At 36.5% G+C, this 65,431-nt stretch overlaps 3 protein-coding genes across 6 annotated transcripts; all 3 read left to right on the top strand.

The window, feature by feature from the left end:
- The first annotated feature begins 11,675 nt into the window (after positions 1-11,675).
- LOC120075523 (PHD finger protein ALFIN-LIKE 4-like) lies at positions 11,676-16,369 on the top strand. Of its 2 annotated transcripts, none has more exons than XM_039028997.1 (5): positions 11,676-12,109; positions 12,259-12,291; positions 12,872-13,100; positions 15,382-15,514; positions 15,775-16,369. In XM_039028997.1, exons 1-5 carry the CDS (start codon positions 12,013-12,015, stop codon positions 16,039-16,041), a joined length of 759 nt encoding a protein of 252 aa, XP_038884925.1. In that variant the 5' UTR covers positions 11,676-12,012; the 3' UTR covers positions 16,042-16,369. The 2 variants fall into 2 exon arrangements, with proteins under 2 accessions (XP_038884925.1, XP_038884926.1); XM_039028998.1 differs by having other exon boundaries at positions 11,677-12,109; positions 15,382-15,454.
- A 1,657-nt stretch (positions 16,370-18,026) lies between these two features.
- On the top strand, positions 18,027-21,747 carry LOC120075488. Of its 3 annotated transcripts, none has more exons than XM_039028923.1 (2): positions 18,027-18,364; positions 20,582-21,747. In XM_039028923.1, exons 1-2 carry the CDS (start codon positions 18,193-18,195, stop codon positions 20,890-20,892), a joined length of 483 nt encoding a protein of 160 aa, XP_038884851.1. In that variant the 5' UTR covers positions 18,027-18,192; the 3' UTR covers positions 20,893-21,747. The 3 variants fall into 3 exon arrangements, with proteins under 3 accessions (XP_038884851.1, XP_038884852.1, XP_038884849.1); XM_039028924.1 differs by lacking the exon at positions 20,582-21,747 and adding an exon at positions 20,113-20,536 and having other exon boundaries at positions 18,029-18,364; XM_039028921.1 differs by lacking the exon at positions 20,582-21,747 and adding an exon at positions 19,981-20,536 and having other exon boundaries at positions 18,030-18,364.
- A 1,964-nt stretch (positions 21,748-23,711) lies between these two features.
- Positions 23,712-24,215, top strand: LOC120076183 (secreted RxLR effector protein 161-like). The gene has a single exon (XM_039029949.1). It carries the CDS (start codon positions 23,712-23,714, stop codon positions 24,213-24,215), a length of 504 nt encoding a protein of 167 aa, XP_038885877.1.
- The last annotated feature ends 41,216 nt before the right edge of the window (positions 24,216-65,431 follow it).

Genomic DNA, 65,431 nt, shown 5'->3' with positions numbered 1-65,431 from the left:
ATAAATAAATAATTAAATAATTTAATTAATTCTAGTTAATTCAATATCAAATATTAAATTTAATTTAACACTAATTCCACCATCATGAATCTCTATTCATGAATTTAATATTTATATCATATTTAAATATTAATTGATTCTCCGATTTCGTTTAATTTCGAAAATTGAACATATAATTATATCACATATAATTACTAATTCCTTTAATTCTAATTTGAACGTTTCAAATTAACTTATCACGTTACTCTAAGGCTAGTCCATTTGTGAGGTAGTAGGGGGACCTCGTGGACCTATAGATCATGGGCTTCAACGATCCGAGATTAATTGGCTAAACTTTTTATACCCAATTAACCCCCATTCGTTAACTACTGGGTCACTCCATTAAATCCCAGAGTTGCATTCCCCTCACTGTAGATATATTTGTTGGGGTTGATGTCCTAAACTCTCGTTGGGTCCTGTAGTTTGTAAACACCTGTATTGAACAAACGCTTGTGATGTAATAATATGAGATATTTTCTTCACTTTTGTCTATGAAACATGAGATATTTTATTTGCATTTACCACAAACCAATAAACTAATATCGCTGGTTTTCATTGTAACTTAAGCATGTATGTGGAGACATACAAGTAGATCATGCCTTAAGTGATAACCAAAATGGTCTATAGTATATGCATATAGGAGGGAAACCTTATCCTGGTGACACTATGAATGTAGCCCGCTTTATAGATAGTTACAAGCGTTGTGACGTGCTACAAATGGTCTGATCCTGATCATTTATGTGGAGACATGCGAGCGAGGGTGTCCTATACAAAAGAGTTTGTATAAAACCGGACCACGAAGTGTTTAGTCTTGTTATATAACGTCGTTCATGACAGAGACTTCACTTCACTAGGATGAGCATAGGTAACATGACCTTAATCCAAACTGAGTTGGGAACTTCTGCCTTTGAGGACGGTCCTTTGATTTGCATGGGTGGGAGTGGCCAGATTACCAACTCAAACTTACCACTTTGGGGATTCTTCTTATTGGAGAGCTGGGAACTCATCTACACAAGATGGAATTCACTCCTTCCCTAAAGCAGGGGTAAGTAGATAGATTGCTCTCTTAAGGACTGATTCCAGGGCTTAAACAATGTGGTGCCATACACCTTCTCATGGCCCGAGAGGTGTCCACTCATAGTAGAACTATGATGTATTGTTCATTACAGGGATTAGTTGTACTTAAGATTTTAGATGTAACTATAGAGGCAAAATGGTAAATTGGCTCAACTGTACTTACGAGCATCTTTGAAGGGTTATTGTACTGTTGACTGGTTATATTCGATAAATATATAAATATATTTGTAGTGAGAAGAGTGCTATTGTCAGTCTTTAGTGGAGTGTCCGACAGTTAACGGATGGTGGATCTCGTGACTAAAGAGTTTAGTCAGCTATTCACGTACTGTTGGAGCTTTAAGCTATAAGTCCATATGGTCCCCTTGGTAGCTCAATGGATTCTAGTTGAGAATCAGTTTTTTGGTCAGTTTGAAGTGTTCAAATTGACAAGAGGGAGTTTGATTATATATGATATGATTAAACTGGTTCAATTATATGATATAGTTGGCATGATGTATGAGATATATTAATTGGAGAAAAATGATATAAATATGATTTATGTCAAGTAAACGAGAAAAGGACTATGGTTTAAATGTTGCATATGATTTGATATTAGAACTATAGGTTATAAATATAATATGATAAGTTAGTTATTATATTTATTTATAATTAAAAAATTATGAGATAATTGTTGGTGGTTTCTCCATAACCGTGCATGAAAATGGGAGGTTGTATTCAGTTTTCATAACTGAAGGATAAAATGAAAAATGTTTTCATTAGGGAAAAGAATCAAAGAATCGCTTAAATTTGAGTACATTGCCTGTCGTTTAGCTCACGAGAGACTACACGACAACTTCAAGTGTTTGTCTAAACAATCGTGTACACGCACTTTTGTCTGAACGATTGTGTAATCTTTTACTAAACGATCGCGTGCCTGAGCGATATTCTCTAAACAATCAAGTTGTTTTTCCTAAACGATCGTGTATCTTGCTGTCTCTTACTAAACAATCAAGCACAAAGTCTATACCATAGAGATTATCGTCTCCCACTTGCTTGGCCATTGAGTACGATCGTTGTTTCCTCCTTCCCTCTTCCAAATCCAATAGAGTTCACCTTCTGGATTCTCACTCCGAGAATACCAAGGTCACTAAGTGGTGGTGTCCCAGTTGTTACTTGTTCGTTGAGAAGGTTGTTCGTGATTGACTAAACGATTGGGTTGTTCGTGATTGACTAGACGATTGGGTTGGTGTTCGTAGCGACAACGAGAGGTGTTGGTCGAAGACTTCATGAGAGGGAGAGAAAGTTAGAAGAAGAGTTCTTCAAAAGGTATGTCTCTCGTCCCTTTGTATTTATTTATAAAAGCATGTCGTAATTTGTTAGATGATGCATAACTAGTTTGTATGTTTTTGAATGCTCGTAATTCTGTCATAATGAATTTGGAATGACCTTGCTTCCGTTCATAGGTTCTCTTTGATAAGAGTTCCTTCAATCGGTATCAGAGTCAAGTTCTGATATTCCAAATCCATTGACGTATAGAATAACATTTACATTCTTGGTGGGTAAAACATGTCTGCATTATGTTTAAGTGTTAAATAAGTTTGTGGATGTGGATTAGTGGAGTTTTTGGGATGGTTGCCTTTGGTTGTTGAATTCTTTTACATTTTCAAAGTTAATTGTAAAGGCCCCTGTGTTTTTGGGCATATTAACTTGCTATCGAATCTTTAATTCAAAGTGTTTGAGTTAGTGTGAGTCACTCGTGATGAAGCTTTAAGGCAAGGTGTTATGTGTTACTTCGAGGAAGAAGAAGACCAAGCGTTGGTCAGATTGTGTAAACGATGGGATAAGCGATCGTTGAGTATCGGATACTCGACAACAAGGTTGACACGCGCGCACTAAACAATCGTGTAGCTTAGCAAACTTCATCGCTTAGTGATTAACTATACGATCACATAGTAAAAGTTGTTTAAGCTCTTGCTCTATGATCGTCTAGACGATTTTGCTTCACAACAACGTAATCTTCTAAACGAGGGTTTAGACTTGCGTGTTTAAAATAGTGCACTAAACGATTGAGTGGCCTCATGTTTCATCACATTGTAAATGGTATTGGATCGTAACTAAGCGATTGTGGTTACTCACCCAATTTACTAAACGATCAGGGAGGCTTTACCCGGGTGGTTCAAGACCCGGTTCATCTATGAACCGATTTTCTTGATGGATTTATGTACTAGATAGAATTTAATTTTCGGTTGTGAGGCTAATCATCCCGATCCATTAGCTCTGTGAATGTACATAAGATGTATGTTTTATTATATTTCATATGATATGCCATATAGTTGAAATCCCACCTTAGGTAATGCATTGGTCATGCATCATCTCTATATTGTAAGAGTTATGATATAGTAGTTTGTATGACTTAAATTACATAAGAGCATGCCCATGCATCATATAATATAAGAGTTATATTTATGCATGCATTAAGCATAGACATGCATCATCTTTATATTATAAGTGTTATAGTATAAGGGTGTACTGAAGCATGTTTGCTTAGTTCATTACCAAGTATATAAGAGTTATATATAGTAATGAATGGACATTGCATGAAACATGACACATTGGTTAAATTTATAAGAGTTATAAATACCTAGTTGTGCATAGCAATGTGGAATGGTTTTGGCTGTTTTTTTTACAAGTGTTATAAGGGAAATTAGAACTAAAATCAATAAGAAAGACATGCATGTAAACTTAGGCTTGAATCATGGTTTTAAAAGAGTTTTAAAACTTGGTGGAGATAGACCTAAGATCACGATTCTAATGAGATTAGAAACCTAAGGTTTAATCTTTTAGTCAATTTAATAGGATTAAATTGACTAATAAAAATTAAATATGTAGCAAATCTATCTATAAAGGACCTTTTGTCTAAAACGGGTTTTGTCTAGGCTGGGGTACTTAAGCTGAAAGAAATGGAACACCCCTATCTGGGAACCTACCTGAAAAGGTGAATTAGATAGATTTGATGCATGCATGCAAATTTGAGGATAGTCCGTTAAAGAGTTTAATGAGACTTGACTTAAACCTGTTTAATTTCAAAGATAAGAGTTGTTTTTTAGTAAACTAAACTGACTTAGATAAAATCAGTAGCCAGATGGTCTAAGTTAATGAACCCCTAAGTAGAACATTTAGTGGGAGGTACTTGGGGTATATGATACTTCATTTAAACCTCTTCACATTTCTCCCTTTATGTTCACACCGTGAGATCTATCCTCGGCCTCGTGGTACCTTGGGAGTGTCCCCTTAAAGGATGGTATTTGGGTAGGTCAATACCAAGGTGAATGAAGATAATGTTCATAATAAGTGGGAGCGGAACGTGTGACAACATATCCCACAGTCTCTCTCATTAGGTTGGATAACGTTTCTGTGCATCGCTTCGAGGCACCTTGGGTGTGTCCCCCTATAGGATGACAGTTTTGTATGACTCTTTATCTGATCTCTTGTATAGGATAAGGTCGCTTTAGTCTCTTGTCCTAATCTGCTTTTTCCCTATGGTGGGCGCATTAGGGCGGGACTCTAGGGCCAAAAATGAAGGGTTATACTTACGCAGAATTGTTAAAGGTTAACAGTTCTAGACTGAAAAATGGTGACTGTTAGGATCGGTTACAAGAGTTGTTTTTGCCTAATGGTTGAGAGTGTCTCATCCTAATGAAGGGGCATATGATCACTCCACTGGTGATGTTTGTCTTGCCTCGCTGGGGCATCATTGCGAAATAGATGAATTTTCACTTAGGGTACATGGAAACTATTTTGCTAAAATTAAAGTTGGTGTTAAAAGTGGTATTGCATAGACTCATTAAGTTTGTTCGTTTTTTCAGCAACATAAAAATGGCTACAGCCACATTAGCTCTATTAAGTGCTGATAAACTGACTGACGAGAACTACGCTAATTAGAAACACATGATCACAATAATATTAATCATCGATGACTTGAGGTTTGTCCTTATGGAGGAGTGTCCTCCTATTCCACCTCAGAATGCCACTCGAAATGTTTGGGAGCCTTAAGAGCGTTGGACACAGGCGAACGAGAAGGTCCGAGCTTACATCTTGGCCAATCTGAATGATGTTTTGGCCAAGAAGCATGAGCCTATGGTCTTAGCGCGTGAGATCATGGAATCCTTTCGAGGAATGTTCGGACAACCGTCTGGATAGCTCAAGCATGAAGCTTTGAAATGCATCTTCAACTCCAAAATGAAGAAAGGAACCTATGTTTGTAAACATGTGCTAAATACGATGGTCCATTTCAATGTGGCGGAGATGAATGGGTCACGCATCGATGAGGGCGGCCAGGTTAGCATAATTCTGAACGCATTGCTAGATAGCTTCATACACTTTGTCAGTAATGCGATACTGAATAAAGTTGACTATACCCTTACAACTCCCCTCAACGAGTTGCAGACATTCCAATCCTTGCTGAAAGTAAGGAGAATAAGGTAGGTGAGACAAATGTTTCTTCATCTTCAAAGAAGTTCCATCGAGGTTCGACCTTAGGAACAAAGTCTACATCTTCTACTTCTAACACTTCCAAGTGGAAGAAGAAGAAGGGTAGTAAGGGGAAGGGGAAGGCACCTACTAACCCACAGTCTGTCGCCTAGCAGGGTAGGTGACCAGTGTCGGTTGATAAAGAAAAGTGTTTCCATTGTAACCAGGATGGGCACTGGAAGCGGAACTGTCCTCACTGGATAAAGGAGAAGAAGAAGGCTAAGGCCAAGGCAAAACAAGGTAAATATAATTTACTAGTTTTGGAAATATGTTTAGTGGAGAATAATGATTCTGCCTAGATTGTTGACTTTGGAGCCACTAATCATGTTTGTTCTTCTTTTTGAGGGATTAGATCCTGGTGGCAGTTTGAGGTTGGAGAGATGACGATGCGAGTAGGCACCGGGCACGTTTTCTCAGCTATGGTCGTAGGCGGGCTCCAGTTGACTTTATAGAAGAAGTTTATCATTTTGAATGATGTGTATGTAGTTCCCGTGTTAAAGTAGAACTTAATTTCTGTAAAGTGTTTGATTCAATGTAAATATACTCTTCACTTTAATTTGAATAAAGTATTTATTCATAAAGATGGTGTTGAGATTTGTTCAGCAAAATTGGAAAACAACTTGTTAAGGCCGTTAACAACAAGTTCCCTCCATAACATAGAGATGTTTAAAATTTTCGTAACTCAAAATAAATGACAAAAGGTTTCTCCTAAGGAAATTGCTCAACTTTGGCACCTTCGATTAGGGCACATCAATCTCAATAGGATTGAAAGATTGGTGAAGAATGGACTTCTAAGCGAGTTAGAGGAAAATTCTTTACCCGTGTGCGAATCATGCCTTGAAGGAAAGATGACTAAAAGACCTTTTACTAGAAAAGTTTATCCAACCAAAGAGCCTCTAGAGTTAGTGCATGCAGGTCTTTGTGGTCCGATGAGTGTGCGAGCCAGGGGAGACTATGAGTATTTCATCACTTTTACTGATGATTACTTTCGGTATGGGTATGTTTATTTGATGTAACGGAAGTCTGGATCCTTTGAAAAGTTTAGAGAGTTCAAGGCTGAAGTTGAAAATACATTGGATAGACGGATTAAAACACTTCGATCGGATTGGGGTGGAGAGTTTATTGATTTTGAGTTTCGAAACTATATGACAGAACATGGAATCGTTTCCCAACTCTTAGCGTCGGGTACACCTCAATAAAATGGTGTAGCAGAGAGGAGAAACAGGACCTTGTTGGACATGGTTCGGTCAATGATGAGTTACGCTTCCTTGCCAGACTTGTTTTGGGGTTTTTCAATGGAGACTATAGTGTATATCCTCAACTGTGTTCCTTCCAAGAGTGTTGCGATCACCTTTGGAGTTGTGGAATGGGCGTAAAGCTAGTTTGCGTCACTTCCGCATAGGGAGTTGCCTAGCACATGTGCTTGAGTTACTTTTATGATCCTACGAAATATAGAGTGTTTGTGTCGACGAATGCTACCTTCTTGGAGGAGGATCATATAAGGGAGCACAGTCCACGTAGTAAGATCATGTTGCGTGAACTTTCCAACAAAACTACTGAAACTTCAACATGATTTGTTGAAAAGCCTGCTCCATCAGCAAGAGTTGTTGATGGACGTTCATTTGGTAGGTTAGTTCCACCTCAAGAGTTGAGGGAACCTCAACGTAGTGGGAGGGTTGCGAATCCACCTGTTCGCTATATGGGTTTCGCGAAAATCCTGGCTATGGTTACCGATGACGAGGTTGAGGATCCATTGTCTTATCAGAAAGCAATGGAGGATGTTGATCGGGATGAATGGGTCAAAGCCATGGATCTCGAGATGGAGTCGATGTACTTCAACTCAGTATGGGATCTTGTAGATCAACCTGATGGGGTAAAACCTATAGGTTGTAAATGGATCTACAAGAGGAAACAGGGTGTCGATGGGAAGGTGCAAACCTTCAAGGCTAGACTTGTGGCAAAAGGTTCTACCCAGGTTGAGGGAGTAGACTATGAGGAGACTTTCTCGCCTGTTGCCATATTGAAGTCTATTCGCATCCTCTTATCCATTGCCTCATATTATGATTATGAGATATGGAAAATGGACGTCAAGACTGCCTTTCTAAATGGTAATCTTGAGGAAACCATTTATATGGTGCAGCCCGAGGGATTTATAGCCTAAGGTCAAGAGCAAAAGGTTTGCCAACTGAATTGGTCCATTTATGGGCTGAAACAAGCATCTCGATTTTGGAACATTCGGTTTGATACTGCGATCAAATCGTACAACTTTGACCAAAACGTTGATAAACCTTGTGTTTACAAGAAAATCATCAACAGTTCAGTAGTTTTCCTAATGTTGTATGTAGACGATATCCTACTCATTGAGAATGATATAGGTCTACTGACATCAGTTAAGAACTGGCTAGTGACCTACTCCAAATGAAAGGTTTGGGAGAGGCTCAGTTTGTTCTTGGTATTCAGATCTTTTGGGATCGAAAGAACAAAGTGCTAGCGCTGTCTCAGACATCGTATATTGACAAGATGTTGCTCAAGTATTCGATGCAGAACTCCAAAAAGGGCCTACTACCTTGCAGGCATGGAGTTACATTGTCTAAGGAAATGTGTCCTAAGACACCTTAAGAGGTTCAGAAGATGAGACAGGTCCTCTATGCATCTATTGTTGGCAGTTTGATGTATGCGATGCTGTGTACAAGACCAGACATTTGCTCTACTATGAGGATTGTAAGTAGATATCATTCTAATGTAAGACAGGGTCATTGGACTGCAGTCAAGAACATCCTCAAGTATCTTTGGAGAATGGGGGACTACATGTTTGTGTATGGATCTAAAGATTTGATCCTTACTGGATACATGGACTCTGACTTTCAGACTGATGAGGAATCTCAGAAATTCACTTCAGGCTCAGTGTTCACTTTTAACAGAGGAGCTGTAGTATGACGAAGCATTAAACAGGGGTGCATCGTTGACTCCATGATGGAGGTCGAGAATGTAGCGACTTGTGAAGCTGCTAAGGAGGCCGTTTGGCTCAAGAAGTTCCTGGTTGATTTGAAAGTTGTTCCAAACATGTCTAGGCTAATAACCCTTTAATAATAGTAGTGCTGTGGCGAACTCCAAGGAGTCTAGGAGTCACAAGCACGACAAATATATGAGCGAAAGTATCATCTCATCCACGAGATAGTGCATCAAGGGGACGTGATCATCATGAAGATCGCTCTGGAGCACAACGTTGCTGACCCGTTTACGAAAGTTCTCATAGCTACAGTGTTTTAGGGCCACCTTCAGAGCATGAGTCTACGTGACCGCTCACGGTTGGACTAAGGAAAGTGGGATATTTTTGTACTGAGCCTTAGTACCCTAGTTTATTGATTTGTACTTATTGTTATGTCCACTCGCTTTAGGACAAGTGAAAGATTGTTGGGGTTGATGCCTTAAACTTTGTTGGGTTCTGTAGTTTATAAACACCTGTATTGAACAAACATTTATGATGTAATAATATGAGATATTTTCTTCACTGTTATTTATGAAACATGAGATGTTTTATTTGTATTTACCACAAACCAATAAACTAAGATCCTTGGTTGTCGTTGTAACTTAAGCATATATGTGGAGACATACAAGTGGATCATGTCTTAAGTGATAACCAAAATTGTCTGTAATATATGGATATAGGAGGGAAACCTTATCCTGGTGACACTACAGATGCGGCTTGCTTTGTAGATAGTTACAAGTGTTGTGACGTGCTATAGATGGTCTGATCTTGATCATTCACGTGGAAACATGTGAGTGGGGGTGTCCTATACAAAGGAGTTTGTATAAGACCGGACCACAAAGTGTTTAGTCTCATTATATAATGCCGTTCATGATAGAGACAATGAATTTGGAACGAACTTGCTTCCGCTCATGTTTGTGAATGCTTGTAATTTTGTCACAATGAATTTGGAATGAACTTGCTTCCGCTCATAGGTTCTCTTTGATAAGAGTTCCTTCAATATTATGTCCACTGGATATAACCATGATTAGTAAGTTAACCCTTCACAGGCTGTTCGTAATAATGGCTGGGTCAAATAGCTGTTTTACCCCCGAGGTTACCTTTTGTTCCTTAAGTCCCACTGATCCTCTAATGAACAATTAGTTTGCGATCCGATCATTAAACCGAGTCCCTCTCAGGCTAATGAGAGAGTAGGGCCCCTTGTTTAAGACCGAGAGTCAGCACTTAAGGGAACAACCTCTCTACTATCCCTGAAAGCAGATATGAGTGAATTCCATCTTGCATCCTATGTCCCCAGCTATTTACTTGAACCTAATCCACTTTTATGCCTCCACATAAAGTTCAAGTACTCATGTAACAGTCATGGATCATTTAATTTATTGGATTTATTACTAAAATGAAATAAACAATTCATATATTCAATAACAATTTATTGAATTTTCAAAATAAGTTTTATTGTTTACAAAGCACGAGTTTTAGGACATAAAACCCAACATGGCCTTAATCTATTCATCCTTGTTAACATCTTTCATTGCCTTTTGTAAGACAATGGATCCTCAATGAAGGGAAAACCCTTGAAGGTTTTCTTAGCAGAATGCGGAAATCGATTCCAATTTCCTTTTTCCACAAAATTCAGAATTACATAACTAAAATTAAAGAGATCATGCATTCAAAGTATAATTTCACAGCATGCTAAGAAAAAGAAAGGAGAAGAAAAAATAACTTTACCTTTGAAGAATGAGTTCTTAAGAACTCCCTCGAACGGATCATGATGCGATCTTCTCAATTGGGACACCACCAAACTGGAACCTCCTATATTCTCTAGGGTTGAGAATTGGTAGGAGTTGTGGGCTTTGCTTCATTGTTTCCCTTGTTATCCACAATGGGCATTTTAAACATTTTTGCTCCATCTTGAGGGGGAGTAGTACACATATTAAATACAAGTTTGTTGTATTTCTTGTTATTTAGAATTAATTCTGTTTATCAGCACGTGTATGCATGTGAGATTTAACTATTTATTAGTTATATAAACATTCAAAGAGGAGATGAATAATATTAACTTCTTCATTTCCCAAATTCACTCTTATTATTTGAAAAGGTATATGTACATATTTTTATTTCTATTTTTTGTTTTCCATAATTTTTCAATATCAACCGTTTATCAAAATTTCTAGGACATTTAGGCCACATTTACACTGGATGAAAAGTAATTCATCAATGGTAATATAAAAAGTGGGCTCGAATTGATTACTTTCGTTGTTGTTTATCTGTTTTTTGTAATCATAATGAGATGTGGAGATCCGTTTTGAAATTTATAATCAAATCGTATAGTCTGATTGAGGAATAAAAGGTGTTCAATCTTATCGCGGTTGAAAATTATGTGGGACCTACTATCTTTACCGTTATCGTTATAGATATTGTTACTGTAACAATATGAAAAATATGAATTTGCCACATGTATTGTTATATTTACCGCTATTGTTATTGTTAGAGTCAAACGATAACGATAACGGTAATAGTAAAATGTGACAGATTCATAATTTTAAATAAATACGGTCAAAAGTAATATAGTTGTATTTGTAATTCAGACCTATTATGATTCATCTATTAATGAAATCCCATTTCAATTTCATTAATTCTCGTTATAGTTTGATAAATGTGCCCTTAAAATCAAGATTGCAATGCTTTCTTCAACATTCGTATTTCAAAATCTTGCTTATGATTAAGAAGACAACAATAAACTCTTCAAAAGAAAAAAGGAGAGAAAAAAATAAAGAATAAAGTCATTGAGACGTGAAAATAGAAGAAGAATGGTACCAACGACCACGATTGTAACGAGAACAAGGAGCCAGACTTGTGCCACGTCGACTGTAGCCCAATGCAAAAAGAAAAAATTGAAAAAAGCAAATTGGTGGGGACCAGCTGCCACCTCAGCTAGGACCCACAAAAATTCACCTTCAGATAAAAGTTTCTGGGACCTCGTTTAATCCATGAAGTCCAATCAGCCTTTACCGCCTCGTCCTCCATTTTTAGGGCTCCATTTTCCAATTTTTTCCTCTCTTTCTCGGCCCAAAATCCCTCCGTTCCGGACTTTTCCCCCTTTTATCAAATTCATTTAATTTCACCTCTTTCCTCCGATTCAAATCCGCGTTCTTTTCTCTCTCTCTCTCTCTTCTTCCTTCTCCCCACTGTCGTCTCTCAGAGTCAGAGGTCAAATATTTGGCTGTTTTTTTTTCCCTCCTTTTGCTTCCTCCCCTCTCTCTTCTTCCTCCCCATGCTTCTCGATCTGTAGTTCATTCTTCTCTTCTCAATTTTCTTCCTCATCCACACTCTTCTTCCTTCACTCTATCCTACCTCTGCTACTTCAACTTCTACTTTCATCGTCAGAGCTGTAGGCTATGGACGGCGGTGCTCCGTACAATCCACGTACCGTGGAAGAGGTGTTTAGGGATTTCAAGGGCCGTAGAGCTGGTTTAATCAAGGCTCTAACTACTGGTGACCTTTTTACTTCATTCTCCTTTCTAAATTTTTTCGAGCTTTTCGTACTTTTGGTTTTCTCAATTTCATTCCTCTTCGTGTTTTAGTAATTTTGTTTTCCTGTTAATTTAGCTAGATTTTCACTAGTTATGCCTTTGTGGTTGCAGATGTTGAAGAGTTCTACCAGCAATGTGATCCTGGTTTGATTTCTCGCTGCTTTGTTTACGTTTTTGGATTCTACTATGCATTTGTATGAGATGTTAGAAGTAATTGGTAGGAAAAGTTGTTTTCATTAGGAGCCTAATTTTGACCTCTCCAAACTTAAAGAGCTATTGAAATTGATCGGTTTTGATGTCTGCTTTAGTTACAGTTTTCAGCTGCTCATTTTCCTTAGCCAGTTTGTCATTTCTCTTCGTGTTTTTGTTTTTTCCTTTTTAATTTCTCGTAAGGCTGTGCATGTGTATGAAGTCTCGATACACATCATAATAAAAATAGAGCATATGTTTTATATGGAAACGCAAAGGTTTGATTCAATGGAATCTGATAATGCGGTTTGATCTTAAGCTTGTGATATAATTTAAAAATGAGCAGGGGTTTTTTGTTTCAGAAATTCAAATTTAGCGTGTAAAAAATATTTTTATGCATATATAACAGTTAAGATAGAACTAAGCATGTCGGATTACTTACTACTTTTAACACATTTGTTACTTGTTCTGCCTATTTCCAAAGGAATTCATGTTTGAATTAGAACCCAAATTTTCTGAAACTTCACATTTACAGAGAAAGAAAATCTTTGCCTCTACGGATTTCCTAGTGAGCAGTGGGAGGTCAATTTGCCTGCGGAAGAGGTGCCTCCAGAGCTTCCAGAACCTGCGCTGGGCATAAATTTTGCTAGAGACGGAATGCAAGAAAAGGACTGGCTATCTTTGGTTGCGGTGCATAGTGATGTTTGGCTGCTTTCTGTGGCATTTTATTTTGGAGCTAGGTTTGGATTTGATAAGACAGATAGGTATGTGTTCTTCTGATCTGGCCCTTGTTATTTTATATTAATGATTCATACATAGTATATTTTACACTCTTTGTAGGCTGCCACAAAGGCCTGGGTATGAGTTTCAACTCTATCTCTCTGTCTTTTAATTTTCTTTAAGCAGTTACTTAATTTAGTATTTGGTTCAACACTTTCACATTTCATGCGTTATTGGTGAACTTTTTTGTCTCTACCTCTGGATTTCTTATTTCTTTGGATGTTGGTGAAGACCAATCAACCATAAAAAGATATATGGGAGAAGAATAACAAATTTTGATTGTCGCCAATATCGTGCGTTTTTTAAAGTATTTAAGAACGTAAAGATGGCTGATTTTAATTTCGGTTTCCTATTCAATGTTCAGTCATTTGGAAACATGTTTAGTTGGTTCTTGATTCTTTTGCAATAAGGCATGCATAATTAGACACATAAACAATATCCATAATAAATTAACTTCCTGCATTGTATATTTGATGACTTGTTTTTTAAAAAAGAATTAAAAATTCATCACTTCTTTTATATTATTTCTACATGAAAATACTATAAATTAAAGCATACTCTTAAATGTACTTGATGTTCCAATATATTTTAGGTTAAACTACAAGCTTGGTCCTTTAATTTTTCAGGTTTGTGCAAAGTGTCCAATAACTCCATGAACTAGTTGTGACTTGTAAATCCCTAGACTTTCAATTTTGTGTTTGCAAGTCCTTAACCTATTTGAAACTCTTAAAAATTCATGAACTTCTAAGACTCGAAACTGAAAGTTTTGGACCCTGACAGGTACAAAATTCATTGTATACATAATTAGTCTATTAATTCAAAAGTGTTGAATATGTTAGCGTCAATTAAACACAAAATTGGAAGTTCAAAGATTTTTTAGATACTGTTAAAGTTTAGGAACCTTGTAGACTTAAAATTGAAAGCTCTTGACCTATTAGGTACTTTTTAAAGTTTAGGGTTCTATTAGCTCAAACATAATAGTTCAGAGACTAAATTTGTCACTTAACCTACATTTTGTAAATTGTAAATTTTGGTAAGCATGCCTTTACCATGCTCTTGTCCTAATTTTATAGAAAATGATGTCCACAGTGTCTGGCACATGCTATGGCTTCATAGGCTTTATCTCCCTAATATATATGCCGGGGTTTTCCAAAGGAGTTGCAATATTATTTGGAATAGGATACTGATTCTATTTCAACCTTTCTGGATTTTGTTTTTCTTTGTACGAGTAATGTTTCTGGATATTTTATTTCACACAACATAAAGGTTACTTCCAGAGAAATTTAAATTATCCCTTGATAATGCTTGTATTTGGGTGTCAGTGTTCGAGGATTTTTTACTTTGTTAAACCACTTTTTTGTATGGTTAGTTTGTTTTTCCTTTTGTTTTCTTTCATTTATCTCAATGTAAGCTGGATTTTAATCAACTGTCGTTTGTCCTTGGTCATTGGGGTCAGTGAATAAGTAATGAACTTTGAGGAATTTGAGTTAAGATTATAATGGTCTCCTACCTAGGATATCCTTGACAATCAAATGTATTAGAGTTAGGTGGTTGTATCATGAGAATAGTCGAGGCACAGATAAGCTCCTTTGGACACTCGGATGTAAATGGAAAAAAAAGTTTGGTGTTCCATCTATATCTTCTATTGCTGGGTGCTTTTTCCTGGAATGAGAAGTTTGTTAGTTTCTGTTTTGACTAAGATAAGAAGAGATTACCATGTTGGTGTACTGCAGATTCTGGGCATCTGCTGTCCTGTCTATCTTAAATTTTATGTTTGAACTGGACTATTTGATAACTTAGAGGGGTGTAGGCTCGTAGCAGTGACTCAATTTAATATATTTACACCAATAATTATAATTTTCTCCTTTTATTTTATTTTTAGAATAAGATACAATAACCTCTCTCTTAAATGCATAAACGGGACTTTAGCTTTCAGGAGGATGACTAGTTTACTTCATGCTTCATTACTATGAGCGAGAACCTAAGAATTGCTTTCTTTGTTTTGTTTCAGATTGAAAACTGAATGTGTAGGATAATGAGCACATTTATACGTTGCATAGTTTATGTTTCTTCATTACAACAGGGATCATGACCGAGTCTTTTCATTTTAGTTTGGCTCCTTTTTGGGCGGTCTTTTTGTTGGTCTCGGTTGCGGGTCTTCTCTTGATTTTCTTTTATTCTCTCATTTTTTATTTCAGTGATAGTTTGATTTCTTGATGAAGGTTCCATGATTGGGAACTCAAGTTTCTGTTGCTTTTGTTGCAGGAAGCGTCTATTTAATATGATAAATGATCTTCCAACAATATTTGAAGTGGTGACAGGGACAGCCAAAAAACAAGTTAAGGATAAATCATCAGTTTCAAATCATAGCAGTAATAAATCTAAATCAAATTCAAAGGTTTGAAAGAATTTTTTTATTCACCTTTCTCCCTTTTTCTTAATTTTTCTAGCCAATTTGGCTTAAAATGGTTATAGACACAAAACTAGTGATTTTTAATCTCTAATGGTTTGGGTTGGGAGCCTTTAGAAAACCAGTCGACTTTCGTACTGAACTTGAGTATTATTTGATTACTTTTTCTCTTTGCTTAATCCTTGATTCGATCCATGCTGGAGGCAACTTATTAAGCATATTATTTGGCATATATTTGCAATATACAGCGGAGTTCCGAACCTCAAATAAAAAATACAAAAGTTCAATCGAAAGACGAGGAAGAGGAAGGCTTGGAAGAGGAAGATGAGGAAGAACATGGAGAAACACTTTGCGGAGCTTGTGGAGAGAATTATGCATCTGATGAGTTCTGGATTTGCTGTGATATTTGTGAGAAATGGTTCCATGGGAAGTGTGTGAAGATCACTCCGGCGAGAGCCGAGCACATTAAGCAGTACAAATGTCCATCTTGCAGCAACAAGAGAATCCGACCCTGATGCGGTTTGCACAGAACACGTGTGGTATTTATTAGCAACAACTTCTCCTCCCTTCCCAAACCAAAGTTTAAAAAAAAGGGGAATAAAAAAAGGAAAAAGAATGAAGATATGTCAAGTATTGTTCCCCTTAGGATCTCAGCGTAGACCACTAATTGTGTATTAGGATTAGCTTAAACTTTAAATAGGACTATGGTTAGGTTGGAAATTTATATTCTATGGCATATGTGGACAGACTCCTTTCTGTTTGTGTATTGTATGAACTATGTCTTTTGTACGTGGTATAAGTATGTGGTATAATGTGTTGTTAAAAAGTTCATATATGTCGGGATACCTTTCTCTATTGTACGTGCCGTTCGAGTCACGGATGCAACAAACAGAGGTTTGGTACATTCTTGCGGGTTCATTATGCATTCAAGGTCGGTTTCTCTCTCATTTCATCTCTCATCCTAGTTAAAATGATGTGAATACTTGATTTTTGGATTTTTTGAGGCAATCACGCTTAGAGCGTAAATGAAATATATCTCACTCACTGTCCTAAACGATAAGCATACACAGAGAATTCTTGTCATGCTTTTTGATCTGAAACCAAACGAGACTTGTAATATAACATGGGAATTGGGGCAATTGGGAGGCTCAGAATTCAGAATTAGGCTGACTTGAGTATTTATAGGCTAGTTTACTACTTTGGGGACCATACACGTATAACTTGTTAGTCATAACAAGGGAAAACTCTTCAACAATTACCCATTTACATAACCACTACTCTTAACATTTTAGATATCCAAACGTGAGGATTTGTTTGGAGCGTTCTTTAAACATTTTTCTTGCAGAATTAAGTATGATTGTAACTTAATTCATTTTGCAGACTATAAAGAATGACTTTAGGAGACTGTTTGTTTTTGGAATCTAGATAATTAAAACCTTCGATGCTTGTAATTATAGATATTTGACATCTTTAGATCACTGCTTTATCTTGTAAAAAATATTTATATGCTGTGAGACTATTTGTATATGACACATTAATTTAACATCCAAACATTCTCTTTAACAACTTTTCATGTGCCTCGTTATGGTCCAATGTCATTAGGTTGATCAATCGTGTCAAGTTGGGCTTGAGGATGAAGCAACAGCGAAACAAAAATAGAAACAACACTTTCTTTTCATACACAAATTTTTATTTTCATTTTTTAAATTTCTGCCACTTCACGGATTATCATGTCACCTAATTAAGTTTATCATTAAACACAATTAACATTTACCAATACCTCATTAGTGAATTGAAAAATCATAGATATTTGTAGCAAAATCAAGTTGATCTCAAATTTGCAAGTGTACGAATCGTTAAGATGGGTACTATCATTGCTCTCCACTGAAAATGAAGGCTACTAATTATCAAATTCTTTAGCCTCGATTTTATATGAACATCGTTTAATTAAGGATGGGAGGAATTTAAAAATTGCTTTGAATTAAACTACATAAAAACTCAAGACAAAAAAAAACAGAGCAGATTCAGTTGATTGAAACTGGCTATGATTTTACCATTTATCTCCTATTTTTCATTCGTTAATCGCTAAAAAATTGTTCAATTTTTTAGTTGTTTGCAAGCTCCACCTTATTGAGGATTGTTGCATCTAACAGGGATTTTCGTAGTTCCTTTATATATATATATATTTTGGAGACAATCTCTGATGTTGAGGTAATACATGCCAATTACAAACAAAAAAAAATTTAAAAAAATTATTTCTTAGGATATATATATATGTGTACAGATATTTTTGTTAGATTTTTTTTTTACATAATTAATAATAAATTCAATCGAATTAAATCAAATAATTTTAGAAGAATATAAAAAGCCACCCATAAAATTCTAATTTAATAAATAAAAACTCAACCACAATAATTATAATGAAATAATTCACAATTGGAGATATTTTTTTTTTTTGATTCCTTTGGATATTTCCTTTTAAAACCATTCCATATCTTACCTTGACTAGAGTATCCATAGCATCCACAAATGAAATACCACAAGTAAATGGAGAAACAACATCCACATATGTCCTTAACATCTATTAATATTCATGTGTCTTGTTGTAGTCTAGTGCCAAAGTTTATTGGTCTTTCACAAGACAAAGATCATCAGATTGATTAGCCATGGCAAGTAGGCTTGATGAAGAAGCACCATCCCCAGCAGCTGAAGATCAAACCTCAGAGAAGTCTTGGCAGAAGAGTGATAGGGAATTTCTAATGATAATGATAACGTTCGTCGCAACCATTGCTGGACGAACCCTCCCCGTGGTGTTTGGCAAGACGATACCGACTGCAGGTATTCTAGAAAGAAATGTTAAAATATCATGTTGGTCCTTATATATTGGGTGTTTCATTTAATTTTAGTCTATGTATTTTCAATAAATCTTAAACTAAGTCTTGTAAAGTTAGTTTTTGTCAAATTGGTTAAATAATTATAATATTTTTCATATGAAAAAATACACTAATGAATATATTAAAACATTATATTAATGGAGATATTTTATTTTTGAAAAAAACCAACAATAAACTATCTAACCTAACTATAATAACTATTTTAAAGATCTATTGAAAGAGCATATATTAAAATTGGATATTTGGGAATACGTACACCAAAGAAAAAAAAAGATACATTTTAACTTAAAAGGAAATTACAATTTTGAAGTTTACTTTCTAATTCGTACTTCTAAATCTATATATCAAGAAAGAAAGGTTAAGGATATAAGTTTGCCAAGTTTGTAAAGTTGTGCCTATTTTGATACTCATAAATTTCAAAAACGTTTCAAATATACAAAATTTTCTTACTTCAAAAGGTTTGAAATCTGTTTCAACCATGCTTTTAGGTCTTTTATATCTAAGTAGTCTATGTAAATGGTCCACGAAGTCCTATTTGATTATCATTTAGTTTTTAAAAATTAATTCAAAATTATATTACAGCTATAGTTCCTTAAATATTTAGCATTTGTACCTATTTGATCATTCATAAATTTAAAAATTGTCTATTAGGTTTCAGACTTTTGGGTTTGTATATATATAGTACATGAACTTTAAAAAGTTTATGATAAGTTCATAACTTTCAATTGTGTGTCCAGTAGGTCTCTACAATTTCAATTTTATGTCAAATATTTTTGACCTATTTGTCGGTTTTTAAAATTCACAAACCTATTCAACACTAGATTGAAAAACTTAGAGTTCTATCATTTAATTTTAAAATTTTTGAATATGTATTCAAAGACTTATTAATCATAAAATAGAAACAAAACTTGTGAGACATATTTGCATTTTTAAACTTGAGGGGATCTTGTCAACAACACAACTTTGAAAATTGGACATATATTATTAGATCCTCATGAAAGTTAGGGAACCTTCTAGACAAATTTCAAGGGCAAAACTTGTATTTTGATATAGTTTATAAACACAACTTTTAGTAAATGATTTTCTTTGTTTTGTTATTTTTTTTCTTTTTCTTTTTACAAACGATTTAAAAGAAATATCATACTAACTTGATTCAAAAGAAAGCGATTTTTGTTTTTTAAAAAAATTGTATTTATTTTCGAAAGTTAACTAAAAATTCAATTATTTAATTAGAAAAGATAAAAATAATTGTAAAGAAATTGTGAGGCAACAAGCACAATTTCGAAAAAAGAAAGAGAACAGTAAAAAATACATTACACAATAAGTTTAACTATACTTTCAACGAATATAATTTTTAAAATTGTGACTTCTTTGTCCAACTTGAATAATCTAATTAAGGTTATTAAAATCAACCCATCATATAAGAAATTCTCGAGTAAAATAATGCACATACAATATAAATTACAAACAATATGGCCTATTTACAAACGGTTAGGAGTAATTATATTTAATTTAAAAAATTGAGCCCAAAATGTAATTACGTTTGAAGGTATGAAGCAGGGAAATCGATAATGGCCTCAAAACACCCATCTCAGTTCGTGGCTTTCATCGCCGGCGTAACAACGGCGATGGTAGTTTCAGTGATGCAAATTTTCGTGCTGATAAATGGGTTGCCTTACAATAAGTTCTCAGTTTCCAGGAACTTTCTCTACTTTACTATGGGCATTGCAATTAGCAGTATGGGTACCGCTTATTGGACGTCGGTGACACCTTTAACGCTGCCCTTACAGTTGCCGCAGATCAGAACTACGCTGCTCATTAATTTTGTCACTGGTGTTGTTGGACTCGCCATTTTATTATGCTTACAGAAGATACGTGAGAGTTGCAAAAATAGCAATCAGACCCAGCGTATGAATTGACAGAAAGTGTGTCTTAACACTCTTCATTACCCCACAAAAAAAAAAAAAAAAAAAAAAAAATTGGACTTTACCATGTTAATGTAAATTATGGATTGTAAATTAGGACAAAAATTCTGCTAAGTTTCCTTGTATATTCCTATGTTTGTGTATTAATCCATTGGGGTATTTGTTAAGAAAATGCTTTAGGATTGAAACAAGTCCACTCTGTTCAAGTTCCAATTTTTCTTCAATTTCTCCACCAGTGTTTGATGGAGACAACTACCAGGTTTGGGCAGTTCATATGAAGGCATATATGGAAGCTTTGGATATTTGGGAAGCTGTGGAAGAGGGTTATGAAATTCCTGACCTCCCAAACAATCCTATCATGGCACAAATTAAATTGCAGAAGGAGAAAAAGACAAGAAAATCCAAGGCAAAGGCTTGTTTGTTTGTTGCAGTCTCATCTACTATATTCACTCGGATTATGACTCTAAAAAATCAGCATATGAGATATGGAATTATCTCAAGTCAGAGTATGAGGGAGATGCAAGAATCAAAGGAATGCGTGTGCTAAATTTGATTCGAGAATTTGAGTTGGAGAGGATGAAGGAAACATAAACAATTAAAGAGTATTTTGATAGGTTATTGGGCATAGAAAACCGAATCAAATTACTTGGTTCTATATTTAAGGACTCAAGAATTGTTGAAAAGATTCTTGTAACAGTGCCTGAAAAATTTGAGGCATCTATTTCATCCTTGGAAAATACCAAGGATCTAACTCAAATTACTCTTGCAGAAATTCTCAATGCTTTACAAGTACAGGAGCAAAGAAGAGCTATGAGGCTAGAAGGTGCTGTTGAAGGAGCCTTACAAGCCAAACATGAGAATGCAAGGAACAACAAGAAGAATCAAAATCTTAATAGAGAATCCTCAGCCAACAACAAAGTAGGAGTTAAAAAGAGGTCCTATCCTCCATGTCAACATTGCAATAGAAAGGGTCATCCTTCTTTCAAATGCTGGAGAAGATCAGACGCCAAGTGCACTAAATGTAACCAAATGGGGCATGACGCTGTAATTTGTAGGAGCAAGAATCAACAGCAAGATGAAGAGGCTAAGATTGTTGATCAGGAGGAGGAGGAGAAGGATCAATTGTTTGTGGCTACATGTTTCGTGGGTAGTGAATCAAACGAAACCTGGCTAATTGATAGTGGTTGCACCAATCATATGACTTATGACAAGGAATTGTTTAGAGATTTGAAGCCAACTAACATCACCAAAGTAAGAATCGACAATGGGGATTACATTTTTGTCAAAGGAAAAGACACTGTTACGATTACAAGCTATATAGGTACAAAACATATACAATATGTTCTCTTTGTTCCCGACATTAACCATAATTTATTGAGTGTGGGTCAACTTATTGAAAAAAGCTTTAAAATTACTTTTGAAGATAAATATTGTTTGATTAAGGATGCAGTTGATCAGGAAATTTTCAAAGTTAAAATGAAAGGAAAGAGTTTCTCACTCAATCCTTTAGGGAAGGAGCAATCTGTTTTTCTTCGCAAGGAAGATGTCACACAGATATGGCACAAGAGAGTTGAACACTATCATCATCAAGGTTTGCTGTAACTAAAAGAAAAGAAGCTAGCACTTGATGTTCCTAAGCTTGGTGATGTAATCTCAAGCTGCAAAGCATGTCAGTTTGGAAAAATAAACAGGAAGCCATTCCCCAAGTTAACCTGGAGAGCCATTTGCAAGTTGCAGCTCATCCACACAGATGTTGTAGGACCGCAAAGAACACCTTCTTTAAAAGGTAATCTCTATTATATTGCCATTATTGATGACATCACCTGGATGTGCTGGATTTTTTTCTTGAAGTTTAAATAAGAAGTAGCTCAAGTTTTTTGGAAATTTAAAGCAAGAGTTAAGAATGAAAGTGGCTGCAAAATTTAAATTGTAAGATCCAACAATGGGAAGGAGTACACTTCGACAGAATTTGACACGTTTTGTGAAAATTCAGGCATAGAGCATCAACTTACAGCCCTTTACACACCTCAACAAAATAGAGTTAGTAAGAGAAGAAATAGATACATCATGGAGATGTCAAGATGTATGTTGCATGAGAAAAATCTACCAAAGAAGTTTTGTGCAGAGGCAGCAAATACGACTGTGTTTCTTCAAAACAAGCTTCCGAAAAAGGTAGTGAAGGACCAAACACCATTTGAGGCGTGGTATGATTACAAACCCTCGTTGAAATTTCGTAGAGTATTTGGTTGCTTGTGTTTTACTCATGTTCCATAGAGCAAGCGTGATAAGATTGATATGAGAGCTTCATCAGGTAATTTTATAGGCTATAGTACTGTCAGCAAGGCCTATAAAATTTTCCAGCCACAAACTGGAAATATTGTTGTTAGCAGGGATGTCCACTTCCTAGAGGATGAAGAATGGAGTTGGGATGAAGCAAAGAAGAAGGATCAGACCATAACAGAGCAACTCAAGTTCTCTGGTTCAAGCATCGAAGAAGAAGATGATTGGAAAAATGAAACAATGGATGATGTGCCTGTGAGAGGAACAAGGTTACTCTCAAATGTTTATGAAAGATGCAATGTTGCTGTGTGAACCTGCTGACTATGCAGAAGCAAAAAAGGATAAAAACTAGATGGTTGTAATGGAGGAGGAGATGTCAATGATAGAGAAGAACAATACTTGGATCCTTGTAGATAGACCTCAAGGCAGGAAGGTAACTGGGGTGAAGTAGGTGTTTAGAACCAAGCTTAATGCCGATGGCTCGATCAACAAACATAAAGCCAGACTTGTGGTTAAAGGGTATGCTCAAATCTTTGGTGTTGATTACTCTGACACTTTTGCTCATGTTGCTAGATTAGACACAATCAGGTTACTGCTCGCAATAGCTGCACAAAAGGCCTGGAAAGTTTTCCAGTTGGATGTCAAATCAGCTTTTTTAAATGGTGTCATACAAGAAGAAATTTATGTTGAACAACCCCAAGGATTTTTGGAGGAAGATGAAGGAGATAAGGTTTATCTTCTCAAGAAGGCTCTCTATGGACTAAAACAAGCTCCAAGAGCTTGGTACAACAAAATTGATGAATATTTGCTAAACTTGGATTTTGTGAAAAGTCTATCAGAAACAACCTTGTATGTTAAGCGCAATGGTACTGACATTCTTATGGTTTCATTGTATGTTGATGACTTGCTGGTTATAGGAAACAACACAGATCATTTCAGAATTTCAAACAAGAGATGATGAAGACGTTTGAAATGAAAGATCTAGGGTTCATATCATACTTCCTTGGCATGGAGATTAAGTAAGGGCAAGATGAAGTTTTCATATGCCAGAAAAAATATGTAAAAGAAATACTGAAGAAGTTTCAAATGGATGAATGTAAGGCAGCAAGAACTCCAATTAATCAAAAGGAGAAGCTATGCAAAGAAGATGGTGATGTCAAAGTTGATGAAGGATATTTTAGAAGTTTGATTGGTTTTTTGATGTATTTCACAGTAACAAGGCCAAACATTTTGAATGTTGTAAGTATTTTGTCTCGATTGATGCATTGTGCAAGCGAATTACATCTCAAGGCTGCCAAAAGAGTGATGCGATATATAAAAGGCACAAGTGATTTTGGTATCAAGTTCACAAGAAGCAAGGAGTTCAAGTTGGTTGGTTTTTTTAACAGTGACTGGGGAGGTTCCATTGATGATATGAGGAGCACTTCAGGCTATTGTTTTACTCTTGACTCTAGTGTTTTCTCATGGAGCTCAAAGAAGCAAGAAGCTGTAGCCCAATCTACTACTGAAGCAGAGTTTATTGTTGCAACAACTACTGTTAATCAAGCTTTATGGCTAAGAAAAAATTTATTTGACCTTGATTTTGAGTAGAAAGAAAGCACAGAGATTCTTGTTGACAACCAAGCTGCTATTGCTATCTCTCATAATCCTGTGTTTCATGGGAAGACTAAACATTTTAACATCAAGTTATTTTTCTTAAGTGAAGTACAGAAACATGGAGATGTAACTCGTCTACTGCAAAATAGAAAATCAATTTGCAGATATTTTAACAAAACCATTGTCTGCTTGCAAGTTTGAGTTTCTAAGCTCAAAACTTGGTGTTTGCAGCTCCTAAAGCAAGAAGGAGTGTTAAGAAAATACTTTAGGATTGAAACAAGTCCACTCTGTTTAAGTTGATTGTGTCAAAGGTTGTTCCTATTTTTAGGGATTAGTTACTTTGTTATCCATGCTCTATAATTGTGGAGCAAGTATAGCACTTTTTGTTAGAGGGTTGTTATGTTAAACTTTAAATATTATTATGTTCCTCTTTGTAATGCAGATTTCTATTGTCTTTGGCTCAACAAGCTTTACTAAATAATTCATTGCTTCAACTTTGCAATAACAAAATCCTTTGTTTTTCTCATATTAAAACAACAGTATTCTATTGCACAATACACAATTATTTAATAAAATATTCTAAAACCAATGGTATCAGTTTCCACATTAGGATTTGTAAGTTATCTTCTCCTAAAGCCATTGGAAAATTTCACAAAATGACCTAAAACCCAAAGACTTTTCTACTAATGGCCTCTTCCTAAAAACTTTTCTACCATTGATCTTTTTCCCATGCGACATTTCAAAATTACCCCTAGTTTTTAAAAAGTCTTTAGACCGCACCACATTTATTCTTCCTTCAACAATTTCTTCAGCCCTTCATTCAATGTGCTTTCAATACAACACCAACATTCCACCAAAACATTTATTCCCAACTAATATTCTTCCAACAATATTGTAGAGAATGGAATATCACTTTCAGTATTCACTTTCTGCCGTCGAACTCTGCACGAAATTCTCTCATTATCCTCTCGTAACTTTCTCTTAGAGTTTCAGCCCAACATCTTTGTTGATCGCTTTTATCGTCAGATTCAGTCCACTTTTCTTCTTCCTACAACGATTTCTTCAGTCCTTCATTCAATGTACGATTTCTTGTCCCAGATCGCTTTCATAATAATGGTCGTTTAACATTAAATTACAATACGATCGTTTAATCATTACTATGTGATCGTTTATACATTACTATGCTATTCTTTATACATTACTATGCAATCGTTTACGATGCGATTGTGTATAAATTACTACACGATCGTTCATAAATTACAATACGATCGTATAGTAAATTATAAACGATCGTGTAGTAATTTATACACGATCGTTTAGTAAATTATAAACGATCGTGTAGTAATATATACAAAATCGTTCATTACAATATAAACGATCGTTTATACATTACTATGCAATCATTTACTATACACTACAAGAAATCACACTTCTCCCGACGCCCCAAATCACCGGGAAAGGGTGGAAACTACGTCAAGAGATCCTCTCCCGATGACAGATGGATCGTCGGGAGTTTGGTTGGAAAAAAATCCGTCGGGAAAGGATCTCCCGACGCATAAAATAGGGCATCGAGGGTTGTTTTAGAACTCCTGACGCATAGAATAGGGCATCGGGAGTTCCTAGAATAACTCCTGACGCCCTGTTTTATGCATCGGGAGTTCTAGAACAACTCTCGACGACCTGTTTTAGAATTTTCGATGATTTATTTTATTTTTTGGGAGTTACAGGAACTCCTGACATGCTAACATATGCGTGGGGAGTTCCTTCAATGGTTGAATATTGACTTTTATTTTTTTTTTAATTTATAATTTGTAATTTTTTAAATTTGATCCGAATAACCTGTAAAGCACCATTAACCAACTCAAACAGATCCACATAATAAATAAAATAAAGAAAACGAAGTCCATACTAACATAAATGAAAAGTTACATGATCTTACAATAAAACAAAGTCGATACTAAATAAAAGAAATTTGTTTCCAGAAATATATGGAAGAAATAAAATGAAAACAACGTCAATAAATACAGAAAAGAAAACAACGTCTGGAACACAGCATCTTGAACAATCGTCCAACCAAATCTCCGAACAACATCCTATAATAAAACAAAAATATTCAAATGTCATAATCTTGAAACTTCCACAACACGTTCATACTTCATAAACAAAAATATCCACAAATGTCATAATTATCCAACCTCATCTCCGAACGATTATAACCAAACTCGACCCACCCCCATAACACGTCAAACTTCATAAACATCCATAAACATACAAAAACTCTAAGTTCAACGACAGAACGAGCAAAATGAGTATAATCAAACTCTACCTACCCCCCACGACAAACATGAAACTTCTCATAAACATCCAAAAACACACAAAAACCTACAAATTCAACTCCAAAATGATTATAACCGAACTCTACCCACCCCTACAACATATTCAAACTTCATAAATAAGAACGAACGCACATAAAACTCAAACTTTCTCCCCAAAAAAATCTAAACCAAACTCGACCCAATCCCCACAACACATTCAAACTTCATAAACATACATAAACACACAAAAAAATGACAAAACGACAAAAAACACATCAAAATCTAGTTGTTTGGCTACCATAACTGCAAAATAGCCAACAATTCCTTATCATAAAGCTACTAAGACATAACTACTTTGCTACTATAACTGTAGGATAGCAACATATTAAACAACTAAATAATGAAGTAATCATACATAATTCGATGGGCCTTCTCTCTGTGATCGTTTCGTGTCTTCAATCATGTTTTTTTTCATTTCTTTCATTTGTCTTGCATGATCCTCTTTCATTTGTTTCTAAATGTCGACAAGTTCCTTAATCCTCGACTGAGACTGTTCAAAATTGGCTCTCAATTCCCTCACCTCCTTCTCTGTTCCTTGAGTAGATGACGAACACGATGAGCTGCTACCCCTTCTTGACTTAGGTTTAGGGCCCCAACCTAGGCTTTTAGAATATCCGGGTTGTCTACCAAAACCGTCTCATAGATTTCATCCCCTGTTAGTGGTTGAGAACCTTCTGGAGTGAGGTTGGATTGTAATTCTAACATTTGATTATGGACATATTAATTAAATGTGTAAGTTTGAGCGACTGAAGTTAGAAATGAAAAACAACATGAAAGTAAAACAAAAAATGTTACATGTGTATTTTCAGCTGCCTCGTTCACCAACTTGCCACCTTTAGAGCGTGTTTCCATAAATAGGTCAACATGTCCTATTTCTCGAACTTCCTTTGCTTGTAACTCTGCTTGAATTTGCAGGAACGACTTCGATCCGCCTACGTGGTCGAACAATAATTTCTCTCTATTCTTCCTGTTCGTCTCTGACATTTCCTACATTTCAACAAAAAAATAAAAAACAAATATTCTATAATAGTAAATGCAGTAAATGATACACGCCCTAAATTATTCTAACCTTAAACGCTTCACTCTCGAAGCGATCACACGAAAAATATCAATCTTTTGATTTATTTTTAAGCTAGCTAGGCAAGTTGACATGTGTTTGCTGAGGATCTCCTCATTTCCTGTAATGTTTGTACAAATCTGCTCTAAATTCTTTGAAGGAGTTTTGCATTTGATGTTCTATAAAATGGTTAAGTCGTTGACTGGATAGATCAAGCACAAAATGAGGCTACAAAAGAATAAAGGAAGAATTAGCATATATGATGTCCATGACTCTTAGTCTAAAATTGACTCTAAAAGAATAAACTTATAACTTACCAACAATTGACTCTTAACCAAATCTATAAACTCGTTTGGAACATCAGCAAAAGTACAACATCGTACTAGAAATGAAAATCTCACGGCGACACCAATCACATTACTAAATCGTATAGAATGTTGAGAAATCGACTTCGTCTCCCCCTCATTTATCACAATTGTAATTCTACCATGTTTTTGGACGTATTTTTCCAAACTCGATGTTCTGCAAATGCTTGCATTTCCTTCAAGTGAATGCCGAGCTACTATCTGAGGAATAAAAAATTTAAAACAGTTTAGGATGTATTTTAGTTAACTGAATATATTTCAAAATATACTAACCTGAAGTGTCACCCACAGAAGATCCCGTGTTGCCTATACATATCTATTGCTCCTGGAATTCTTCATCAGCCTCCTGTAACCTATTAGGGGTTGACATCGTATCTATACAAACACAAAAAAGACAAAACAATATTAAATTAATATGAAATACGTGTAAACAAAGAAAGAGAATTGAGTAGATACAAGATTACTCATCATCATTATCTAAATCAAATTATTCGTCAATACTTGAACTGTTATTGGATGATAACTGTTCTTCATCATCGTTTATGAAGTCATCATCGCCATATCGAATAATTGGTCTTTCCACAACTATAAGATCAACATCAACTCTGCATAAAGTAACCTCCTTAATGGTTTCATCCACTCGGACTCCACCAACAATTTCTAGTAAATCTAGTTGTGCAGTTTCAACATCATCCACTTCTAATACATCCTATACTCGCTTATTTGGATTACTTGAATAACTTTTAATTGCTACCATATTTCATGTCATCCATGTAAAAGAATTGTTTTACTTAGATAGAAAAGATGAAAGGTCATCGACATACCAAAAGCGATGTATTGATCGATTTGTATCCTAAATCCACATGTGTCCTATTACTTTTTTTGTTATCTGTGTCAAACCATCTACAGTTGAACAAAAAAAACACGTCTTCTGTTTACATATTGGAAATCTAATACTTCGTTTACAACACCGTAGAAATTGTTATCTACACTTTTATTCCCACTGATCTTCCCGGCCACTAGGACTCCACTATTTTGTGTAGCTCGACAATTGTCATGCTCTACAGTGTGAAATCGTACCCCATTAACAATGCATCCATTGTAAGAGTGCACTTCAGACGAAGGTCCCATTGCAAGTGAAAAGAAATCATCGGAGATATCTTCTCTCTCGCGCCATTGTAAAACCTGATATTTAATTATACATTAAAAATGAGTATAAAAAATGAATCATCTCTCAACTTTCAATACTATGTATACCTGAGATCTGAACCAATCAGAATATTTGTGTTGATATCTTATATATAAGTCAGAGGCGCTTTGTGCTTCATGAAGAATTAACCTCAAGTGTTGCCTAAAAAATTGATCATTTGAAGTTGTATCAAAGGATTTATCCTAGAACTTAGAAATTTATAAAGTTTGAAACGTACTTCCGATACTCTGTTATTTCTTTACAATTGTTGAGAATATACCAATCTACGATACACTTTCCCTCTGCTGATAATGTCTGTTAAATTGACACCCCTAGTGGTCATACCCTCTGCCTAAATAATTCAAATTCACCAAATAGCGCATTATCGGGAATGTTATCATCATTTCGTTCATCTCTATTGAATCTTGTTTCAATCCCACTTAGATATCGCGAGCAGAAGTTTCATGATTCATTCAATCCATATGCTTTCGCTATAGAGCCCTCAGGACGTGCTTTGTTCCGTACAAATTGTTTTAATGTTCGTAAACTTCTTTCAATAGGATACATCCAATAGTAACTAACTGGACCTACCACTTTGGTTTCATATGGTAGATGAACAACAAGGTGTACTGTTGTGCAGTGGTGTAATGCCACCGCAAAATGATAATATGCGATGTCTTAATCACGCTATCAGATAATATATGTGATGCTACAAAATTCACTGTAGAATGCCAATCAATGTGTTCATGTAGTTTATGCGTGTCACAAGTTTTCTTGCGATGAAACCAAGTATAATTCCACCGCAAGTTTCTCAGAATGATCTGAGGTCGAACATGAGGATTTGCGATGCTAATGCGACAATGATGTGATCTATGTGATTGTACAAAATTTAGATTGCAAGGTGCTGAAAAGTAAAATGCGAAATAAATGAATAAATAGGTAAATAAATCTAAAGTTATGCAAGGTGTATATGAGAGAATGCGATGGCAAGTCTTGTGGATAGAATCAAAGTGAGAACGGGTTTGGGGAAAAGAACATCACAAGTTTGTCAATCTTGTTGAGGACACAACTAAGGTTCTGTCTTCCCTTGGCTTACACCTCTCGGTGATCGCTTGCATCACCATATCTCTATGATGATCAGGGATGAACGTTTATGAACGCAAGGTTGTTTCCATCTCTAGAAATACTTCTTGCTTTAGTTAATGCATTCTATAAACCTTCTATCGAGAGGTGGATTAGCATCTTCACTTCTACTCTCGTAGGTCAAGATGCCATTGAGCATGCATTATTTAAACTTAGCTGACTTCTTCAACATGGATTGACTTACTCGCTCAATCCTTCCCTCACACACTGGAGTTTTAGTTACTCATGGTGAGAGAAATGGAAGATGAACGTGTTATGGTGAACAAAGAGATGAAGATGAACATGATAATGATATTAACTGGTAAAGATAAAGCATTTGTTACGGAGATATGAATGAAAGACAGGAAATGAACAACAATCGATGAACGGAAAGTAAGAACAGTTAAGAACAGCGTGTCAATGTCTTGGCATGGATCCCGATCCCGATCCAGGTCGTACATCAGAAAACCTGTACAATTTCAGAAATTCCTAATAATGTGTTGCTCTTTTTGTCCATGAGCAATCGTCGTATGCGGTGATACTTGTTACCTGTAAAACAAAGATTTGAACATCCTTTTTTCCATCGTAATGTGGTCAGTGGGTGTGTTTTTGATACTTTCACAATCTTTGCATTTCTAAGCCAATTTTAATATGTTTGATGCAACTTTTCCTTCCTATTGCTGTATATTCTAAGTAAGATGATATAAATAACTTGTATTTCTACTAGTTATCACACCCTCAAATTTAGATATATGCTTGTTCTCAAGCATATCCTTTACTAAGGTAATTCAGCTCAAGTCCCATCCTTGCTTTGCGCCGATCAGTTACTCAGAATGCTATTCCTCTACATAATTTCTCAAAATCACTAGTTCTTTCTATCCTTTGAACATTTCTTCAGCATGCTCTACTTTAGTCTTACCTTAGACAAACCTTTGCTTAAAGTTCCCTTCTTGTTTTGAAAAGATTTTTTTTTCTTTTTCTTGTAAAAAAATCGAAATGCACCTTTTATGTTATAGCCTGGTTTGTGTCTTACCATAGAGATTGTTGATCATGGTTACACTCTTCGTTTTGGCTTGCTCCCACATGTGTCATACGAATATCCAACTTCGGTTGTGTACCAAGCTCAACTTCAACTATTGTCCCTTGGTCAAGTTTTTTTACTTTACCTGGTTAGAGGAGTTGTCTCTTTCTTGTTTTTTTTTGAAGATGAACGCATTTGCTTGATCGCATCTTCTCAGACCCTTTCCACCCTAAAATTTAGAGGGTCGTAAGGTCCTCATTGTGTCGTTTAGGATAGAAAAGACAAAACACTTAGTCAAAAGTTTGAAAAGAAGGTTTGAGCAGAGTGTTGTGCTAGAGAAGGTAAAGTTGAAACTATTGCGATGAATTAGGCAGAAAATGTGATATATAAAGAAATTACGCTAAGGTTACGCATAATACTCATCATAACAACACAAATAAATGACGCAAAAGAAGAAAAAAAAGAAATATTGCATTGAATTACCAAAGGATGATATAAATAAAGAGGCCAAGAAATAAGGAAAGATAGTCATTCAATATTTATAAATTGACTAAGTACAAAAGATTGTAATGACCGCAAACCCAAAAATTTCAAAAAAATTAAAGAAAGAAAATACAAATGTAGGGAAGAAGGTGATACACCCCCAAATTTAAACTTGAGGCGAGGGCTCATTGTGGAGCGGATGTTGTGGAGGAGCTCCAGGCAGTGCTTCTTGAAAGAAAAGAGGTTGTTGCAGATGTTGAGGACCCACGGGACCATGTAAATATGCGGTTAAGAAGTTGAAGTACTCGTGGTTGTGTTTTGCTAATTGCCTCTGATTCAAGCGAAGAGCAAAGATATTGCATTGTATGTTGATCATCGTCTGGCGTAGCTTTGCGTTGTTTTCTTGCAACTCCATGAGGGTTTGACGGAAGGAGGAGAGTTCTTGGGTTTAGAAGCCCCGCATATCCTCAAGGGCAGCAACAATGGCGGTGCCATTGATGTCTCACCTGCATCGGTTTGGGGCTGAGCGGAAGGGCCTGCACCCAAACCGTGTGGGTCATCAACATGCGGTGATGCTCTAGAGGATAGGTGGGGTGGCAATGGATGGCTAATGGATGCTACTGGTGATGAGGGGTTGGAGACAGGGGCAAGAAGAAGGTTTGTAAGATGATCGAGAAGAGGAAAAAGAGGATCAGTGGTGGGGCTTGGTGGTCGGATGACCAAAGGTAAAGGATTTTCCAAGGGCTGATTGGGTGGCTGATATGATGCACTGCCTTGGATCATTTCCTTGCCTTTTTCATTGCATCACCGTCTTTTGGGTCTGGGTGGTTATGGCGCATTAAGATCAATGAGGGGCCACTTTGGTGGAGGTTCAGGGCAATGCAGCGAATCCTTGAGAAGGACTCTCAGGATTTTTGTGCTAATGAGACCATGGACTTTTGTCATTGGCTCTTCTTCAATGTCAGCACCCACAGATAGGCATAGGCTAGAGATAGTCCATGGAAAGAAGTATTGGCCCCTGATGCGGCCTACATAACCTCTAATTTTCCTCGCAAGAAGTCTGCCCAGACCGATCGAAATGTTGCGTGCAATGCAATATGCGGCCATGAGTTGATCCCTTGAAATTGTCTTATCATGAGAGGTTGGGATGAGCCATCTCTTCACCAAATAGACCCATAGGCGTGTTCTGATAGCAGACGGTTGGATGTGAGGGTCCTAAAGCCAGTCAAGGAAATCGTCCAATTGGTGCCTGGTTTCGCTAGTATTCCCAATGCGTCCTCCATGTGTTCTTCATCAGGATCATTAATAATTTTGTTGTCGGGTGCTTAATTCTTTAACTGATAGAGCTGATTGATGTCCTCGGTGCTAAATGGCACTACCCTCCCATCAACGACCACCGCATCTTCGGTTTTGTGGAGTCGATCGTGATAAAAAGCCCGCACTACCATAGGGATGACTATGGATGGGCATTGACAGAAAGTTTCCCATCCATGCTCCACTATGATATTGATGATAAGGTCTGGTAGTGGGGCCGACGCAGGGAAGAAAACCATTTCCATTAATAAATCATCATTTTCCTTCCGACACCTCCTGGCCGACGAAGACTCGCTGCCTTCCACCTTTGTTTTTCCCTTTTCTTGAGCGGACACAAGGCAGGTCTTTTGTCGTTGAATGCGTTCCTGTTCCTTGCCCTGCTCTTGTTTTTCCCTTTTCCGTTCTTCTCTCTCTCTCTTTTTTTTTTTTAACTCAATGTTGCGTTGAACTTTGGCTTTTTGGTACAACTCCTTTTTCTCCTTCTCCTTCCTCTCAGCTTCTTCCTCTTCTTGAATTTTTTTTTCGAATTTCTCGGAGGCGAGCACAATGTGCTGCTCATCTTCGAGCCTTTTCTTCTCTTCCTTTTTCGACCTTACGTTGTCAAGACGAACCTTCTTGTTATGAAGTCGTTTAGCCAAATCGGCTGAGGCAATGATTTGGCATGCCTGTGCCATCTTTTCTTCCTTCTTCTTCAATTTCCTCCTCAATTCTTCTCTCTTCTTCTCTATGCACTCACTTATATTTGGGTCTTCTGTGGACCCTTGTGGCGCATTCCCCTTGTGACACCGCATAAGTGGAGAGATGTCAGGATCTTCTTTGTCATCCGAACCGCGGAGTTGAGCCTCCGTCGTAACTAATCTTGGATGCGGCCATGAGGTTTGGTTTTGAGATGATGGTTCAAGTTGCGCTGACATCCCCCTTTCCACCCTTGCGGTGGTGGATTCTTCTTCAAAGTCCAGGATTTCTACCCTCTGCCTCCATTCTTCTTCTTTTCTCAGGCGCCTCTCTTTACACCTGTACTACCTTCTCTCGCTTCTCCTCTTCTTCTTCCTTTCTTTTTCTTTCCGGGCCACTTCATCTTTTTCTACCCGTTGATCTTTAACTCTCTTCTCTGCCTCCTTCGCGAGCTGCTCCGCCCGCCTCTACGCCTCCACGTCCTCCACAACAGCCTTAATGGGTCCCTCATTAGAGTCTGTTGGGGCATTCTCCTTAGGATCCAAGATTGTGTAGGCCATCCTTTGCGACACTGTAACCAACTCCTCCTCCGACGGCAGGGGCTGGTTAGCTACTCCTACTTCTGGCAGCCCCCTGTCCTTTTCCAAATAACTTAAGATGCTCCCAAATACCTCATTGTCATCTTTTTTCTACTGTTCACTTTCAGTTGGAAGTAGTGGGAATGCCGCCTCAGGACTGGTGGCAGAGGCACTCTCCGTGCTCGGCCCCTCTCGGTAGGTAGATGAAGATGCAGACATTGAAGGTTTTTTCTTGGGTTTTTTGGCGATTCTGGGGATTGGTTTGGGTTGGGCGGCGAGGTGGCGACTGATGGCGAGAAAGGTCGTTTCTCGCGTAGAGACTAGGGCTTTGGAAGGGGATGATGGTTGGGAAGAAGAGTGCGATGATTGTCCGATCATGGATTCAGGTGAAGGGAAAGAAGAAAGTGGCGCTTTTGGGTAGGGGAAGAACAGACGGTAGGGTTTTGAAGTATTCAAGAAAGAGGAGTTTTAGGAAGGTTTGCATGAAAATTGGATATAATCTCCTGATGAGGCGAGGGGGGGGGGGGATTTTATACGTTGGGCTTGAAAGGCCCAACGCTTACTCAATAGTGCGCTCGGAAGGCCTTGGAAATCCAAAAAGCCTGCCTTACTCCTCACCATTATGACCTAGCAGACAAAGACATCATTTCTTCTACTACGTAATAATGATCCTCGGGAGCTTAAACGCTTGTACGTTTACCTTCTCTGCAAATTTTATTTTATTTTTTTATTAAATGGGAGATGGGCGCAATGCATACCCGTCATCGCATTGTATATCCGACATCGCAATGCTTATCTCAAAACCATAATGATAAGTCATTGCGATGCTCACACAAATAGTTCATTCAATCAATATAAACAACGCAAATAGAAACTGAAAGGGAAACTAATTTAAAAAGTAGTAAAGATAGTTTAACGAATGCTTTTGAAAAAGTTTTTCAACGTTACCGCAAAGCGCATCCCCGTAGGCGATCAGAATTGCCTGCCCAAGTCAATGGTCTCTTTGCGTCCTTCCACAATACCCCCATAGTAGGGTTTAATTCTTTGACCATTGACCTTGAATGCGTTGCTTCCATCCTTGCTTGTCAACTCCATTGCACCATAGGGAAAGATAGTCTTGATTCAGAATGGCCTAGACTAGTGGGACTTCAACTTACTTGGAAACAATCACAAACGTGCATTAAATAAGAGTACCTATTGTCCCATGAAGAATGTTATTTTGCTTATGCGATCGTCATGCCATTTCTTAGTTCATTCTTTATAGAGTTTGGAATGCTCATAGGTGTTCATATGCCATTCGACCAGTTTGTTCAACTAAAGCTTCCAGGCTTCTCCCGCATTCTTCAGATCAAAATTCAACTTTTTGATTGCCCACATTTCCTTGTGTTCTAGCTTGAGAGGTAGATGGCAAGCTTTTTCGAAGACTAGGGCATATGGGGACATACCGTTGGAGTCTTAAAGGCAGTCCTGCATGCCCATAGCGCTTCATCAAGCTTGGGTGACCAATCCTTCCTTGAGTTACTGACTACCTTTTCCAAGATGGTCTTGATTTCTCGGTTGGAGATTTCTGCCTGCCCATTGGTTTATATGTGATAAGCAGTTGTGACTCTGTGGCTGACATTAAACTTGATCAACAGGTTGGTGATGATGCGATTGATGAAATGCGTGCCTTCATCGCTAATTAATGCACGGGGCATTCCATATCGTGCAAAAATGTTTTTTTAGAGAAATTTTGCCACCGTGGCCGCATCGTTTCTAACGCATGCGATGGCTTCAACCCATTTTGAAACATAATCAACCACAACAAGAATATAGTGATGGCCCTCTGAAGGCGAAAATGGGCCCATGAAGTCGATTCCCCATACGTCAAAAAGCTCAATCTTTAAGATGGAACTTAAAGGCATTTCGTCTCATCTGGACACGTTCCCTGTTCGCTGACACTTGTCGCATTACACAACATGGGCATGGGAATCCTTGAACAGCGTTGGCAAAAAATTGTCGATCTGTAGAACTTTTGCGGTGGTCTGCTGCCCCCCAAAATGTCCTCCATAAGGGGACTCATGACAAAGCTTTAAAATGTGCTTGGTTTCGTGCATAGGAACACATCGACGCAGAATATGATCAAGTCTGAGTTGATATAGGAATGGATCATCCCAGAAATAAAATTTAATCTCGTGCCTCAACTTCTTCTTCTGCTAGTATGAATAATCTTCAGGTACTTGGCCGTAAACTATGAAGTTTACGATATATGCATACCATGGAACATTATTGCATATCGTCATAAGGTGTTCCTCAGAGAATCTCTCTTCAATCTCTTTCTCTCTCTTCTAAACCTCACAATTTTCTAGACGTGATAGATGATCTACTACTTGGTTCTCTGTGCCCTTCCGGTCCTTGATCTCTAGGTCAAATTCTTGCAGGAGTAGTACCCACCTAATCAGTCTCGGTTTTGTATCTTTCTTTTTCATAAGGTACTTGGTTGTATAGTGATTCGATACACCACCACGTTCGATCTGATTAGGTATTGTCGAAATTTCTCTAGGGCAAACACCACTGCGAGCATTTCTTTTTCTGTGGTTGTATAGTTCTCTTGCGAATCATTTAGTGTTTTACTGGCACAATAGATAAGATGCAAAACTCTATCTTTTTGTTGGCTCAAGACTGTGCCCACCGCATATCCACTTGCATCGCATATCAATGCAAACGGTTGCGTTCAGTCGGGCGCAACTAGAATTGGTGCAGTGATGAGCGCATTTCTTAGCGTGTGGAATGACACATGCGTAATTAAATTTATATTCGTGATCAATATCGAGGAGCACACTTAGGGGTCTTGCGATTTGAGAGAAGTTGTGAATAAATCTTCGATAGAACCCCGCATGTCCCAGAAAACTCTTAAGTATTTTCATATTGACTGATGGTAGTAACTTGGCAATTGCGTCAATTTTTGCTTGGTCCACTTCCAATCCTACCTTTGATACCTTGTGACCCAGTACTATTCCTTCTTCTACCAGAAAATGACATTTCTCCCAGTTCAAAACCAAATTTGTTTCTATGCATCTCTTCAAAACTCTTTCCAAATTTGATAAACAAGATTCATAGGTATTGCCAAAAACTGAAAAAGTTATCCATGAATACCTCAACTGACTCTTCCAAGAAATCTGAGAAAATGGCCATCATACACCTTTGGAAGGTGCCTGGTGCGTTTCAGAGTCCAAATGGCATGTGATGGAATGCAAATATACTGAATGGGCATGTGAACATTGTATTGTCTTGATTTTTCAGCGTAATTGCGATCTGGTTGTACCCTGAGTAGCCGTCAAGAAAGCAAAAGAATTCATTTCTTGCAAGCCGATCCAACATCTGATCAATAAAGGGTAGTGGGAAATGGTCTTTTTTTGTGGCCAAATTCAGCTTGCGATAGTCCATGCATATCCTCCACCCCGTCGTTGTTCTGGTTGGAATTAATTCATTCTTGCTGTTGGTGACGACGGTCATACCCCCTTTCTCACTGCATTGGGCTTACCCAGCTACTATCAGATATGGGTTAAATGACACCTACATCAAGCCACTTCACAATTTCTTTCTTGACAACCTCCCTCATGGCAGGGTTTAGACGGCGCTGCCTCTCTACAGATCCGATTTTCCCTCTTCAAGATAGATCTTGTGCATGCAATACGAGGGACTGATCCCTCAAATGTCTGCTAAGGTCCATCCTAAGGCTTTAGCGTATTTCTTGAGGATTTGAATAAGTGCTTCCTCATTCTCTTTGTTCAGCGAGGCAGAGATTATGACTGGTAGAGTGTCATTGCCTCCTAAGTAAACGTATTTGAGGTGCACTTGTAGCGCCTTCAACTCCAACACGAGTGGTTCTTCTAAGGATGGCTTAGTTCGTTGTGTTGATCGTTCAAATAACTTTATTGATTCAAAATCGTGTCAGTCTGTATTGTGGTGCAATTCTCCTCCATCATTGCACCAATCTCAAAATCTTTTTCTTCAGTTGCTTCCTGAAACTTGTGCCATTGTCCTTCCTGCATTTCTCCAAAATACTGGTAGTTTTCCATATCATTTGGGTATTTTAATGCATTGAGAACGTTAAACTTCGCTTGCTGACAACGCTTATAGTGAGTTTTTACTTTTGTACGTCAATCAGCGCACACCCAGTTGCAAGAAATGAGCGACTCAATATGATCGACACCTCAGTATTAACTTCGTAGTCCAGTATAATGAAGTCAGCTGGAAAGATGAATTTGTCTACTTACACAAGCACATCCTCTATCTTTCCCTTCAGATGTGTTATTGACCTATCAACCAACTGCAACGTGACTGTGGTGGGCCTTGCGTTGCCAATGTTTAACTTCTTGAAGATTGATAGGGGCATCAGGTTAATACTTGCCCTTAAGTCACAGAGCGCGTTTCTGACTTCTTTCCCCCTGATCGAGCATGGAAATGTAAAGCTCCCCGGATCTTTCATTTTCTTGGGGATATTGTTCTGGAAGAGTGCACTACACTTGTAGTTTAGTGCAACGATTTCATTTTCCCCAATCTTCCTTTTATTGGCGAGTATATCTTTGAGGAACTTCATATAGCTTGGCATCTATTCCAGTGCTTCTACTAGGGGAATGTTAATATGTAACTGTCGGAGAATATCCAGGAACCTCTCGAATTGCTTATTATTGTCTTTCTTTTTCAACCTAGATGGGAATGGCGGAGGATCCCGCCATACATCTTAATCGATTGACTGTTCTTTTAGGTCCCTCACTTCTTGTGTTCTTAGGGCTAGAGATTGTTCCGGTGAGGGTGTTTGTGATGACTTTAGTTCTGGGGTCTGTGAAGATTCATTCTGCGTAGTGGTCGTTGCTTCTAAACTTGTGGTTCTGCTGTTCGTGTTTAAGTGGTCATTCTTGGTGGTTTCTTCTTTTGATCATCCTATTGATTTTGGTACTATTGACACGAGAACCGCCTTTTTACCGCTTCTCAATGTCACCGCTTGACATTGTTATTTTCCACTAGATCTAGGAGCTTTTGGGCTACCCAACCTGTACCTCTAAATTCCTAATGGAAGATGTTTGCGACTGAACGAGCGCATTATTCTTCTGTATGTACTCTTCGAGCAGTGCTTCTAAGGACGATGAATTGGATGAAGTGTTGGATGAAGTGGGTTGGTTGTGAAGTTGTTTGTTCTGATAATTATTTTGGCCTTGACCTTGGTGATGAAAGCCTGAAGGATTTCCTCTATTCACTGAATAATTGGTCTGCAAATTCCTCTGGCCTCCCTGGTTAGTTTTCCCTCCCCAACTGAAGTTGGGATGATTCCTCCAACCTGGGTTATATGTGTTGCCGAATGGGTTATTGTGGATAGAATATACTGATTGTTGGTTTGACGGGTAGGCTTCCACTGAATGAGCCTCTCCACATTATATACAATTCACTGCTGCCACTTGCATCAGTGCACTGGCTTGCACTGCATTTTAAGAGAGAGCTCCTTGATTTATGGCCATGTTTTGTAGAAGCAAGGTGACTGCGGCCATCTGGGTGGTCAGCATGGTCATTGTGTCGCCTGGTACAATGGCTCTGTCTGTTTTCCTTCGTTCTGTGCTTCTACCTCCGTATCCATCATCAACCAAATCATTTGTATTTCGCGACGATCTAGGATGAATTTTGCTTCGGTATAAGTCTTATCCATAAAACCTCATACTATTGAGGCGTCTGCGACTGCTTGCGTCGCTCTATTTAGGCCATTATAGAAAGTTTCCATAAGGACGCAATATGGAATCCCAATATATGAATAGTTCTTCACTAAACGTCGAAAGCGCACCCATGCTATGCTCAGAGTTTCATTGTCTGCTTGCTCGAAATTTAGTGCCTCTCATCGTCTTCTTGCGTTAATGGTGGGAGGGAAGAACTTCATAAATCTTTCTACCAACTGCTCCCAAGAGTTAATCTCATTTGGCTCCAAAGAATGGGCCCAGTTCTTGGCTTCATCTCTGAGTGTGTAAGGAAATAGATAGAGTCTGATGCCTTCAGGTGTCACGCTAGGAATGGAGAATGTATTGCACATCTCGACAAAACTGGTGAGGTGTGCATACGGGTCTTTTCCTTGCCAACCTCCAAATTGACTCGCATTTTTTATCATTTAGAGCATAACAAGTTTAATCTCGAACCTGACGTTTTCTTCCACTGTTGGTCTTTCGATACCAGGCGAAAAATCATATGAGTTGGGCGCTGCATAGTTTCTCATAGGAATATTGCGATCAGCAGCCAAGAAGACTAGGTCTTGCGGCGGTTGATTCATTCCTCGATTTACTTTGGGCCTATCATTGTTGTTGTTCGCCATATCTCTGCGATGCCTATTACGATCTTGGCATGGTCTTCTGCAAAAGGTTCTCTCAATTTTTGGGTTGGCGTTGAATTCTAGATCCATTCTAGTACTCATACACCGTCAGCTGCTCTTCGCTTAAGCACACTGTACTCCAGAAACCTGTCCTGCACAATATCACAAAAATATTAGCACTAAAGTTGCCAATCCCTAGCAATGATGCCAAAAATTTGTTGTGGGGTGGTGTAATGTCACCGTAAAATGATAATATGTGATGTCTTAATCACGCTACCAGATAATATATGCGATGCTACAAAATTCAATGTAGAATGCCAATCAATGCGTTCATGTAGTTTATGCGTGTCACAAGTTTTCTTGCGATGAAACCAAGTATAATTCCACTGCAAGTTTCTCAGAATGATCTGGGTCGAACACGGGGATTTTCGATGCTAATGCGACAATGATGTGATATATGCGACCGTAAACAAATTAAGATTGTGAGGTGCTGAAAAGTAAAATGCGATGATAAATGAATAAAAAGGTAAATAAATCTGAAGTTGTACAAGGTGTGTGTGAGAGAATGTGATGGCAAGTCTTGTGGATAGAATCAGAGTGAGAACAAGTTTGGGGAAAAGAACATCGCAAGTTTGTCAATCCTATTGAGAATGCAACTAAGGTTCCGTTTTCCTTTGGCTTACACTTCTCGGTGATCGCCTGCGTCACCATATCTCTATAAAGATTAGGGATGAACGTTTGTGAATGCAAGGTTGTTTCCATCTCTAGAAATACTTCTTGCTTTAGTTAACGCATTCTATCAACCTTCTTTCAATTTCATATAGGAAGCAAGTTTTCAAGAAACTGCTCGTGTTTTAGCAAAAGCCGCCCTCTAAGGTCGTATCGATTGATTGAGAGGTTTGAAAGAGAATGTTGTTCTAGGAGGAATGATACCCATTGGTACCAGATTCAGAGAATTAGCGCACCATTCGAGGCAACATAACAATATTCATTTAGAAACGCCCCCAAAAAAAATTTTTGAGGGGGAAATGAGAGATATTTTGTTCCACCATAAAGAATTATTTGATTTTTGCATTTTAACTAATTTACATGATACATCAGAACAAGCATTTCTAGGATTTAATGATTCATAAAAATGGAGTCATCATGTTAACTAGCCCTGTTGATTTGGTAATAAGATAATAATGAATAGAAAAAAATTAATGGCTTGGATCGTGTATGAACAGGAGAGGTGGATTAGCATCTTCACTTTTGCTCTCGCAGGTGAAGATGCCATTGAACATGCATTAATTAAACTTAGCTGACTTCTTCAACATGGATTGACTTACTCGCTTGATAACGGGAAGAAATGCACGTTATCATAGTGCTAAGTTCTTAAACAATGTTGGATTGCTTGATAAAACATGTTAAATTGCATCCATCAAGCATCAATTTCATAATATTGCGATCGCATGCGTTCATCGTATAGAAACAGTTGATTTTTGTGTTTTTATGCAGAATATGCGTTGACGTAATGCAAGAATTATGATCATAGGAAATCATTGGTCGAGCACAACTTCACTGCAAGGCTTTGCGATGATTGTGTTCACAAACATTTGCCCGAGAAGGATTGCCGCAACTTGGTCAGCTCAACATTGGGCACATCTGGGTGAAAGGCTAATTAATCGCGATGAGACAGAAAGCTGATGACAGTCGAATCCAAATTAAGTTGACAGTCGATAACAATCACAAGTACATTCACAAGTACATTAAGTTGACAGTCGATAACAATCACAAGCTGATGACAGTCGCATTAGTTAGGAATTAAAGCGTCCCATCTATACAATCAAGAGAAGCCGCCGTTCACCTTGGATGTTCTATAAATACCAGAGGCATCCTTCAAAAAAGGGGTTCACCATTCTTTAGTTCGAAGTTTCATACGTCCTTGTTCATAGTTTTCTTTTGTTTCAAGGTGGACGCGAGAGAGGAAGGTGGTGCTGACAGATCGTTCCGGTAAGCTTGGAAGAGCGCCAGAAGCTTCAAGGACAGAGAGAGGGCCGACGCCTGTGGAAGCGGGAATATCTTTAGAATCGAATAGAGATTACAGTGTAAAAGCCTCGGTCAGCAAGGAATTGCTACCAGGCTCTCTACTTTTAATTTCCATTGTTATTTTGTACTCCACTCATTTATCGAAATGGAACCTATTTCTCTATATCTGTTCACTCTCTGTTATTTATGCTTGAGTAGCTAAATCAGTTGAATGGGTTGAGAAGCATTTAGCTAGCAGAACTAGGGAATCATTATGCTATGTGATTATCTTGTATTATGTATACTTCATTCGTCCATTAGAGATACTCGGGAGGGTAGTCCAAGGACAGGATCTAGGCTTGGGAAGGTCAGGTTAGAATCTAGGCTTGGGAGGGTCAGATTAGAACGCATAATCAAGAGATAGGAGCTTAGGAATAAGCACTATTTGTTATCAACGCATCACATGCATCTTAGAGATAGGATATGATTGTATGTGGTCACTTTGCTTTCATGCATTTTGCATCATCGCATAGGACAAAAGTAGAGACTTAGGAATAAGCTCTATGGACACTTTTGCATTCAACATATGCGTCCTAGACTTAGGAACATCATATTTGCATTGGTAAATGACTTGTTGTGCATGGTGGTAGCATGATTGCATAGTCTGACGCATTCCTAAGTAACGCTAGCTAAAGATCTTCCCAACCCGTTCACGCATACTTAGTGCATCTATCACACAACTAAATTTTCTCAAATCCACCGCATTTGTTTATTTTCTCATTAACGCAATCAACAACAACCCAACAATTTATTTATTTGGCCACTACAAAGTTTTCATAAAAATTACCAACATAATCTATTTTCACAAGTTCTTGAGTTCAACCCTAGACTTACCAGGAAACTCAGTGGAATTTACACTTGAATTCCGCTGAGGAAACTTGAGTGCACAATTCAATTTCATCAATGCATATCATCCACATTTCCATTTCATAAAATCGAGCATCATCGCTCAATCCTTCCCCTATACCTTGGAGGTTTAGTTACTCATGGTGAGAGAAATGGAAGATGAATGCGTTATGGTGAACAAAGAGATGAAGATGAAGATGACAATGATATTAACTTGTAAAGATAAAGCGTTTGTTACAGAGATATGAATGAAAGATAGGAAATGAACAACAATTGATGAATGAAAAGTAAGAACAGTTGAGAGCAGCGTGTCAATGTCTTGGCACGGATCCCGATCGGGCTATTTTGCTTGCCAGCGTGATGGAGGAATGAGGTGGAGAACTTTCTTCTTAGGAGAGCTTGAGGGAAGAATGTCCCTTGCACATAACTTCTTTTCGTCTCATTTTCCATGTGTTTTTCCTCCTTTGTGCTGAGTGTTGATGTTGCTATTTATAGACTTTAGCACCACTATCGTCAGTGGTCCCGCTCTGAAAAGTTACTTTTTCTTGCCGAGGCTTGGTGGGAATGTCCGCTCTGCTCCACGTTCAATTTGTAAGGTCGTACATCAGAAAAGCTATACAATTTCAGAAATCCCCGAGAATACGTTGCTCTTTTTGTCCACGAGCAATCGTCACATGTGGTGATACTTGTTACCTGTAAAACAAAGATTTGGACATCCTTTTTTCCATCGCAAGTGGTCAGCGAGTGTGTTTCTGATACTTTCACAATCTTTTCATTTCTAAGCCATTTTAATATGTTTGATGCAACTTTTCCTTCCTATTGCCGTATATTCTAAGTAAGGTGATATAAATAACTTGTATTTTACCAGTTATCATGTACCATTACATCGAAGAAGGAAAGCGGGAATATTTTCTCCAACTTAGAAAGTATGACTATGATGTCTGCTTGTAAAAGTATCACTTGTGTTTCTGATACTTTCACAATCTTTGCATTTTTAAGCCAATTTTAATATGTTTGACGCAACTTTTCCTTCCTATTGCTGCATATTCTAAGTAAGGTGATATAAATAACTTATATTTCTACTAGTTATCATGTACCATTACATCAAAGAAGGCAGGCGGGAATATTTTCTCCAACTTAGAAAGTATGACTATGATGTCTACTTGTATTCTGTTCAAATCACTTACACGTATTGTTTTTGCACATAAGTCACGAAAGAATATACACAATTCAACAATAGCAGTCTTTACGTTCTTTGATAGATATGCTCGAATACCAATAGGGAGTAGTCTGTGAAGCTACACATGATAGTCCTGTGTTTTCAGCGCCGATATTTTTCCATCTTTGTCATTCACATATTCGTGATATGTTAGACAATAATCCATCAGGAAATTTCATTGATTTCAAATACTTACAAAATGAAATCCGTTCACTATTAGTTAATGTGTACGTTGCACGTGGTTTTACAAATTTGTTATTGACCTGTATTAGGTGTAGGTCTTTTCTTATTTTCAAATCTTGTAAGTCTAATCGAGCGTTCGTTTTATCCTTTGTATTTCCTTCAATATTTAACAATGTGGCCACCAAATCATCGCATATGTTTTTTTCAATATGCATTACATCCAATTTATGCCGGCAACAATAGTCTGGACCAATATGGAAGTTGGAAAAAAAAATATTTTTCTTAGTCCAGTTTAGAATTCCTTTTTTTATCTTGCTTTGATGGATGTTTGCTAAGCATAGAAAAGTTCAACATATTTATTTGTTGTAAGATCTTTTCTCCATTCATTATGACTGGAGGAGGTCTACGTTTAACTTTTCCATCATGTTGCCTATTTCGGCGCCAACTATGATTATCTGGAAGATAACGTCGATATCCCATAAATGATACTTTCTCTCTTATCCTGAAGGACAAATTATCTTCTTTGCATATTGGATATGCTTGATAATCTTTTGTACTCCATCCAGATAGGTCACCGTATGCAAGGAAGTCATTAATAGTCCATAATAAGGTGGCATATAGTTGAAAAAATTTACCAGTAACAGAATCATAAGTTTGCACACCAATTGTCCATAACTCTTTCAACTCTTCAATCAATAGTGCAAGTAAACATCAATTTCATTTTCAGGAGATTTTGGACTAGGTATGAACAAAGACATGAAGAAGTTTCTTTCCTTCATGCATTTCCTAGGGGGAAAATTATAAGGAATAATCACCACAGGTCGCATACTATAAGAAGTACTCATATTTCCAATGGATTGAACCCATCTGAAGCTAATCTCAAACGAACAATTTAGGGATCTAAAGCGAAATGAGGAAATTCATGACCAAAATATTTCCACCACTCTGTATCAGCTGGATGTCGCAATACATCTTTCATTTCAACTCGCTTATCTTTATGCCATCTCATGTCAGAAGCACATTCTTTTGATGCAAACAATCATTTTAATCTCATTACCAATGGAAAATGATGCAATACCTTATGTGGTATTTTTTTTAACCTTTCCATCATTAACTTTGTACCAAGACTCACCACAAATGGGGCATTATTGCAAATTTGCAAATTCTTTCCAATACAATACACAATCATATTTGCATTCATGAATAGACTTATAATCTAGGCCTAAATCACGCAATTTTCACTTCGTTTCAAAAAAGGAAGTAGGTATAGCGGTGCTAGTTGGAAATGCTGCTTTTAACAATTCCAACAACATGTCAAACGATTTGTGACTCCAGCTGTTAAGAACTTTGATATGCATCAACTTCACTAAAAAGTTTAAGGATGAAAATTGCGAACAACCCGGGTATAGTTCATTAAGTGCTTCGGTCATTAAAACCTCGAATAAGTTCGTGGTATCTCTTTCTTGACCATTAGAGGACATTTCATTCTCAATCCCTTCTTCATTTGCATATTCGTTTTTAATTGGAACTTGTAGATCGATTTAACATCTCATTTTCTTCGTCAACATTACCCTTTATACTATCTACTTCAACATTGTGTATTGAATGAGTTGTATGAATTTCAAAACCTCTACATAAGTTTACTGGCTCTCCATGATATATCAATTCACAATATGAGGGAGATATTCCATATATTAATAGATGTCGTTCCATGATATCTAATTTTTTCCAGATTGAATTCATACAATTCTTGCATGGACATCTTATTCGTCCGGAATCATTAACATGAAACTTCACCACATCTAAAACCTGGGATACTCCTTCTCTATACTCCACTGATAACTTATTCCTTATTTTAATCCATTTTTTATTCATCCTTAAAAATAAATCTTTTTTGACCAACTTGTAACCCAAAATAATAACCTGTATTAAGCATGAATTTTGATTAATTTAATAAACAATTTGATCAAAGGACAAAGGACAAAGCCAAATTTGATCATGTTTTCTAAATCATGTTTTTCTAGACATACTTTTTACAACTTGTAGATAGATTTTTATAGCTTCCAAAAACGTCTCTATCGATAGGGATTGAGGACAACAATTGTAGAAATGACAACCATTGCACAAACAATAGCTTCCAACTTGAAACAATTGCACAAACCAACAATAGCTGCTAACTTCAAACAATATGTCTAATTTTATACTGAAAGAACCAATATTCTAGGACATCCACTATTAAAAGATATTCTGAGATATCAAATATAGCTCATTAAATGAAGCAATAAATTTTCATTCCAAATCTCTATGGTTGAATCCTGACCCAATGATAATTGAATTCAAAATAATTTTATATCCAAAAATGCATATAATTCAACATAACTCACCCAACTCAAGGCATGTTAGGGACCCAAACGCCCTCATAGTTTGTAGTATTAAATGTAAACTCTTTTATTTAAGGTTCAGTGTTCAAATTCTTCAATATACCTTACATTTATTGTACTAAAAAATTATTTAACATCCATATATATATATATATATATATATATATATATGCATGAAAGAAGCTATATCTGCTGGCACTAAGTTAACTATAAAGGTCTTACTAGGGTTTTTCTTTTTGAAGAATTTTTTTATAAAATTACTTAGGTTTAAGTTTGGGCTTGTACTTTAGAAATGCTCATTCACATTTTCCAATTTTTATTAATTTGTTTCTAGAGATTTCGTAACAGAAAATTTAATTAAAATTGAAAAATTAAAGTTGATGTGATACAAATTTAAATGACAAAATAGAAGAATGAAAGCACTCTAGATTGACACTAGTAGTTACTTAATAGTAGTAATGAATTTTAAATTCTAAGATGACCATTGATTTAATATGTTTTATTGATTGAAAAAAAATGGGAAAATCATAGAAATTGGCAAAAATCATAGAAAATCATAGAAAAGGCAAAAATCATAGAAAATCATAGAAAAGGCAAAAATCATAGAAAATCATAGAGAAGGCAAAAATCATAGAAAATCATAGAAATGGCAAAAATCATAGAAATTAGAGAGAAGAGAACTCACGAAACGACGGCGACGACGACAAACGAACGGTGGCGAACGAACTATCTCGGACGGCGATCGACGACCAACGACGACGGACAAACCAAACGACAGCGAATCTTCGAACCACCGATGACAACGCTTCAATCTCTTGGATGAATGATGCATGGAAAATGGAGAGTAAATATGGATGCATCTTATGATATGCGTTGATCTCCATGCGTCGATGGTCATGTATTGGACTAAGAAATATGCAATATGTGTTTAGGAATATATGTGATGACCATGCGTTTCTGCCACAATTTTTCTTGCTCTCTCATCAAGTATAGCGAGAATGCAAATTTTTCGGGATGATCCGAGGTCGAACTCAGGGACTTGTAACTAAATGTTGCTAAGTAATGCGTTTGAGGCGATGAATAAAAGAATAAGGAAGTTAAAGGGCTATGCACTACTCCTACTCCTAACTAAATAGATTAAGCGATGGAAGTGTGACTATGAGAGTTGGTAGAGATGCAGCAACTGTTAACACATAATAAAATGCATGAGAAAAATAGATAAAATGGTGGAGGGGATAAATTCACCGCATCATTAAGCTTGATTGCAAGGGTAATCCTAGCCAGCACAAGTTATGTGATCATGCTATACATAAATATACACGTGCGATGCATATGCAAAAATGTCGATAGAACTTATTTCTAAGTTTCTATTTTTACTTATGTGCACATAAGACAAGATGACCGCATACCACTCTATTCTATTTCTAGGGTGCATGCGATGTGTAAATAGTAGATAGAACTTATTCCTAAGTTTCTACTCTTGCTTATGCGATTCTAATCCGACTCTTTCAAGCCTAGATTCTATCTTTAGACTACTCTCTTAAGTATGTTCAAAAGGTGAATGATGCACTCATAAGACAAGATGATCACATAAAGCATGGTTGACATAAGATTATTCCTATCTCTAGGAACACTGCTTACTTTGCTCAGTGCGTTCCACTACTTACCCTCTCGGGCAATTAGTCGCAGCTGATAAGCTCATAGACAAGCATTGTTACAGCCTCACGCTAAGTAAAGAGGATTTACTCACTATACTTGCGCAACGTACACCTCTCGGTGGTTTGCTAAATGCTTCATATGTCTATGCCACATGATTAAGTATGCGATACTCTTGCAATCTTACTAGTTCGTTGCAATGAAAGTAAGGGTTGATAAAGAAGAAGTTAATGAAGATTGAGTCGAAGGAAATAAAGAGATGCATTGATTACAAAATGTATTAATGTCTTAAGCCAGAATGTAATACAATACAGAGATAAGAAGAGAAGTGGAGGGTTAAATGTAGGCAATCTCTTGCTTCCATCAGATGTGTGTCAAGCTACCGGTGGTGCCATGGATGGGCGGTGGAGTAAATCTCTTGCGATCTCTCTCCGACAAAGCTCCAGTCGTCACTTGGAATGGGTGAAGGAATGAAGAACTCTCAAAGAATGTCTTATCACGCTCTCATCTGTGATCACAAGGATTTGCCTTAAGGAAAAAGCTCGGATACCTTGAATTTGGGCTCTAAGGCTCTATTTATAGAGCTCAATCGCCAATAACATTAATGGTCCCGCTCTAAATCTCCGCCATTAACAGCGTGATTGTCTAGCTTTGAACCTGCCACTAACAGCACGGTAGGTAAAATGTCAACATCATTTTTTCGGTACTCCTAGGGTATTCATGCGCGCTTTTGCCAAAGTACCGTCGCATTCCACCAACCTTGCGATCACCCTTCTATCATGGTTATTACTTTATAGCCACAACATCCATGCGATGAACGCATCCGATCAATAGCCGCAATGTCCATGCGATGGACATACGCGATCACCCTTGTGATGGTTTGGGATTCACCGCATGTGATCGATTCCTGCAATAGCTACAAAAATAGATATTTCGACGCAAAATAACGCATAATCTTGGGTTAGTGGGGATTTCCTATACTGATCGACGCAAGTTCACTTTTCACATGAATTCTTAGTATAATCACCTTATATTCTACTTGTTGGCCCTCATAATTCTAAATAAGAGGCTACAATAACTTGTATTTCTACCAGTTATCAACAAACGACGAAGATGCAATGCTTCACTCTTTCAGACAATGAATCTCACTTTATAGGACGAACAAACCGACAACGACGACGACGGCCAAAAAATCTTCTAGGATTTAAGAAATTGGGCAGAAGAGAAGGCAGTAGATGATCTGCCTTCTGGAACTGGGATTTATACCAGATTTCCCGATGGCCATCGATGGTCATTGGGAGAATCGTCGGGAGTTCCCAAGGAACTCCCAAAAATTAAATAACCCATTGGGAGTTACAATAACTCCCGATGGGCTATGTCACACCCTCAGAAGTTTGTTGCTATCTCCTGACGAATGGTATATGTCATCGGGAGTTGTTCCCAACTCCCTATCTCCCGACTACCTATCTCCCGATGGCGGATTTACGCGTCGAGAGATCCTCTTTTTCTTGTAGTGACACGATCATATAGTAAATTATAAACAATCGTGTATAAATTATTACACGATCATATAGTAAATTATAAACAATCGTGTATAAATTATTACACGATCATATAGTCAATTATAAACAATCGTATAGTAATTTATACACGATTGCATAGTAATGTATAAACAATCGTATAGTAATTTATATACGATCACATAGTAAAAGATCGCATAGTAATGTGTAAACATTTATAAACGACTGTGAAATCACTTTCTTACGTTAGGATTTGCGCTTTTCACAAAATTAGGATTTTCATTTGGGTTACGAATTTGAATGATCGTTTGTCACACCGCACTACCTAGGAGGAGCGTTGTCGTCTTCCGGCGTGGTCTGTCTTCTCTGTTGCCAGAAAATGCCGTATGTGAGCTTCACGTGGCCCCAAAGGGTACTGTCTCAATGTCACAACCCCTTCCAGGCTTACCACTTTCACCTAAAGAAGATGTGAAGACAGTAAATATCACCCTTTTGTGATACTTACTGTCCATCTTGACCTGTTTTGTTTAACCTTACAATTAACCAAAGGTAATTTAAGTTAAACTCTTATTACAAACAACTTAATGTTTATACAACTCCTGTTAATACAAATCCCAAACTCAACTTAAACAACTCCAACTCCTAAAGTACATAAACTCATAAATAGCAAACTTAAACCTTGAAGTGTGACAGACCTTAACCTTAAGTGGCACCCTGAAACTCTTTCCTTTTCTCTACTTGGGGAAGAAAAAAAACATTTGGAAAATATAAGCTGGGAAGCTAAATGAGTGACATTTTATGAAACAACCTTTTATGTTTGAAAACATTTTTGGAATCTTATAGAAACACATACTTTAAAACTTAATCAAGAAACTCTTTTCAAAGCATGAAATAGAGGAATACCTTTCACTGCATGTTTAAACCATTTCGAAGCATCACATGAATTTTATTTAAATCCATGATAACACATGATAAATCAATCATCAAACCTGTACCCGAAGATCCCTAAGGTGGACCAACTCAACACACCTAGACACTGAGGTGGAACTAACTCAAAATACTCAGTTATTAAGGTTGAACCAACTCACCACACTAAGTCTTTGCTAATGCGGAACCAACTCAACGCATAACAGCTGTCATACGTGCATGTAGAGCTCAAGTATCTCATCTTGGGTACTAGATCTAATGGTTTGAAAACCTATTTCTCAAACCATCACTTTTCAGAATATCGCATGAGAAATCAAACAAGCGTTTGTATTTAAATCCACAACTCAATGCATGATGATGAAAAAATATTTATCAATACAGAAGGAAATCGGATTCCCACGGAAACGTGTGATCGCCTTGCATTTTAAAAAACGATTTTATAAAACATAATAATAGTGAATTAATTCACACAAAATAGGATAAACATTCAAATAAGCCTACCCATGCTCCTAATGAATAAGAAGAGAAGAAAGGGAAAAAGAAAACTCACCCTTGAACCTTTCTTCATGTTTTCCTCTCTTTTACACACGAACAAATTTGAATCTCTCAACGAATAAAGATACTACTGCAAGAGCTTCTCTGTTATACTCTAGGATTCTAAAGAACTAGATGTGTGGGCTCTAACACCTTGGAAGAAGGATGAATGTTCTTGAGAGAATAGAGAGATTATAAGAGTGGATGCTAAGTTTTATATTCACAAAATAAAAACCCTTACCTAAATGAGTTATAATAGTGTATTTATAAGGAGAGGGTTACCCTCTCTCTAAGTTTTTCCCACTTTTCATCATTTATTAATTGATTAATTAACTATTAATTAATCAATTAGCATGTAAATTAAATAACTATATATTAAATCATATTTAATATACAGTTAATTAAATATCACATATTTATACTAACCTCCATTCTCCATTAGTTGTTAATTAATTAACTAACCATTAATTAATTAATTAACAAATAAATTAAACACCTATATAATAAATCATATTTAATATATGGTTAATTAATTAACATATAAATATCACATATTTATATGCATACATTCTTTATGAATCCAATTCATATAAATATAATATTTGAATCCCATCCAAATACATATCTCTAATACTGTAATTCTATATGAACCCAATTCATATGAGTTTAATATTCGAATCTCATTCAAATACATCTCTCTTATGTAGTTTGTATTATAGATCATATCTATAATTAACCATATTCTATAATGTATCAGAATACACTATATATTAATCATATTAATATAAAATTCCTTTAAGTAATTTAAGTAATTTAAATAATTCAAATCATTCCTCTTTATTATCCTTAGCAAGATTACAGAGGGATCTTATGAACCCGCAAATTAGAAGCTCCAATGATATGAGATTAATTAATTAAACTCTTTAATTAAATTAATCAATGTTCATTAACTACCCGTCACTCCAGTAAAGACCCATAGCTGCACTCTTCGCACTGTATATTGTCCATGGATATAACCAATCAACAATGAGTCAACCCTTCACAAATTGCTCATAACTATAACTAGATTAAAATACTGTTTTACCCTTGTAGTTACATCTAAGTTCTTAAGTACCACTGATTCCTCCAATAAACAAAGAGTTCATAGTCTAACTATAAACTGACACCTCTCGGGCCAGGGAGAGGTTGAGGCCTCATTGTTAAAGAGGGAAGCAATTTATCTACTTTCACTATGATCGGAAAGGAGTGAATTCCTTCTTGTATAGGTATGTTACCAGCTCCTTACTTGGAAAAATTCCCAAAATGGTAGGCTTATTGAGTCGGTTAACTTGGCCGCTCTCACCTATACAGATCAAAAGTTTGCCCTCATAGATAAGAGTTCACAGCTCACTCAGGATTAAGGTCAAGTCCTCTATGTCATCCTAGTGAAATGTTAGTTTCTTCAAGTAATGGTATATAAAGTAAAACCAATAATTTCATGTTTTATTCTTGTATAAACTCTTTATACAGGATACCTCCACTTGCATGTGTCCACATCAACAGTATGACTCATATTGTTTGTAACATTTACAACTCATGTAACAATTACAAAGTGCACCGTATCCATTTACCAGGATAAGGAACCCAACCTTATCCATTTACTGCAAACCTTCTAGGTTATAACTTGAACATGAACCACTTGTTTGTCTACCACGTACTGTTCAAGTGACATTGTATGTAACATCTCGAATTTTTCAAGTAATTTGTATTAAATTATCTTGAAATATTTGGGCATTATTATGATAAATTGCGGCTAAAACTTTAATTTGAGAGGCAAGATAATCAATTTAAAAGATATTTGTAAAGAATTGGAATTTTAATTCAATTTAAGGAAAAAATGGATTAATTTATTTTGGGAAAAGTGTGTTTTTAAATTGATTAAATACTTGGAAGGATGTAATTTATCTCAACTATTGGATTGCACGTTCCCGTTTGGAGCCAAAATTAAATTACTTGGAGAAGTTAATTGGTTTGAGATCAATTTGATAAAAGATTTGAAAATTTTGGATTATTTGGATAAAGATTTGAAAATAAAGAAAAAGAAAAGAATTAGGATTTTGGAAATTAAAAGGAATTTGAAATTTAAGAAGGAAATGGGGCATTGTGATTCTAAATTTTATCCTCTTTAATTTTGGAGTTTGGATCCAAATTAGAGAAGATAATTAATTTAAATTGAGTTAATAAGAAAATTTTGGATTTTAATTAATTAGATGATGGATTTTCTAATTAATTGAAATATGAATTTCCTAATTAGAAAAAATGTCTTAATCAAAAAGGAAATCTAATCTATCTACTACTTCAATTTATGGAATCCCAAATAATTTTGAATTAGGAGTATTTTTCCTCTATACATACAACCATCCACTTCATTCCAAACCATTCATTTCGTTCCAAAAGGAGTTCAATTAGAGAGAAAAATCCCTTTTACTTTCATACTTTTTTTAGCTGTTCGTCGTTATGCATCCGTCGCTCACTTCCGCTCGCTAGATTTTTATTTGATTTGGAGCATCGATTCAAGTTTTTTAAAGTTGTTAGTGTACTATTCAACAAGTTCCAGAGCTTTTGAGTTCATAATTGATTAGAATCTTTAAGTGAAGTTTGGAATAAATTTGGAGTAAACAAAATGTTTGAGACATTAAGTCAAGTTTTTGTTGGAGACTGATTTCTTGGATTAATTTTGGAATTTCAATTTGAGGTAAGTAATCTTACTACTGGAATCGCCTATGTATCAGGCGATAAATTTAAGATTAATTATAAGGATTCTAAGACTGCTTACATCGAGATGCATATGGATAAATAAGTTGACCTTTGTTATGTTTTGAAGCATGTTATGAGTGCCAACATGAACTAAGTTAATTTGTTATTATGATTTGCTATATGAATGTTGAGCTTGATGATGCGTATTTGCATGTTGTGGGACTATGTTTTATGATGCATGTTATTTTTATGGTAGTGGTAGTTACCCCTACCCGTAATTAGATACCCACTAGAGGTGGTGATCTCCTTTAGAATTTCACTAGAGGTTTGTGTTTCCTTTGAGATTCACCGAAGGTGGTGATTTCCTTCAGAATTTCACTAGCGGTCTCGTGATTCCTATGGGATTCACCAGAGGTTTCATGTTTCTTTCATGATTCGCCAGAGTTACGTGTTTCCTTTGGGATTCACCAGAGGTGGTGATCTCCTTCGGGACTTCACCAGAAGTTTGTATTTCCTTCGGGATTCACTAGAGGTTTGCAGGTACACCTAATTTACGGTAGAGTGGGTTCAACTATTCACTAGTTAGCCATTCCATGGAAAGTAGAGATTTATGTACGTCCCATTAAAGAGTGACATTTAGAGGACATAGATGCTTAGCCTGACCCAGGTAGTGGTGTTACTTACTGAGTATTTTATACTTTTCCTTTCTTATGTTATGTTTTTCAGGTAAGTGCAAGGAAGTACCGACGAATGACAGAAGAAATCCGTGACTGTGCTATTGGGACTAGAAAGATGCTTCTGGTCATGTTTTCATGTTTTAGTGTTTTAAATTTCAGTCTTGATGTTTAAACTTAGAATTCCATGGTTGAAATTTTTATTTATAAAACTTCAAGAAACTTATTTTCAACTTATATTTTATGGGACCCTAGTTATTTAGATTTTACAAAAGTTATTTAGTTAATAAAATTTATTTGATTGAGTTAAAATTTATGAGAGAGTCGTTTTGGGATTTATGTATGCATGTAGCAATGGCCTAGTATAAGTCTAGGGAGTCGGGCTGTTACATCATATAACCTTGAATTTTATTTTATTGAATTGAATTAATGCAGTCTGAATGTCAAATAAAACACCTTTTATTTTATTAAATACATATAATTTATTTTTACAAATTAAAAAAAATATATGAGATTTAGGACACCAAATCCAACAATCTCCCGCTTGTTTTAAAGTGAGTGGGATGTACAGTATCAAATACAATATAATACACTAGGGTATAGAATATACCCAATGAAATCTCCTTTTCTCTAGGTTAAATGACTCATATCCAGTAGACCCAAACTTTCCAGGTGACCCTAAAAAACTTTAGCCCTGAGAGCCTTTGTAAATGGATAAGCAACGTTATGCTTCGAAGCAATCTTTGTGACGATCACATCTCCTTGTTGCATAATCTTCCTAATGAGATTATATTTGCACTCAATATGTTTTCCTCGTTTGTGACTTCGAGACTCCTTAGAATTTGCCACAACACCATTATTATCACAATAATGGGTGATCGGTAAGGTCATGTTTAGAACAACCTTTAAATCCGCCAGGAATTTTCTGAGCCAGACAACTTCTCTAGTAGCTTTACAAGCAGCTACATATTCTGCCTCCATAGTCGAATCCAAAATGCATCATTGCTTAATGCTATGCCATACTATAACCACTTCATTCAGAGTGAACACCGATCCTGATGTGGACTTCCTAGAATCCTTATCAGTATGAAAATTAGAGTAAGCGTATCCTGTAAGGATCAAATCCTTAGCTCCATACACAAGCATATAGTTTCTCTTTCTTTTAAGATACTTGACAATAGTTTTAATTGTTGTCTAGTGATCAAATCCTGGATTAGATTGATTCTTGTATTCCCACGTAGGACAAATGTCGAACCTAGTACATAACATGACATACATAAGGCTACCTACTGGAAATGCATAGGGAATCTGTCTCATTTCCTCAACTTCTTGAGGTGTCTTAGGACATTGTTCCTTAGAAAAAATAATTCCATGTCGAAAAGGTAATAAACCTTTCTTGGAATTTTGCATCGAATACCTGACAAGAATTTTGTTAATATACGATGCATACAACAATACTAGTGACTTGTTCTTACGATCCCTAATGATTTGGATCCCTATAACAAACTATGCTTCACCTAAATCTTTCATTTGGAACTGAGCAGCTGGCCATTCCATAATTTTGATTAGAGAACCTAAATCATTCCCAATGAGTAGGATCCACATACAACACTAAGAAAGCTATTGGAAACTGTCGATGATCTTCTTATAAACACAAGGTTCATCAATATTTTGATCAAAGCCATATAAGATTTGACCACAGTGTCAAATTTTATATTCCAAGATCGAGATGCTTGTTTCAATCCTTAAATGGATCAATTTAGCTTGCGAACCTTGTTCTTGACCTTGTTCAATGAATCCTTCTGGTTGAGACATGTAGATTATCTCATCAAGATTACCATTTAAGAAGCCAGTCTTGACATCTATTTTCCATATTTTATCGTCAAATATGTGGCAGCGGACAATAGAATCTGGTAAAATTTAGCATACAACAGGTGAGAAAGTTTCCTCATAGTCCAGTCCCTCAACTTGGGTATAACCCTTTGCTACTATTCTCGCCTTAAAGATTTGCACTTTTCCATATACACCCTTTTTCTCTTGTAGATCCACTTGCAACCTATAGATTTAACTCCATTAGGTTTATCTATAAGTTGTCAGATAGAACTGAAGTACATAAACTTCACTTCTTGATTCATGGCTTTGATCCACTCATCCTTGTCCACATCACCCATTGCTTATTTTTAAGTCAATGGATCCTCAACGTCATCATCTTGTATGACATCTTAAGTTTTATCAAACCCAAATAACGGATAGTTTGGGTTACAATCCTTCCACTACATCGAGGCTGCCTCAACTCTTGAGTAGGATGTGTTCGACTGGATGAAGTAATATCAACAACCATTTTTTAAGTGCTTCGCTCTTCAACAACTCTTGTTGAAGTTTCAGTAGTTTCTTCGGTAAGTTCATTTAATACGATTTTACTTCTTGGTCTATATTTTCTAAGGTGGTATTCCTCTAAGTATGTCACATTTTTCGATAGAAATACTTTATTCTCCTTTGAATCATAAAAGTGACCATCTGTCATTTTTTTTTTTTTTTTGGAGTAGCTTACAAAGAGTTATAATTTTGAACATGGTTCCAATTTCTTCGAGTTTGCCACAAGCACATATGTTGGACATCCCTTAAATCCTGAGATGTCGTAACCTACTTTTATGGCCTCTCCATAATTCAAAAGCAGTTTTAGAAACACTCTTTGATGGAACTTGGTTCAAAATGTACGCTGCAATCCCACTACATAACCCCAGAATGAGATTGGTAGAAAAGTATAACTCATCATGGATCGAACCATGTTCAATAAGGTTTTGTTTCTCCTTTTTGATACACCATTTTGTTAAGGTGTACCAGGTACTGAGAGTTGAGATGTGATTCCATGTTCTATCAAATGGTTCTAGAATCCTATATCCATGTACTATCCTCCTCAATTTGATCGAAGTGTTTTTATCTTTTTACACAATAAATTCTTAACTTCAGCTTTATACTCCTTGAACTTTTCATGTGTATTAGACTTATGTTGCATCAGGTAAATATACCCATATCTAGAATAATCGTGTGTAAAAGTGATGAAGTATTCAAATCCTCCTCTTTCTTTAACACTCACGAACCCCAAAGGTCTAAATGTAAAAGCTCTAAGGGTTCTTTCGCTCTATAACCTTTTCTAGAAAAATGTCGTTTTTTTAATTTTCCTTCTAGTCAATAGTCACATACTAGCAAAGCATTTTCTTTTAACCCGTTTGGTCTTCATTCTTAACCTGAAGGAGTATATCAACATGCAGCGAAAGTAACAAGGATCAATAAGAATTCTAGTTCATTAATTTTGGCTATAAATAAAGCATGCACATACAATAATAAGAGGGTTTCATGTCATACCTTTGTAGAACCTTTTGAATCTCGAATTCAGCTGCAAATCTTCTTCAATTCTTCTTGTGAACCACCTCAAAATATTCCTTACTATTCTCTTGGAGCTTTAGATTGAGTTGTGAGACTCAAAATAAGTTTGAATGAAGGAAATTTGGAGAAGAACACCATTGATGCAACTTGAAGAACACTTCTTCAACCTTACAAGTTTTCAACAAAACTTTAGCAAGTTCTAATAGTTTGCATGCCCGATTTCCGCTTCCATCTTCTCTATTTATTGCAGGGAATTCATGCAAAGAAGAAGGCTGCATGAGATGCAGCTCATGCTTGGTGAATTGAAACAAGATCAAGTGGGTTTTAAGTAAGCTGCTTGGTGGAGAAATCTCATATTTCTCTTGTGTTTTTTCCAATTTTGTTAAAATGATTTCTAAAATCAATTTTATTTTTCAAAACTGAAAACATTTATTATTTTTACAAAGTCAATTTCGTAAATTAATTTTATAATAAAATTAATAATAAATAATTAATTAAATATTAAATTAATTTTACACAAATTTCACCTTCATGAATCCGTATTCATGAATTTAATATTGAAATCATATTTAATATTAATTCTCTACTTTCGTTTAATTCTAATTTGAACGTTTCAAATTAACTTATCACTTCACTCTAAAGTTAAATCCATTTACGAGTTAGTAGGGAGATCTTACGATCATGGGCTCCAATGATCCGAGATTAATTGGTTAAATTCTTTACACCGAATTAATCCTCATTTGTTAACTAATGGATCATTCCACTAAAGCCCATAGTTGCACTCCCCCCACTGTATATATATATTATGTTCACATGATTTAACCATAATTAGTAAGTCAACCCTTCACAGGTTGTTCGTAATAACGATTGGATCAAATGTCAGTTGTACCTCCGAGATTATGCCTTATTCCTTAAGTTCCTACTGATCCTCTAATGAACAATTGGTTTATAATCCAGTCAAATCTCTCTCAGCCTAGTGAGAAGGTGGGGCTCCTTATTCAAGACCTAGATTCAGTACTTAAGAGAACAACCTTTCTTCTATCCCTAAATCGGGTAAGCGTGAATTCTGTCTTGCGCCCTATGTTCCCAATATCTACCCGGTCTTACCCCTGAAATGGGAGGCTTATTAAGCTGGCACTGTTGAATCAACCCTCACCTATACAAATCGAAGGATAATCCCGAATAAACAGGAGTTCATAGTTAGCTTAGGATTAAGATCAAGTTACCCAGGTCATCTAAGTGAAATAGTCAGTTTTATACAGTAAACAGTGTTATAAAGTAAGAATGACTTATTTCTTGGTCCAATCTTATGCAAATTCATTGCATAGGACGCCTCCACTCCTTATGTCAATATATGAAAAATCTGGATCACTTCGTTTGTAGTATCTTTACAGCAACCTGCAACAGCTATAGAGTATGTCGCATCCAATAGTGTTACCAAAATAAGGTACCCAACCTTAATCATGTAATATAGACCGTTTTGGCTATTTACTCGAACTTGATCCATCTCAATGTGTCTACATAAAGTTCAAGTATTCATATAATAGTCATGGATCTTAGTTTATTAGATTTAGACTTTTACGTATGAAATTTATAAAATCAACAATAAGTTTATTGACTATAGAATATGTTTATCTTTTACAAACTGCGAGTTTTAGGACATAAAACACAACAATACTCTCACTTGGATTAAAAATCCAGTGGATCAATATATACATATATATACAATGTTGAGTTATACTGAGAGAACAAAAAGTATAAATACAAAAAACTAGGGAATTAGATACCCATAAATTCTCCCACTTGCCCCCAATGATAAATATCTCGTAGACCTAGTCCTACTAGGTGATCCTTGAACACTTTAGCTGAGAGGGCCTTTGTAAATGGATCAACTAAGTGTCTTGTGAGGCTATCTACATGACAATCATGTCTCCTCTATGTATAATCTCTCTGATGAGATGGTACTTTCGCTTGATATGCTTTTCTCTTTTATGGCTTTAAAGTTCCTTTGAATTTGCAACTGCTCCACTGTTGTTACAATAGAGGGTCACAGACAGGTGCATATTAGGAACTATATCCAAATCAGTCAGGAACTTTCTGAGTCATACTGCTTCTTTTGCTGCTTCACTTGCAGCTACATACTCAGCTTCCATTATGAAGTCAGCAATACAACTTTGCTTGACACTTCTCCATACAACTGCTCCTCCATTCAGAGTGAATACTGACCCCGAAGATGATTTCCTAGAATCAATATCGGTTTGAAGGTCAGAATCAGTGTATCTAGTAAGGATAAGATGCTTAGCACTATACACGAGCATATAATCTCTCATTCTTCGAAGATACTTGAGAATGTTCTTAACAGCAATCCAATGATCATATCCAGGATTGGACTGACATCTGCTAACTATTCCAAAAGCATAGCATATATCGAGATGAGTACATAACATTGCATACATTAAGCTCCATATTGTTGATGCATATGTAATTCGTTTCACATCCTCAACCTCTTGAGGTGTCTTAGGACTTTGTTCTTTAGACAGGTGAATTCCATGTCTGAAAGGCGACATTCCTTTCTTGGAATTTTGCATTTTATACCTAGACAACATCTTGTCTATATAAGATGCTTAAGATAATTATAATGTTCTATTCTTGCGATTTCGAATTATTTGAATCCCAAGAACATACTGTGCTTCTCCCAAATCTTGCATTTGGAATTGCGTAGCCAGTCATTACTTAACGTCAGCTAGAAATTCTGCTTCCTTCCCAATGAGTAGAATATCGTCAACATACAACACCAGAAAAGTGACAGTTTCGTTAACGATTTTCTTGTATACACAAGGTTCGTCAATATTTTGTTTAAAGCCATAAGATTTGATTGTAGTGTCAAATCTCATATTCCAGGATCTAGATGCTTGTTTCAACCCATAAATGGATCGATTAAGTTTGCAAATATTTTGCTCTTGACCCTGTTCAATAAACCTTTCTGGTTGAGACATATAGATACTCTCTTCGAGATAGCCATTCAGAAAGGCTGTTTTGATATCCATTTTCCATACTTTATAATCATAAAATGTAGCTATGGACAAGAGTATTCTAATAGACTTTTGTTGGGATTGGTGTCCTAATTCTCCCAGAGTCTCGTAGTTTGTAATCTGTACACGAATTAAATAAGAGTTATTTTATCTGGCATTTACTCATATCCAATAAACAAAGCTCCATGATTATTGTATATAAACTTAAGTATGTATATGAGATATATTAGTGGATCATGCATTAAATGATAACCTAAATACGTCTGTAGTATAAGGATTAAGAAGAGATACCTGATCCTGGTGACACTACGGATACGATCAGCTTTATAGAGGTTTGCAAGTGTTGTGAACTACTATAGATGGTAGATCCTGACCATTTATGTGAAGATATGCGAGTAGGGGTGTCCTATATAAATACTTTGTATAAGACCGGACCACGAGATGATTCGTCTCTATATATAACGCCGTTGATACTGGAGACTTACATCTCACCTAAACGACCATTGGTGACATGACCTCAATCCTGAGTGTTTTGGGAATTCTTGCCTTTGAGGGCGGTCCTTTGATTAGTATGGGTGAGAGTGGTCAGATTGCCAACTTAACATGCCTACCTTTTTGGGAATTTGTCTGATTTGGGAGTTAGGAAATCAGTTACACAAGATGGAATTCACTTCTTCCCCAAAGCAAGGGTAAGTAGATAGATTTCTCCCTTAAGGGCTAATTCTAGATCTTGAACATAGTAGCAATTACTTCTCTTTGGAAGAGAGGACTCAGTCATAGTAGGACTATGACTTATGTTCATTAGAGGAATCAGTGAACTTAAGGAGTTAGATATAACTATAGGGGCATACGGTTATTGGCCAAACTGTACTTATGAGCGATCTGTGAAGGGTTATCGTACTGTTGATTGGTTGATATAGACACATAATATATCTGTGGTAAGGAGAGTTCAGTTGTCGATCTTTAGTGGAGCTTTGAGCTTTAGGTCCATAAGGTCCCCTTGGTAGCTCAATGGATTCAAGTTGAGAATCAGTTCTTGGTGTTGATTTGAAATGTTCAAATTGACAAGAGGTAGTTCGATTATATATGATATGATCGGTGTGATGTATGAGATACATCAAGTGGAGGATTAATGTAAGAGATTTACATTAAGTACCATAAAATAGAAAAAGAGTTGTGGTTTATATGTTTCATTAGATGAAATATTAAAACTATAGGTTATAAATATAATATAGTAAGTTGGTTATCATATATATTTATAATAATATTAATTATTGGATAATTATACCTTTTTCTCTAATAACCAATTGAGTGGGAGGTTATTGGTGGTTTCATGGTAACCGTGAGATAAAAAGGAAAAATGCTTTCCTATATTTAGAAGTTGATGATTTGAGATTTTCCATTCTAGGAAAGAGTTCTCACGGAATTGCTGTCAAGTGGATTAGATTCACTAAACGATAGCTGAAGAGAGACCAAATGATTATGGAGTGACACTACACGATAGTTCACTCAACTGGCCTTTAGCTAAGCTGTCGCGGAGCTTTTGTTAAACGATCACATAGCATTTGTTAAACAATTGGGCATCGTCTATACGATAGACTTTGTCATCTCCCACTTACTCAATCGTTTACAAAATTGTTCTTCCTCCAGTCTCGTCCTTTAACCAAGTCCACACAGTGCCCACACTTATGGATTCTCACACCGAGAATACCAAGGTAGCCATTGTGGTGGTGTCATACTCAACTCGATTAATTCGAGATTTTTGGAGGCCGTTCTCTGTGTTCGTGATCTTAGAGATCATTGTGTTTATGGTCGCTGTGACCGTGCTATGTTGCGATCATAGTGTTCGAGCGTTCGTGATTGCTGTCTTGTTATTTGTACGAGCGTTCGAGATCGAGGGTGTTTGAAGATGAGTTTTCAAAGGTATGATAATTTTATCCCTTGATCTTATAGAAAAGCATGCTGTAATTTAGTTGCATGCATGACCGGTTAGTTTCCGTTTCTTGATTGTAATTGTGTATGTTTAAATACGAATGAAATTTTGGAACGATCATTTCGCTGTTCATGGAAATCCTCATGTCTGATTTCCTTCAACTTTATCATGGCAACCGGAGAGAAATTTTCTTCATAGTCTTCCCCCTCTTTTTGGGTAAACCCTTTTTACTACAAATCTTGCTTTGTTGGTCTTGTCGGCGTTTGTGCCCTAATGTCTCGTGTTCAGTAGTTTGTAAACAACTTTATACGAACACTTGTGATGTATAATATAAATGATATTTACTTCACTACATGACTTTGCACATTTAGATGTTTTTCATTTTGCCACAAACCAATAAACTTAATATCTCTGGTTGTCTTTATGTAACTTAAGCATATATGTAGTGACATACAAGTGGATCATGTCTTAAATGACAACTAAAATAGTCTATAGTATATGGATATAGGAGGGAAACCTTATCCTGGTAACACTACGGACGTGGCCTGCTTTGTGGAATTGTTACAAATGTTGTGACTTGTCACAGATGGTTTGATCCTGATCATTCGTATAATGAACATACAAGCGGGGGCGTCTTATATAAAGAGTTTGTATAAGATTTGACCTCGAAGAGTTAATTTGTCATATAACACCATTCATGACTGAAACTTCACTTCACTAGGATGACCATAGGTAACATGACCTCAATCCTAAGTGAGTTGGGAACTCCTGCCATTGAGGGTAGTCCTTTGATTTGCATGGGCGCGAGTGGCCAGAATGCCGACTCAAACCTACCATTTTGGGGATTCTTCTTGATTTGAGAGTTGGAACTCAGCTACACAAGTTGGAATTCACTCTTTCCTTGAGGTAGAAGTAAGTAGATAGATAGCTCCCTTAAGGGCTGATTCCAGGGCTTGAACAATGTGGCGACACGCACCTTCTCATGGCGCGAGAGGTGTTCACACATAGTAGGACTATGTTGTATTGATCATTAGAGGGATCAGTGGTACTTAAGGAGGAAGATGTAATTACAGGGCCAAAATGGTAAATTGGCCTACTATAATTACGAGCATCTGTGGAGGGTCATCTTACTGATGATTGGTTATATTCAATGGACATAGAAATCTATCTATGGCAAGAAGAGTTCAATTGTCGGTATTTAGTGGAATGCTTGGTAGTTAACGGATGGTAGATATCGTGACTAAAGAGTTTAGTCAGCTATTCACGTATCGTTGGAGCTTCGAGCCATAGGTTCATAAGGTCCCCTTGGTAGGTGGGATATAAGTTGAGAGTCAGTTTTTGGGTCAATTTGAAATGTTCAAATTGACAAGAGGGAGTTCGATTATATATGATATAATTGAACGAGTTAATTAAATATGATATAATTAACTTTATGTATGAGATACATTAATTTGGAGAAAATTGGATATAAATATGATATATATCTAGTAGAGGAAAATATTATAATTAATATATGATATTAATTATATGTTATGAATATAATAAGATCACATTCATTAGATGGTTATAAAGGAAATGGGAAGGCGTCTCTTTTATTCTAAATAA

The sequence above is a fragment of the Benincasa hispida genome, chromosome 4 (assembly GCF_009727055.1).
Source record: "Benincasa hispida cultivar B227 chromosome 4, ASM972705v1, whole genome shotgun sequence".
Taxonomy (NCBI): Eukaryota; Viridiplantae; Streptophyta; class Magnoliopsida; order Cucurbitales; family Cucurbitaceae; genus Benincasa; species Benincasa hispida.
The sequence above is the reverse complement of the archived record's forward strand: the minus strand, read 5'-3'. Positions and strand labels throughout refer to the sequence as shown.

Coding starts and splice junctions, on each gene's coding strand:
- LOC120075523 (XM_039028997.1), top strand. CDS start 12,013: ATGGACGGCGGTGCTCCGTACAATCCACGTACCGTGGAAGAGGTGTTT. Junction 12,292..12,871: donor CTACCAGCAATGTGATCCTG/GTTTGATTTCTC, acceptor TCACATTTACAG/AGAAAGAAAATCTTTGCCTC. Junction 13,101..15,381: donor GGATTTGATAAGACAGATAG/GTATGTGTTCTT, acceptor CTTTTGTTGCAG/GAAGCGTCTATTTAATATGA.
- LOC120075488 (XM_039028921.1), top strand. CDS start 18,193: ATGGCAAGTAGGCTTGATGAAGAAGCACCATCCCCAGCAGCTGAAGAT. Junction 18,365..19,980: donor CAAGACGATACCGACTGCAG/GTATTCTAGAAA, acceptor GGTATGAAGCAG/GGAAATCGATAATGGCCTCA.
- LOC120076183 (XM_039029949.1), top strand. CDS start 23,712: ATGGATGAATGTAAGGCAGCAAGAACTCCAATTAATCAAAAGGAGAAG.